Below are 59165 nucleotides of genomic sequence, written 5' to 3' on the forward strand. Positions count from 1 at the left end.
GCCCTGACTGTTTTACTTTGCAAGTACATGCTGTAACTTACATGAATATTTGTGTTTAAGATTGGATGATGGCCTGAAGAATTTCTTTTTAAAAACACCCTTGCATTCTGTCACAAGAAAACTATAGGCTAGGTTATAAAACTTCAGGAAAGTTACAGCTTTAAGGAGAGTGGCTAGCTTTTGAATAGAAGGTAGAGAAACTCGCAGTCAAAACAAAAATAGAATCTGTGAGCTGAAGACATAATAGCGAGTTTGAAGGGAAAATTTGTATCTTTAACAATTTCTAAATATTTAGATTCTCCTCTCCAGATAAATGAGTTCTCAGGGCTGCTGCCTGAAACTGTAAATGCCTGCACATGTTGTCACACCAGGGACTTGTCATCATCTCAATCTGAAACAAGTGCTTGCAATACATGATGTGATCACCTGGGATGTATTAGAGAGCTCTAAAAGTATTTGAGGTGAATGCCTGACTTCTTTTAAGAAGAACCTAGATAGATGTATCCTAGTTTTCAGATGTTCAAGCTACTCTGCTTAATGGAGATTACTTAGATCAAATAATTGTTAAGAGAAAAGCTACTTTCCTTACTAATCAAACTTCATCCTAAAGTTAAGATGCATCTGAACACAGTGGGCTAAGCCAAATCCTTGTGTGAGAGGGATTGCTCTTGAAAATTTATTTCTTGCCTAAAAGCTACATGCTATGTTCAACCTGAAGGGCTGCCGTTCTCTTCCTTAGTCTAGCTACCACTCGCTGAATATTCTTTCTGATGTGATACATGTAGAAAGAAGTTTCACATTGGACTGTTCTGTAAGATCTTTCCATGAAATGCTAGAACTGTAGTGTTTGCTCCAGGAAAAGGTGAATTAATATGCGTTTGCATGTACCCTGATAGTTGCCTTGCTTAATCAGTAGCAACAAGGATGTCTTTACTGACATTGAAAGCTTTCCCAAAGTGTTATTTCCACTGTTACTGATATGTTGCTTAACAGAACTAGCTTAAGCTTGCCATACCAAGTTTTTCATTGCTTGGATTGCATTGGTTGGTTATCTTTTTCTGTTAACTTTCCATATATAAATTAATTAGGTTATGAATAATAGGATATGTTATCAGATGGTATGGCATTATTAGCTTCAGCGAAGTGTTGTATGATGACCTGGACAATAATTTACACATTTTTCATATTTAACTGTCTTTAACCATTTTGGATGAAGGTAACTGCCAGCAAGTGTGATTGCAACTCCACTGCCAAAAAAGGTGTGTCTGTTTATGCCAGTGAGGTGCTTTACTGATGGTATAAATGTAATAGCATGGTAATTACTGATTATAGATACAATTAGAATCAAACTATTGTCCGTACAGAATGCTTTTGTTATGCTGAAAGCATATCTCTAGTCTTTTTGTGTGAAGAATGCTAACCAAGAGTACAATATTTCAGAGCTGGAAATTTGAGTACAAAAAAATCATAGTGCTTTATTTCTGCAGGTAACTTCTGTTACATTCCTCATTACCCGTGAGCAGGTTTCCTATTACCCAAACTATTCAGAAATCATTTTGGCAAGCAAAACCCTTTTTAATGCCTCTAAAGAGTGTGATTGCTAGTGGTATAAGAAAAATGGTATGGCTTCTATTTTCTGATTAGATAACATATGGGATAAATTAATCTAATGCATATATAAATAATAGGGGAAGTGATAAATATACCAACAATATCTAGTTTTAAAATTGTTTTTCTTATGTATCTGAGGGTTGAAATAAGTTTAGTCTGATCTTGTGGCAAAGCAAATAAAATGTACATATCCATAGAAGTCAAACTGTTCACAGATGCTTTCAGATTGAAATGGGCTTTTAGCAGCAAATGGTAATCCAGTGTTTTCCTACTCCGTGTAGGCCTTACTTCTTACTGAAAGGTGTATGCAGTGTGACACAACATGTTGTGACTCCACAGTAACCTGTTGCAATACACGTTGGTCAAAGTATGTAGTATTTCAGAGCTATGCATAATTTGTGATTGCAACAGTCACAAATAGGATAGAAGTGATGGGAGCATATGAAACGTGCTCAGTGTTTCCATCTCATTCATAATTTTGACTCAGCAGTTCTAGCTGATTATTACTAGTTTCTCCAACAAGCCTGGATTGACCAAGGGAACTCACTTTAACTTATTCAAGTGGTTTCATTAACCTTGGCCTATACAAAAGTGCCTTTCTAAATTGGATTCACTGAACTAATCTCAGTGTCTGTGCTATTGTGTATTGCATCAAGCAACAAAATAAGCAAGAAACAAAGTGGTGAGAAATGTTATTTAAACTGGAAGTGAGGCAGAACTCATTAAAAAAAGAAAATGCACCTTGCTCGTTATAGGACTTCTTAATACTCGCAAGTTCTTCCAACCAATTTTAATTTGTGCAAACGATTATTTATGAATAGTTATTATCAACAATGCCAATAACTTCAGTACTACTAATAGCAGAGATCTGCACTAATTAGCTGTTTTGAATTGAATTTTGTAATATTTGCAAGTTTTCTTAGTTTTATGGTCACCAAGCGAAATCAGTCCCACTGCCTAACACAAAAATCTGGTTCATAGAATAGGATTCTGGATTTGGAGATAAGATTTAAACCAGAATAAAAAGGTGGCTGAGAGGTTCTGCTTGCACCAATGAAAAGAATAGAGGACCAAAGTCTACATAAATGCATTCAGCATGTTTTCCTCAGTCACATGAAACTAATACTTTTTAGTAAAGTACAAACGGCTCATTTGAGAGTTCTGTGCTGGAAGCACTATATTTTGATGGTTCCAAATGGTCTGTGGGGATGGTATACTTGTGTTGGTTCTCTTCTGTTTTTCTGAATGGAAAGAAACAATTTTGAGATCTACAGGCATTTTTTTTTTCCTTCCATACTGCGTAAAAAGAAGAGAAAATATTAACCTGGTTATATGAAGAAAATAGAAGGTAAATTCATAGGAACACAGAAAAGGATTCTTGAAGTTTTACAATGATATATTCAAAACAGTTTAACGATGGATATATTATGAATTACTCTGCAAACTCCATGGGACCTTACTCTGTCTGTTTGGGCAGTGTTGTACCATGCATGAGCCCTATACAAGACTTAAAAATAAGTGTGAATGATAGTAATGGAGATAATATTGCTTCTTATAAATAATAATTAATGCTAATTAATGTTGACTCTGTATGTTGTGGCTTGGATGAAACTCTGGCAGGAACTGGCAGACATGCTGATATGAAATCTCCACCCACAAAGATCTGCTGAAAGAGCAGTATCTGGTGTAAGAGGAGAGTTGCCCTTGTAGGTGCAAAGAGTACAGGGTTTTTCTAATTACTTTTATTTTCTTCAGAGAAATCAGGTTTGCAGCTTTAAAGTCTGTCTGTACACGCAGGTCTCTAGGAATTGCAAACGTGGAACAAATCTAAGATCAGATCATGTTCTTTTATGTCAGCTTATGAACAGTGTTTCATGTTAGATGATATTACATGTGCTATTTTCAGTCCTTATTGTTAAAAAAAAAAGGTCCTTTCATGTATGTACACGTAGAGGCCAATGCATTTGTTCAGGGCAGGTAATGCTCTTTGCTGAATGGGGTGGGAGCAGCTGAGCCATGCTGCTGTGGCTGTACCACAAGATGCAGGAACTCATGCTACACAAACTAGTGCCGATAGGGAGGCTAATGCCTCCTCACTAGTCCCTGGTAAATCTGTATCTGCATGTGTGCACACACATATGCATAGTGTTTTTCTTCTGCCACTTCCCTCCCACTCTGTGATGGCTTTCTTTCCGCACTGCCCTCAAGCCCAGAGGTCAGTGCTACCACTTCTTTCCATATTTTTTTCCTGTAGCAGTTTCTTTCCCTCTTTCCCGTGGAGGGACAGCAGGAGCTGTTTGGCTGACTTAATCTTTTATTGGAAAGAAAGGGATAAGACTTGGAAAAAATAGGATGTTTATTTTTGCCTCCAGGCAAACTGTGTAGGGGGGACATTCTTTTTCTTGAGGGAGGAGATTTTTATTGCCAGGGAGGGAATTTCCCCTAACAGAGCAGTCTTACTTGAGCTCCTGAGACAAAGGAGTCAGGAGCCTGCATGCAGCAGCTGTTATGGAGGATCTGGGGCTGAATGACCAGTTGCCCAGAGGGAGAGAAAGGAGTTGTATATGGCCTGGCAAACAAGAAGGAAAAGGAGAAGTGGCAAGTTGTTACTGTCTTGTTGGGAAGAGTTGCACGGTCCCTGATCACTTGTTGCATGACCAGCAAACACCTTGCTGAGAGCTGTAGACCAGGCCATTTGCTAGAGCAGCTCTGTGATGCCAGCAACAGCCATGTAAGGGGTGTATGCTGGAGGAAAAACTTGGCCTATGGAGCTGTATTAGCTGGCATTTCAAAGGTAAGACTGTTTTCTTGTTTGTTTGTTTGCTTCCCACTGACGGATCAGTTGTATGTTGAGATGACTTGACTTGACACACACCTCCCTAGCAAACACATTGATTCAACATTTAAAGAATCATGTTTCTTTGTGGTACGGAGTTATTTATTACAATATTTGTGATAGGCTGATGACACTATTGCGATGATCAAGAATAAGCTGTGTATCTTTTCTGAGTATGTGTTAAACCAGGTCTGTCAAATTAGAACTAATAAGTACCACTAATTGTTTAGACAATTGAAAAAGAGTAATTCCCCACAATTTTTGAAAATGTTGTAGTTAATGATTTGACTGAATGTGTATGGAGACTTATACTTACCTCTGCATTTCTGAAGCTGAATATAGGGTACTATATTTGTATTTTTTTTGAGGCTGGAATCTGGATTTTTTTTTTTTTAATACAATCATAGAACTGGTTGGGTTAGAAGGGACCTTAAAGACCATTTAGTTCAACCCCACCTGCCATGGGCAGGGACACCTCCTGCTAGACCAGGTTGCCCAAAGCCCCATCCGACCTGGCCTTGAACACCTCCAGGGATGGGACATCCACAGCTTCTCTGGGCAACCTGTTCACGGTGAAGAATTTCTTCCTAATGTCTAGTGTAAACCTGCCCTCTTTTAATTTAAAGGCATTACTCCTTGTCCTATCACTGCACTCCCTGACAAAATGTCTCTCTCCAGCTGTCTTGTAGGCACCTTAGGTACTAGATGCACTAAAGAATATCTGCATAAAGCTGTCTAACTTAAAATTTTCAGATTTCATCTACTAAACAGCTGTGGCAGGAGTGAATCACTGGGATAACAAACATAGATGACACCTTTCTTTCCTTCTTTAATGAAGCTGGTAGGAAGGTGGGCAGGGACCAGGGAGATGGCACAGATTCTGCCAGCTTAATAGATGGTTATTGGTGGAAATCCTCACAGACCAGCTCAGGACTGATCTTTGTTAATACTTTCATTAATGCATTCAGTGTAGAAGGTTGGAAGTGGCTGATGACATTTTATGATGACATAAAAATAGGCAGCATTGTCAGTATAGATATGCTGTCCAGTTCTACCCATAAAGGGAGTGTGAGGACAGGAATAATAGCAGTAGACTGTACGTTTAATAGTTGAGGACTTCTGCCTTTAGTGCGTATTGTTGATCCCTAGAAGCCAATATGTCATGAGGTGAGAAGGAACTAGGTGGAAAAAGATTTGGATTTGCTAATTACACTAGAAGCTCACAGTTGTTCTGCAGTCAATGTGAGAAAAGCCAAACGGTAATAGACTGGTCATTAATGGATTAGGTTTGCAATTAAGAGGTTACTAAAAATGAGATTCTGTAATAACCTCCCAGGTGGAGTAGGAAGTACAGAAAACCTAACTGGAGCTTGATGAACACATGAGTGGTTCTTGTGACACAGAAGTTAACAGTATCAGAGGATAGCCTTATGACACAAGGCTAACCTAGACCTTATATCCGATGAAGGAGGCGTAGGTGGTTTATTTAGCTCTTCAGTGTGTACAGAAAGGGAAATTGTTGTAGGCATTGCTGATTAAAATTCTGAAATCAAATTCAATATTGAATGATGAAGGTAAACCATTTTATTCATCTTAATTTTCATTAATTTCACAATGTATGACCTATTCTAGACTTCATGGAACTCATTATTTGTAATTGGTTTTGTGTCAACAGGCAGTGAGGATCAGAGTGTCTGCTATTAGTGACAGCTGGCTTAATTTAGTAATAGTACTTAGCAGTTATGTAGTACTTTAAATTTTCAAATCCCTGTTCAAATATTAGTCGTCACACCAATTGCTTTAAATATTATCAGGCCTTGTACAGAGATGGGTAAATAGCTGTTGTTATCCATATTTCAGAGATGAGGAAATCAAGACACAGATGGTCACGCTACATCTCTGTGTATCTTTATATATAGGTATTTCGAAGGCACCTATCATCTCAAGTTAATAGACTTGTTAGACCTGATTCAGCATCCACTGAAGCCAATGGCAATCATTCCAGCAACTTCAAAGGGCCTCCTTGCCTAATTGGACCAGCTTGTAAAGGCCAGCTTCCCAGTATTTTCTAGCTAGTATAGTGCACTTTGAGATCAGACAATGAAAAGCATGGCTGCCCAAGGGGTCAGCGCCCTTAGTGCTACTGTCTAGGACAAGCAGAAGCACTCAGAATTGATGACTGATCAGTCACAGTGAATGAGTCCCTGAGGTGAGGCTCCAGGTTTCTGGTGGCTGAATTGAGTGGTCTGCTATCTAGGACCTTGCCAACATTGATAAACTGACAATGAGATTTTTAGAAGTTCCTAGGTAAGCATTTCTTGTTGGTTTTTGAAGGACTACCCAGGTATTTTGACAGTTCCAATACATATTTCCATGTCTGTTCAGGCATCCATACAACTTTTTAAAACCTGGCCCTATGCTTCAGTGCTATGTGGCAATTAAAACTCAGATAAAAAGTGTGACTTGTCTGAAGATTCCAAGAGTCAGCAGCACATGTTATGTTGCTTTTTGACACCTGAAATTCTTTTAAGAAAAAAAGAAGAGATAAGAAAACTGAGCCTTAAGTGTAGTGCTGAAGGTTCCTAGAAACACTTTATCTATGAAGTGGCAGGCACTTTTGTAATGTCAACTAAATGTGACATACCTAGTAAAAATATGACCTGTTATGTGCAGTCCTATGATTCAGCTGTGTTCCTTGGGAGATGGAAATAACCCTCTGCAGATTCAAGCATGTTGTCATATGTAATATTTCAGAGTCTTTATTCTTTGAACATTTATTATGATTTGCATAAGAGCTATCTGTTTCTGCAAATGTTCCTGCCCTTAAGCTCGGTGGGATTTGTGACAGCATGAAACAAGTGGAAGAGCATAAGGAAAACAGGCTTTTATCAAAACATATGATCAGGAATTTTTCCTTTTTCTTCTCATGTTTTTTGCTTGACCCTGTTAGTCAATAATACAGCTTTGCCCAAGCTTTGGAACATGAATGTAGATGTGGGAAAGCAACGCAAAAAACGTTTTCCTCCCTGTCCTGCCACGTGCTGCTAAATACGTACTTCTTTTGCCTATCTTCCCAGCAAACAGAAGCCAGTAGTAAGCACTCTGCTCTTCGGTGAATATCATAATAGCAAGAACAGTCTTCTCCCTGGGTCAAAGCCCAATGTTGTGCTCATAAATAAAGTTTCTTATGTTTGTTACTTGTTTTTGAACAGCAGTTATTAAATGACAGACACTCTAAGGTATACACTTCCTTAGACTATGTCTGTAAGGGAAGAATGATGAGAAAAAGCAGAGGTGTTCCTCCATGTGCTGCAAGATGTCCGATGTTACTGGGGCAGTCAAACCCATGTGTTTACAGCAGAGCGAAGAGGTGAAATGAGCTGGAGAGATGAAGAGTGCTGAATCAAACTCATGCTATCTGCTAGTGTGTTAGCGGCATGTGTTGTCAAGTGTTAGACTCAGCAATGTGTGATAGATATTAATGCAATAACAAATGGCAGCTGTTGCGCTCAGTCTCTGATTTCAGCTACAGTTGAGCATGAGGGGTTGTTTCTTTCTGTGTCCTTTTATTTTTTATTTTTTAAGAGCTATTGCTCTGGCTAACTATGCCTTCCATATAATGAAATCAGAATGGTGCAGGATCTATATGGCCCTTGGCAACAGTCTCCAGCGTGAGGGCAGAGTAAGGCCTGGATCTCCTCACCAGAACTGCTGCTCACCCTCCAGAGCAGCTGCATCCTCTGTCTCCCTTTGCTTTGGGCTCAGGGATGCCTTCCCTCTGGTTGATGTTCAAGTGGATTTTGTGCAGTAGAAATCCAAGTTGGTAGATGTTTTACTTTCTATCTGATAGAAGAGCCACAGCTGTGGTTTGGCATGCTGGCTCTTTTATTGGCTGCTTTACTACTTCTCTACCTGTTTTCCTTCTCCGAAGCCCTGGAGGAGAGGTCTGTCCTCATCCTTTTAGGTCCATTCAATCCCGAAGCTCCTCCAGACTCTTTTACCTTCTCTCCTCGTAACTTATATCCATGTAAGTCATTTTTCTGAATGGCTTGAAAATAAGTTATATTATTGTTTCATTTCTTTGTTCTTTCATTTGCCTTTTTTTAGTCATGTGGGATTTGTTTTTACTTTGTGTGTTTCTCCCTTACAATACTGTTGCTTTTTACTTTAAAGAGCCAGAAGGCTTTTTGCTTTAGAAAGAGGTTCTCCCTCCTATTGCACAGATAAAATGTGTTACAGTCTGTAACCTTTTTTTTTATCCACCACAGTTTCCCTTTCCTTCTTGTGTTCCTGCCCCTGTGGTAAAAAAATTAGTCCAGACAGACCACCAGAAAGCAATTGTAGCGGTGTGACTACTTTTAATTTGGCAGTATGACAGGCAACATAATCTAAGGGGAAAAAACATGGCTTCAGTTCATGACTGAGGTACATGAGCTTCTGTTTTTTAATTTGACTTCTTTGTTCCTCCATCCCTTGGTCTCAGCACATGATTTAACTCTGTACCCCAGATATCCAGCCTGCAGCCTGTGGCTAATAAGGATTCACTTGTTTCACAGGGGAAGTAGAAAGTTCTAGAATGAAAGTGAAGTAGGTGGTTTCTCTTCCAAATGAAGAGGAGGTGCCCATCATCTGATCTTTCTAATGTTCAGTTTTATGCTGTTGACAAATGTTGAAATAAGGACAATTTCTATTATGGGGCCAAAGTTGGGTCATGAATTGTAGAGAGATTTTTTTTTTTTTTTAAGTCAGGTGAAGCTCCTGTTGTGGAAAATTTGAAAGGTAACAGTTGTTTTTTTCTTTTTCTTCCTTTTTTCTTTTTCTTTTTTTTTTTAATCAGCTATTATTTCAAATTGTGCAAAAACTGTAAATGGATAATTTCTAGGTTTGCCTGAAATGAAGCTTGCTAAGGGCAGTTTCAAGCTGTCTTTTGTAGTCAAGTGAACTTCTTATTAAGAAAATAAATAGGAGTTTATTGAAATTATTGGAGTCATTGGTTATTTCTTTTCTGGTAGTTCTTCAGTTCTGCTCCCCACATTGCCTGAAGTCATACCGGGGTTTCATGAATCTATATATGAAGAGGAAAAAATGAGATTATTGCTGTGCTAAAGATCATTATCTTCCTAGAATACAGAAAAAAGTGTATATACTCATACACACTCTGAGATGTGTATACAGAAATAGAAAAAGATGACAGCATACTGTAAATTAGTGTAGATTAATTGAAGTCAATCAAACTGGTAATTTGATTTAGTCAAACTGCACTAATTTACACCAGCAGCTGAGATTTTGGCCCTTGCCATTTTAATATTGTACTAATCTGTTTATAGCTTTCAAATATATGGAGCCAGTTGATTGCTAAACTGTTTATTGGGTGTGGTTCCAGGATTACAACAGTAATTATTTTACTGAAACCCTTTATTTTCAAAAATGCATGTTTCAGATTTACATAATAGGACTAGACAATGACTAAGGGTCAAATTATACCAAGATTATTGCATACACTTACGCATGTTCTATGTTTTTATGACTCAGAATGGAGCTTGTTTGTGTTCCACCTTTGGACAGAGGTGTCTTTGGGGAGGGGGGAATATGGTAGAGCACAAGAATTACAAAAGAGTCTCAGCCTGGAGAATTCTGTGCCAAGACATGATGCTAGACGATAAAATATTACTTAAGTGTGAAGGTGGGGGACTTGGTTATGAAATGCCAAACGGTTTTCCACAACTGCTCCCTCAATGTGGTGTTTATTCCATTCTGAGAGCTAACTGAGGTCTTCAGTGCAGATTCTGACTTAGAAACATCTCTCCTCTTTGCCACCCAATCCCAAGTGCTGGTATAGGAGTATTCTGAATAGTATTTTGGATGTTTTTTTCCTGGAATTACCCCTTCTCAGCACCTTTCCCTGTGCCAAAGGATTGTGTTAAGGACAGTGGTGTGGTGAACAAGCTTTGAAATTGTTTTAATTCCTTTTCCTGTGGTGTGTTTCACAGAAGAATTTGCATCCAGTTTGCTCTGTCTGTCCAAATGCTCCTTTTCACCTGGCTAATGGGCTTAGGTCCTCTGTTTCCCTTCACAGCTTGTCAATCCATGAGCCAGTTATGACTACTTTCAATAGATGCTGGTGGTGGTGAGGACGCTTTCCCGTAGGCTGGGTACTCGAATGAACCTGTTCAGTCTGTCTGTTTGTAGGATCTCCAGTCTGAAGGTGAAAGGCTTCAGACTCTTATCTCTTGAGTTGAGCAGCCTCTCTCCTGGCTCCTTGGTGTTTATAATACTTACCTTAATGAAACAGATGATCATCTGCTTGCTGTCATCAAATGTTCAAAATGACAGGGTTGTTGGAGAGTTTAAGACTGCAAGATTTGCTTTCTTGCAACCAGAAAAGAAATTAATGGAAACATTGCTCCAATAATCCCCAGCCCTGACCTCTTCAATGCATCCTCAAAACTAAACACACATAAATAATTATCTAGGTTTTGTAAACAGAGCTAAGTAGACAGCTACAATGCTCCTCGGGATCACTAATTTTGACAGCACCTCTTAAAAAAAAAAAAAAGGTTGGTGAAGCAACTTACTGTAACTCTTACAAGTTTGCAAAATTACCTCAATCTTCATAACTGCTTGTTAAAGGATTTTCTAAAAAGAGCAGCAACACCTGGAGACTCATTTATCACTGTCTCTGCCTACTGGCGATCCCACCTACACACTGAAGAATGACTGCTAACATAATATTTATGCAATAAACCAGCTGAAATATGTAAAAAGAAAAGCATTCTGTAGGCATGGTAAAGATTAAAGAAGTATTTGAAGTCATTGGTTATTTTTTTTTGCTGCTTGATAAACAGGGAGGATTCTTTTGGTTTCATGGCACAATTCTCTTGATGAGAATAATTTTTCAGTATCCATTCTGGCATAGCAAGCCTACCTAAGACTAAGCAGGATCTAGTATTATGCATTACATTTTTTTCTTCCTATCTTCATACCTTTTAGCTAGTCTGTGGTGTTCTGCAACTCAAACCTATGGAACAGGGCTGTTTTGAAAATTTTCTTTAATGATGCCCAAAGGCCTCCATTTTGCAAAGACTAGCCTGATAATTCCTAGACCTTGAACTTCTCCTCCTCTAACTGAAAAATGCCACAAAGACTCCACCTAAAGCTCAGGTGTTTAAAATGTCCAGTAATAGAGGTGCAAAGCTTATAAAGGAAGAAAAGCCACAGGCAGAACTGGAGCCCTGGAGGTGCATTAGTAAGTACAGGTTCAGTCTAAAACCTGCTGAGTTGAGTGGGATTGATCTTGTGTTAGCTTTGGTCAGTCCAACAGCTTTGGTCATAAGTGACAATTGGGTCTGTAAAGAAAGCATTTATGACTTTCAACTGCAGGCATGACAGCTCTCTCCCTAGACCCTGTACACTGAAATTCAGGAATAGCCATGGTAACTGAACTCTATATTATATCTCCAGGTCATCAACGCAAAGGGCTCTTATTTAAGAATCCATTAGTGGTAATATGAATATACAGTATCTCTGTTGGTCAGTATAAATGGAGAGGACTGTCACTTGAGATCATGCTGGTCAACCAAAGTTACGTTGGTCAGTCTAAATAAAAAGAATAATCTCTTTAGATCTAGGATGCTTTTAACTACTGGACTATTATTTTAAAACCATTTATGCAAATTCTGTTGGGTCATACATTCACGTACAGTTCAGGTAACTGAATTGTACAAAGGTCAATATATATATATATATATATATACACACACACTGTTGGTCAGTGAAAAATAGCTATGCCAAAGGAAAGGGAACAGAGCCATCAACACTGAATGGAGAGACAGTCCCCATGGCCTCATGGTAGTGCTAGTGACTGACCATGCAGCAGCTATGTGAATGTGTTGTAGTTAGCAAGAACACTTGTTTTTTCTTTTGTATGTATCCTCCCTCTCTCTGTCCACCAGCTTTGTTCAAAAACAAAGCAAATGAACAACACCAAAAAAAAAAAAGGTGAAAAACCTCCCAGGGCAATTGTGGTATAGTGCTGCACAAAAGTAACATGTTACATCTCTCCAGTACCGCTGCATCAAGGCTTTAACCAGGGATGTTTTGCCCTTTAGTTGTGTTACTTTAGCAGTGTCTGTTAGTGAAGAACATCATCAAGTCATCAGTTCATATGAGTAAGTGGCTGGGAAATTTTTCTTCAGAGGAAAGCCTTGCAGGTTATAGCGGATCACAAGTGTGAACATGAGTTGGGAATGTTGTATTTAAGAAAATAATAATAAAAAAATTGCCAACCTGGGCCATACAGGAATATAGCTGACAAGACACATGAAGTAATCCTGCTTCACTCAGTGCTGATAAGGCATCAGCTGGAGCACTGGATCTGATTTTGGGCTGCGCCCTTCTAATAGGATGTGAGCTCACTGGAGAGAATCTAAAATGAACAACAGAATGATCAAAAGTCTGGAAAAGTCTAATAGTAAGGAGATTGAATGTTGTGTTTTTTTTTTTTTTCCAAAGAATGGTGGATTTCAGGAAGGCGGAGAGAGTCTTCAAACATAAAAAGCTCTGGCAAAAAGGGGACTAATTGGAAGATAATAGTGTAGGATTATGCTACATACAGTTATTCTTTATATCATGTTAACTGGCTCTAATTGCAATTAGACAATAGGTTGTGTATAGAGGAATACCTTCTAATGATAAAGATAATGATTACCTGGAGAAGTAGTAAAATTTCTGTGACTTGTATTCTCTTAGAAAACGTGGATAAACATCTTTGAGTCATGTAGGAGTAGGTGATTCTGCCTTGGAGCATCAAAATAAAAAGATAATTACATCCTTCTAGTGTTATTTTTTTCTATTGTTTCATGGGGAAAGGGTAACAGTAGAGAAGATAAGGCAGCTGAAGACCCTGTACAAATTTTAAGGTGAAATTATAACACAGTACCATGTATATATCTTCATGTAACAAGATGGCAGTCTACATATAGCAATTTCCACTGTCTGTATGGGCTGGCAAAAGAGGAGAATCACTGTTAGGGTGCTACCTGCACAGTACAGAAACAGTGGTGTAGATTAATCCCAGAATGTTGCAGCTTGACAGTTTGATCTAGAGCATCTCTGTGATGTAACTCAGTATTTTCTTTTTCCCTATGAGAAAATAGGTAAGAATAATTGAAACTGGTAGAGAAGAAGATGATTAGGTACAGGCTATATGTTGTGCATAAAATGCCACTTGCAAATGCTACCAGGAATTTGTGTTAAGAGCATAGAAACCATCAATCTAATGTTTAATGTCAGGAGATAAAGGAAAACCAGAACCTGAAACTAAACATCCTCCTTGGCAGTTGGCATTTAGCGAAGATCACTATTTGGAAGCTTACCCTTGCTTTTTTTTTTTTTTTTCTTTCTGGGGGTGGAGGAAAAAGGTGGTAAAAGCTAGGTTTTGATTAAAATAGGATTAGACTGAGAGTTGGCTTTCTCTGGAAATGTTCCTGTTTACCTAAAAATACCAGAAATCTGACAATAACAGCAAGTTGACTGAACATTGGAAATGTTATTTCAGGACTGTATTGTAAATCCTTGAGGGATGTGAGGGAAGGTACTTCATACCCTGTTCTACCTGCGAGTTGAGATTTCTGGCCAGATGTTACTCTCCTGTGAGGAACCACTGTCCTGGCAGGAAACAAGATTGGTTGTTACAAGAGAGGGAGCCAGTCTGTTCAATAAAGTAAAACGCGTGATAAAGAAAGAGCAGATAAGTCTGATGTGGCTCATTTGGAGGACAAAAGGCTGTTCCTACATCTCTGAACAGCTGTGGTTTTTGAGACAGGAAAATGTGCACAGTAGGCTTTTTTTTTTTGTTGTTGAAAAGTGTGCAGAGATAAATGAGCTGTCTGATTTTTGAAGCTTTGAAATCATTATGTAACATGCACTACTGCCAGTGGGAAATGACTGGGTATCATCTTCAGTTCTATAGTTTGTTATGCTGTAGAGATGGATTTGCCTAGCATAACAGAAAATGTCAGGTGCATCATGCCTATTGCAGGTGATCCTTTGATGGGCTGACCACAGCCAACCCTGCCTCTTGCTCCCTCCTGTCATCTTTGCAATAGTGAGAAAACAAAGAAGTTGAAAAGACTTATTAAAATGTCATTATCTCAATCAATAAGGAAAGCCAAAAGCTTGAGCATGTGAAGTAAAGGAAAAAGATGAATTAATTCACTACTTCCCGTTGGGAGGTGGATGTCCAGCCTCTTCCTGGGAAGCAGGGCCTCAGCATGTGTAATGGTTGCTTGAGAAAACAAATACTATAACAGTGAATGTCCCCTCCTTTTTGTCATTTTCCCTGAGCTTTAAGTGCTGAGCACAATGTTGTATGAGATTCCTCTGGTCAGTTTGGATCAGCTGTTGTGGTTACATCCCCTTCCAAACTCTTGCCTGCTCCCAGCCTGCTGGCTTCTCAGGGAGAAGAGGGGGTGGGAAGAGACAAAACCTTGACTTTGTGCAAGTACTGTTCAGCAGCAGCCAAAACACGAGTTTGTTATCAACACTACTTTAGCCACAAATATAAAGCTCAGTGCCATGAAGGCTGCTGTGAAGGAAGTTAACTACATCCCAGCCAGACCCAGTATGGGTCCCAACAAGAATACTTGTACTGTGGCTACATAGTTCCTTGAAGTGTTTGAGTCTGCATTTTACCTCTTAGTTTTACCTTTTAGATGTAGGTGAAGAGGCTTTGAACGTGTGCTAAGAATTTATACTTTGAGCTGCATGTACAAAATGCAAATGCAGGAAGCTGTAAATGTGATGAAATGACAAAGTACTTGCTGCAGGACTTGCCCTTTATATAAACAACTGGGAAATGACAGATATTGAAACACTCCTAACTTCTTCAGAGATTATGATAGTGTTTTTAAAAAGTGTTTTGTTACTGTTTTGACATCTCCAAACCAACTTGACTACTGAGCAGAGATTAACCAATTTACTATATTGTGGCAAAGAATCAGCAAAAACAACCATCTTTTTCCCAAGAGGCTGGTTTAGGTAAGACACAAGCATTTCAAATTCTATTTTCTTTCAATTCTTCTCTTAGCCATTCCATAAAGGTACAGCATATATTTTATAGTTTGTGTCAAATACAAAATTGGACATCTTTCCACAACATCTGAGATCTACATGGCGGGGCCAGGGGGGATTGATTAATGCTTGAGGAAACAGCATGGACATTCAAAGTGTCATGTTCATTTCCCTGATCTGCTACAGGCTTCACATGTGAGCTTTGTCAGGGAAATTAATTTTCCTGTGTGTCACTGCTCCATCAGATTTTGGATAACAGCTTTTCCTGGTCTCACAGTCATTACCTGAATGATTTCATGGGTTGCTGGCTAGTAAATCCTACTTGTCCCCCCTGAAACTGCTACTTTGTGCACAGACACATAAACAATTAAAAGATTTAAAGATGGTACTCACCTATGTGACAAAAAGGGTCCTTCTTTTCAGTTTGATAGTTTGGCTTTTAATTGCATGATTTAAAATTTGCAGCAATAATAATGGGTAGTCTCAGGCCATTATTTCTGATGAGAGTATAAATGGAGATATAATTTTAATCTCATAATGAAATGATGACAGATATTCATAAACATATAGCAACAAATTGAAAAATTCCCACAGAATTGTGAGTCAAGTGTCATCTAGAAGAGTCTAGGAGACTGAACTACTGTGTTATTATGGACAGACCTGGTAATGACACAAACAATTAAGTCTGACTAATATTTTTGACAGTAAGACTTCTATTGCAGTTGATGATAACATTACCAAACTTTAAACCATTTGGGCTCAGATTTTTTTCATCTCAGATATTTGGTTAAATTAGATTTTTGTGGTTGTTTCTGAGGAAAATTTAATTAAAAATGATGCAACTATTTCTGAGTATGAAGGAGCAAAATATACTGCTTTTGACATAAGAGAATTTTTCACTGAGGTACTGTGCTTCTGAGACAAGGCTTGAATCTTGGGAAGCTGCCCTGTTGTAAGTTGCATGCATTTACTGACCTTGCGAAAATTAGCTCAAAATCATCCAACCTACAATTTCATAAAAAAAATACATACACCTCAGGTTGTGCTTTCTTCATTGTATGCGCTGTGGAAATTGGCAGCTATATTTCTCGGGGATTTCGTTTCTACTAGGAATTCTTCTTTCCAGGATTTTGTAAGTAAGTTGTGTAAAACTTTTCTTGCAATTTCTCATTGTTGCCTTATGCATGGGAACTGGGATCTTGAAATTATGAGAGACAAGTGATGCACTAAGAGGAGGGAAGGACAGGATATTACGTACTTGGTACTGACCTGTGGTGCTGTGGAAAGTGAGACACAGGTGATGGCTCTGATAGCAGAGATGGAAGAGACTGTAGAAGAATTGGGCTAAAGACAACCTGCAGTTGGTCTCTATGGTTAGAGTGACAGAAGATAAAGAAATGGAAAGAAAAGTTCTTCAGAACTTCTGAGATGCATCAGTGTCTCAGCTACGGTATGTAGAATGGAAATAGAACTGCTCTTCCTTTCTCAAAGTGGTTTTGTGAATAAAGGTACATTTCCACCCCCTTATAAAAGCACTTAGATGCTCTAATGACAAATATGAGAGTTCCACACATCCATAAATGAACAGTGGCTTGTGTTGTTTCAAAACAATGGCAGTCTTTGGGTGCTGAACAGGACAGAGGCCCTGGGGAAAACCACCCGTTAGCATGTCTTAGAAGAATGCATGTATGCAAGGAAGGCTTACGTTAATTTGCACAAGCAACCTTAAGTACAATGCTGCTAAACCCATTCATTTTTGCACCCTCATCTTTAGTGCCTTTTATCATTTGTGGTAGGGTGCTTGTATGCAGTTTTCCACATAAAACTGTACAATAGAAAATAAAAACCTAAAATATCCTGTTCAAGTTTAGAGTTAATAGAATATTACTAATATAGGCCCAAATGTCACTTTTCAGCCTGCAAATGATGCAGTTATGACCATACTTCAGTTTCAATTGCACTTGACAGCAGAGGGAAGATTTGGAATAGCTCTACTTATTCCAGATACTTCATAGAGTGGTGTTGTGTTACATCATGCAATATATTAGATGTATTTTTTGTTATAATGTATCCACTGGTGAATTCCCATCAGTGTAAGTGAGATCAGAATACAGACTCATAGAAGGGTTATTAAAGCTATTCAAAGGCTATCTTTCTACTTCTCTCTCATTACTGCAGTTTGCTTTGATGGCTTCTGCTATGGGCTGCTGAAAAAATAGAGTAAAAGGCAGACTTTCTCTTACAGAACTTACAAGAGAAGCCAAAGGCATGTGACAACAGATGGATGTAAATGCAATGAAAAGGGAGAAGTCTAAGAACAGAGTAAGGCAATATTGGCTAATATGGCAAGCAGTGTAATGGCAGTTCAGTAGCTTCACTTGTCAATACTTTGATAGGTTTTGCAAGTGAATGAAGAGCAGAGGACAGTTTAGGAGGATGATAATGAAGTAGCAGCTGCAAATGTTAGAGATCTTTCTAGCAAATGAGGCAGTAAGAGAAAGCCCAAATGTACTGGTTTGAAGACTTACCAAGTATAATGATACAGTCTGGTCTCCTGGACTAATGGTGGGCAGATTTTTTTTGCATAAGAGTGGTGAGATTGGCTGTGAAGTCTTCACCACAAATGCTTGTAGCACTCTCCATAAAAAGGAAAGGACAACTATTTTTCTGTTTTGTTTCTGAGTTAGCAGATCCTGACTGCAGCAGGATAAATCCTTCTGCTACCATGAAATGTATAGTATTTGTTCTACACTTCTAGGGCAATGATATGACAGAACTTGAACAATTTTGATTTTGAGGCAGTTTGCTGCTGAGTTGTTTCATAGAGAAACAGGAAAATGCTTGCAAAAAGAGTGTCAAACAGAAAAAGAGGAAGCATATACAGTGTGAAAAATGGAACAGATATAAAGGAGCATGCCAGACAGGTCTTCAAAGATTACTGTGCATTACGGAAGATTAGTTTCTGGAGGTAACAGAAGTAGATCTTCTATAATTTACGTTGAGGTTTCCCATTCATGTAGAAAAATGTTGATTTTTCTTTCCCCCCTCTAACTGAGCCACCTCTGGAAAAATAATACAGAATTAAGTTAAGCAAAAAAGGTCCCTTGTAGTCAAACAAGTTTTGCAGACACAAACATTACTCAGAAGCTTGCAAAACTTGGAACTGTGAAAGATTCATTATGTCCTAAATCACTACTTCTGCAGTATCTCTTTTGCCTTGTGAATGCAGCTTCACATCCTCTGCATAGTTTTACTGTGATCACCCTGGAGGCAGAAAAGTCTTTGGTCACTGTCTCAAGTGATGCCAAACTTTTTTTTTGAGCTATCACTTGCACTGTCTGCTCTGAAATAATTGCAAGTAGTATAAATAGTTTTAATGAGCATTAGCTTCAGTAGTCAGTTGTGAGCTGCATAGATTTCTGGATATCTCAGACCTCCTTCAGTACCCAAAATATTCTTATTTCAGTGTTCCTCTGTTTTTTGGTGGCTTGAGTGAATCAGACCTATGTCACTGCTTATCAAGCCCCCGATGTTTATAAATGTTGATGGGATTTAGTTTCCAACATACTTTTGAAGTTCTGATGTCAGAAACTTTTTCTGCACCCAGGAAGACTGACAGATAGCTCGTGATTTTTAAATATATTAAATCAAGGTGTTCCTCCTCCTGTTCCACAGAAATCAATGCACAATCCCCCTGTACTTTCATGCACTCAGAAGCTCACATGACAGTTTTGTTTATTTTACTTTTGTGTCCCATCTACAGGCTAGAACAACAAAAAAAGACACAAGCCACTTCAAGTGATTCTTTGCACCTCCCTTCTCCTGATAGAATTACTTTTTAGAATTACTAGAGGTGCCAGAATTCTTAAGTTTTATTCTGGTGGATGGGCCTAAGAGTTCAAAGGATGAAACTGAGGTCATGAATGGAATTGTTCATAAGAGGTTTCCAAAATTTCTCATAAAAGATAGCCAGTCTTTCCTTCCCTCTTTCATGATGCTGATTGTCACCAATCTGTAGCAATTTGTGCAAATGTTTACTTGTCCATTTGGGACACTCTTTCATCAACTCCACACAGCCTGACGTCTGGAGCATTCAAAAATTACCTGTTGAAGCAGCTGTAGGAAGAGCTGAAGCAAATGTGTTTGTGCTCCTGTTTGAGGCTAAAATAGTAAAGGGTGAAGGAGGTGTGACAACTTTAAATACAATTTAATTGGGCATAATATAAGAGAATGGAATTGGAGAACATGGTGTCTTTAATTTCTCCTTGTACTTTTAGATTGGTACAGGGAGTTCTAGATGTACAATACTTATTATGACTTAAAAAAAAAAATCAAACCAGGTAAATATGGCACAATGTCATGAAAGACATAACCAGGGTGTATATACAGAAGTAGTAAGGTACATAGGTAAGAAAAAAGTTCAAGATCTGGGAGCACAGCTAAACAGAAGGGTGGAAGGGAGGCACTTCATGTGAAGCTACAAGAGAGAAGAGGTGGGGAATTACCAATTTGTCCATCCACGGTGATGATCTCACACTTTCTCTAATAATACGTGCAATATGTCTTTGTTTTTTCCTTAAGACACATCATCACTAATAACAGGATGAGTGCGGTATCCATCAACAGGGTTGGAAGAGATTTTTTTTTTTTTTTTGCTCACCATATTTTGCACAAAAGCAAACATACATTGTTGCATATGGCTTGTTTGGTAGGAACGTGAGGAATGAAACATTCTGGATCTAATTCACCCCAACTATAAATCTGGTTGACATTAAGTGATTTACAGCATGGGTATACTTGATTCAATAGAGCTACTGGAAGGAAATTATTTGTTTATTTTAGACTGTTATTTTTAAGTGCTACACAAATGCAATATTCTGACCTTTAAAAAAAAAAAAGCCACCATGATTCTCTACCCATGTAAGTAAAATGCCTGGTTTTGTTTTAGTGGGTACTAGCTAGGATATAATTTCTTAAAGGAAAATGTTCCTTTGTAATCTACTTTTGTTCATTGGTTTGCTCAGAGGAAAGTGTTTTTTTTTTTCTTCCGAAAATAAATGCTGTCTGTTTTCCTTTTGCAATGTATTCTGCTACATCTCCAAACAGTTACTTAATTTCACCCATCTGTTATTCTGCCAGTATATCAACAGACAAGGGAAGGGAATGACTCCTATGCATCCTTTTTTTTTCAGTATATCTGTATAAACAGCTATTAAAAGCAATAAGTAATGTAAAATTTTAGAAGGATACTTATCCAGCTTAACTAGATCAGCAAAAGAGATGTTTCCCCTTAAAATCAAAACTGCCTAGAAGATCTACTTCATTTTAAAGGATATGGGGTGGAGAAGTGTAATGTGCTCATGTTTGACTTCACAAGATTTACTAATTCCTGGAACTGAAGGATGAGTCTAACGATGTTAATTTCTACCAGCTAAGGTGATAGGAACTTGCACAACATAAGCTTAAACTGATCTTAGAATATTTCATATCGGCTACTCTAGTGTCTAAGATTATTATTACAATTATACATATTCTTCTTTTATTTTCATGTACACATGTAGAATCTCATGTTATCTGGGTGCATGAACTCTATGAATATTCAGGATGTGCAGTGGTGCTACTTGCTTCCTTTGTCTGTAAGATCTTCCAGTGACTGTTCAGTGCGTAGCTCAAAGAACCAAGACTTTTGCCTGACCAGCTGAGTAGTATCTGAATGCATTAGCTCTTGCACAAAACTCTTGAAAATTCATTCATCTATCCAATTAGTTCTCTGGAATGATGTATTGAGTGGCTACTGTCATGTACAGCAGTGGTAACTGTTTGCAAAATCAGTGCAAAGTAGCATAAAACCTCTTCAGCTCTGTCAGCCCTTCTTAGTGCTGCACGCACACTCTCCCCAGTGACTGTAATATAGGTTACAGGTGAGTTAGTTGGGAGACTAGTATTAGGAACCAAGTTTAACAGTTACGAGTGATATGTTAAAAACTGATTTTTATTTGGGCTTATTCAAGAAAATCAACATTTTTTTTCTACCTGGCCCATAGGCCAACCTTCTGTTCATCATCTATTTCTCCTGAGGATAATGTAAGTCAACTGGAATTACTGTTGTCCTGATTTTTTTTTTCCCCAGTCTCCTCTCTATCAGACTTGTGGATTCACTGGTTTTGTTTATAGGTCTGTAGTGGGGGCAAGGGAGAGGTGGCATGTCAAAGACCATACTATTTCAAGGTACCTCAAAATCTTTGGAGTTTGCTAAACCCCATTAACTCACTAAATCTTGCCAGGTGAAGTAAGGTGAACCTCAGAGACCGATGACTTGCATACACAATTAAGGTAAAGTGTTTGCATCCAAAAATAAAGGGTGTCATCTGTGGTGACTAGCACAATATACCAATATACATGCAGAGTCAGTTTTGGAGATGAGCAACCAGAAGAGCTGCTGAAGGCCCTGAAGCCTGGGGTTATTCCATCAAGCTGAGTTAAGAAATTATAAGTCATCTAATGTGGGAATGAAAAGAAGGGTGGCTTAGCCTCTGCCTAGAGCCCCAACAAGTAAATGGCTCTGCATAAATGTCTGGATCAATTAAATTGCTTAACAATAACTATTGTGGCATTACTGCTTTTGTTAGACTAGAGTCTGTTGTTGCAGTAATGAGCATCAAATACAGTTTTAAGTCCTGACATTGTAAATTCCCTCTGGTAGTGCCCTCAGGCTTGATCCAAAGTGGGGCTTTGATGCTGCAACACTGAGTGTTATATTGTGGAGCTTTAATGTGGCTGGCCCAAGGTAAGCAGACACCTCTGTTAAGTGCCTTGGCCCTGTACAGGTATGTGGGAAGAGCTAGGTACATCAGGATCAGGTAGTCAGCTTTCTATTAGGAAATGCTGAGGATACTGCGGGATCTTTACCAGCACGTAGCCACCTGTTACGCCCTTTATTCCAAAATAGAGCTCGTCTCTCTCTTCTAAAACATGGCAAAAGAGTAGGTGGGGGTGGCCTTTTGAACAGGAGCCCAGTGATTAAAGCACCCCCGTAGGCTGTGTGAAATCTAGCCCAGTTATTGCTTTTGCCTAAGGAAACTCAAACTCACCTCCCAGAGAGGTATGTATTTAGGGAACTATCTGCTCTCTGCGGTGTGGGTACAGACCCTGCTGTGGAATTAGAGAGCTGAAGGTGAACTAGGTTAGAGATCAAGAGCAAGCCAATGCTCCCAAGTAGTCCAGGGACCTGTGTTCAACCTCAGTCTCCGAGGGCCATTTTGTTCAGAATGCCTTTGCAATGAGTAGGGCAGAAACTTTCAAGATGTCCTTCTCTATGTGAGAAAAATGAAGGCTTTACCTGTGAGGCTATAGAGCTGAGCTCTTTCTTGCTCTCCCTTTGGGCCCTGATCAGCTTGAATTCATTTCTGGCAAGGGAAACAATCCAGTGAGAGAAGAGGAAAATGGTGTGCGTTTCAGAGGCTGTGGGGGGTTGGGGTGGGGGCTGCACGGCAGATGAAGGATGTGCATTTGAGCTCTCTCAGGCTGGCTGTGGCCTTGTGGTGGCAAGGTATGATCTCAACTTTCTTCAATGCTAGCAGAGTGCTCTGACAACTGAACTATGAATGATATGGGTGCTGTATCTAGAAGAAAGCAGTAGCTGCTGATGCGTTTTATGTGATGCCTGGTGTGCTGGGTGCTCTGCAAACTCCTGATAGATCAAGGCTGTGGGGAGAGAGGAGCAGAAGAATGACCATCTCCTGGATTTTGCTTGGTTCGGGTACGAGATAGCCCTGTCAAGGCTGGGATGCTTCCTGGTACATGGAAGATGGGAGCTTCGGATGTACTGACAACTTTAAGTTTACAGATGAAGGCACCCATGGAATCCAGACACTTAAGCAGCAACTGAAGCATGGCTTACAGGCCTCCAGTCTTGGAGTTTGGTTGAATTTAGGCATTTTGGTCCTTCCTGGATCTATATTCCTGTCTTGTATCTGATCATTAATATAATTATATCTAGCACTGTATAAACAAAATGATTATGCCATGAGCGAACATGTACCATAATATCTGTGCGATGCGAAGCAATGTAAACTAACATTTGCTTGTGACTTATTTCTACACAAAACCTGGAGTCCTCATATCAGCAAATGTTGACAGAAGTAAATGTGAACACAGCATAAGTTACTAGATGGACATGTCTTTGGACAGTCTTAGCAGGGTGATTGGTTGTCTGCAAGTTACCGTTTCAGTAGGTTTAATAGTTTTCAGCTTAGAGTCCATTGAAGCTTTTACTGAGCTGGGGCTGTGCATTTAGCATGCTTTTCTAGTCATCTGAACACAGCCAGACACTGCTTTGAAAGAAGCAGTAATATCTTAAATCAAGCACCTGAAGTGAAGACAAGGACACCTTAAAAGGGAATTGCCTATCAACTATGTTAAATATCACTTTGTTATAGGTAGAACCAAAGTGTAAATCCACACCTTTGGCACCCTCCATGTGATAAAGCATCACCAGGCATTATGTCTCCCAGTACAGTGGACTCCTGGGAATCAGAGAGATTTAGATCATGTTCCAAATACTGGTGTTGTCAGGGAGAAATGTTTCCTCATTTTCAGCAATTAGAACTTTGTACTAATTTTATAAAATGAAGTTCTTACAGAACCTTTAAAGCACAACCATCTGAACAATCCATTACAAGTTGGGCTGAGCAAAAATAAGTGTTTTCTCCTTATGAAAATTGTTATCTAGTGTGAGCTGTGGAAAAATTACAAATGTTCTTCACAACTCATCATAGAATATCCTGATTTAGAAGGGGCCCACAAGGATTATTGAATCCAGCTCATGGTTCCACATAGGACTACCCAGAAATCAAACCATGTGTCTGTTGTCCAAACAATTCTTGACCTCCAGCAGGCTCAGTGCCGTGACCACTGCCCTGGGGAGCCTCTTCCAATGCCCAACGACCCTATTGGTGAAGAACCTTTTCCTAACATCCAGCATGAGCCCCCCAGATGCAGCTTCATGCAATTCCCTCAGGTCCTATTGCTGGTCACCAGAGAGAAGAGATCAGTCAGTACCTGCTCCTCTGTTCCCTGCGTGAGGAAGCTGTTCTCAAGGAACGAAAAGACTTGGGGAAATGAAAGTTCAAAAAAATCTGCATTGGTGGTATACAACTACATGTTTCTCAGGTTCTGAAATGGCACAAAGAAACTGTAGATTAGAAACTCCATTTGGGATCCAACTGACCAAGTGTCAGATCTTAGTGTAGACATCCACACCTGAATAAGTCACTCGAGGAACCCTTTTAACTAATGAAGAAAGAGAAGCATATCTAGAATGAGATTCATTTCATGCTAAAGCAAACTTTTAAATAGGTCAGACAAATCTCACTCTGGAAGTGCAGTAGTCTGACGCTGAGATGAATCCTGCTTCTTACATATTCACTCTTGTACTGTAGCCAGCAAGAAGTACCTCTCCTGTGGAATACATGCAGTTATGGCTCCAATAGCTCAGTCAGAAGGAAGGACTATGGTTCCATACTGGTTCCCTACTGGAAGTGTTATCTGACTAAAATTCCAGATCAGCTGCAATTTCAGATGAGATAGTAAAGAATTAAGTTGTCATCTCTTACCAAAACACTCCTGAAACTACCCTATTCCCTGTCTCCATCTATCAACTAACCCTACTAGTTGTCAAACTACATGTCGTTAATGAAGGTCCTGTTCAAACTACTCTTCTTCATATTACCTATTGGGTCACACCATCTTCACTGCACTATTGGTGCCCCTTTTTTTTCTTATAACGCACCTCCAGTAATAATGAATAGAAAATGAGACAGTTCTAGCAGGAATTTTCAGAGAAGATGTCGTTTGTGCTAAAATTCAGCCAGGAGGGCCAGCTGTATCCTGGGATGCATCAAGCACAGCATTGCTAGTCGGTCGAGGGAAGGGATTGTCCCACTCTGGTGGGCCGCTGGTGCGGCCTCACCTTGAGTACTGTGTGCAGTTCTGGGCACCACAGTACAAAAAGGATGTGAAACTGTTGGAGAGTGTCCAGAGGAGGGCGACGAAGATGGTGAAGGGCCTAAAGGGGAAGACATATGAGGAGTGACTGAGGTCACTTGGCCTGTTCAGCCTGGAGAAGAGGAGGCTGAGGGGAGACCTCATCGCAGTCTACAACTTCCTCGCGAGAGGGAGTGGAGAGGCAGGTGACCTATTCTCTGTTATCACCAGTGACAGGACCCGTGGGAATGGTGTGAAGCTGAGGCAGGGGAAGTTTAGGCTGGACATCAGGAAGAAGTTCTTCACCGAGAGGGTGGTCGCACACTGGAACAGCCTCCCCAGTGAAGTAGTCACTGCACCAAGCCTGTCTGAATTTAAGAAGAGATTGGACTGTGCGCTTAGTCACATGGTCTAAAATTTTGGGTAGACCTGTGCGGTGCCGGGAGTTGGACTTGATGATCCTTATGGGTCCCTTCCAACTCGGGATATTCTATGATTCTATGATTCTATGAAAATTCATGAAATCATTTTATAAACATTTGGCAGTTGTCCAAATACTCTTAGAAAGGGAAAAAAGAGTAATGTGATTTCACAAATCATTAATGAGCTGAAGTCAGCACTCTGGATTTGATTTTTTTTTAATTATTTTTTAAATAGTTACTTGACACAAAATATCTTGTATCAGCCTGTGGTAAAGGCTCAAACTCTCTTCTTCCTAGTGATTCTTATATTTCCAAATTTGTGAACAGCTGCCAGGAGCATGTGTGTGTGTTTGCATGAGTCTTTGATAGCTATAATCAACAAATACATTTGAAATGTAACATAACTTCACCAACAGAGCGTGCCAGCTCTGTTAGCTCCTTTTAATCCAAGAGGTGCTTTTGAAGACTGCGTCTTCTTTAATATTATACTGTGTGCGAGTGTATAAGCAGTTAGATGTGAACACATGCTGGGCAGTAACAAGCTAATTAATCTGCTTTACGTATTTGGAATGGTAGGCTTCCGTTCACTTGAATCAAGACCTTGGATAGGAAATAAGCCTTTGCACGACCTGCACGCTGATAATATGCAGGCAATTGCAATGATCCATCTTGCTCAGGATACATAGTTGCAAATATTCAGTTACAAAGCTCAAGTCTAACAGTGGTGAGACTACCACCTCCTGGCATTATAGACAAATAGGCAAAAGTTGTCCGACCTGGGTGGCTCAAGTTAGCTGGGGCCATATGTAGAGTCTAGACTGCTCTTGATCCAACGCTGTTATTATTAATAATAATAAACACAAATGTGTTTTTATAGGATGCTTGTATTTGAAAGCCTTTGGGCATTTCACAAACTACAAGAAAACACAATATTTTTTTTTCCATTAAAAGTGCAACATACCCCCAATGAAATTGGAAACTGGCAAAAGAGCAAAAAATACCTACTAAACACCTCACAAAACACAAAAGATAGAGCAACCACCCACAATTCATTAGATTTCTATACATGCCAACCCCTCCTGGCCATACTGACATCAGAGGGAGATTTTTTGTGATATCAGTGGGAGAAAGATCAAGCTTTAAGTGAACAGTAGGAGAGGTCTCTGTGAGAGAATGTGGACAGCAGTGCGCTCAGCTGTACATCCACAGGTTGAACTGAAAGATGCATTTTTGCAGTCAGAAGTGTCTGGATTAATGATATTGCTACCCTTTAGAATTTAAACTTATTTTTCTTTTTCTCTGAAGGATGATAATGAGATGGGAGAACTGTGTTGTGATTTAGACCTAGGCTGAAGATTGAGATCTGTATTTGAAATATCTTGCGGTGAAAAGGAATTCTATACCACCTCCATATGGTTTTCCTTGATGTTTTTCTCTTTGTACATATTCTAGTAGACTTTTGTTATCTCAGCCAAAATATGATCAAAATAATCTTTGATTTTAGGGGAGATTTTCCAAATCTCCAGAGCTGATAAAAATGTTGGTTTTCCAAAAGGGTTGGCACACTGGAGATGTTAACAACTTTTTATTGGATTAAAAGGGAGCTGAACCACTCAAAAAATGTTATACCACTTTTTAAAATGTCTGCAATTCTTCCTTAGGCTTGTAAATCCTCATGTACGTAAACCACAGTCTTTTGTGGTAAAACTGCTTTAACAGAGTTTTTCAGCATAGTAATATGCTGCTTCTCTCTCAGTTATTTTGGGTAAAGATATGGTCTGAATTACCATGTTATCTAAAAACAACCCCCACCCCCCAAATAGCTTTCACTTGCTGCGATCATAAACTGCATAGTTTTTCCTATTTCAGCAGATAGTACCTTCACAGCATTACATACTGGAGCAGATCAAAGCAAAATAACATCAGTGCCATGAAATGAAAAGGAATAGATATCACAAAGCTTGCGTTTGTTCAATGCAGGAAGGGAGAATAAAGATTCCAAATGAATTGGAGAATAAAAGCACGATCATTAAGAAGGTGGCCTTTGGTGTGGTCACCTCTGAGATTCAGTCTAACAGAACATTGTTGTTGCCTCTACTTGTTCTGTAATAGCCCCACCCTATTCATTTGTGTAGAAGAATGGATCAAAGTGAGCTTGAAGATAGACAAAGTTTATAAAAACAGAAAACTCATTTTCTCATATGCTCTTTGGTGCCTGAGGCAGAGGTATTGATTGTAAAGCAACCGAAACAAGCTAAGCTATTCTTGCCTTCTATATGTTTGAACACTTGTAATTGTGCAATAGGTAGTGAAACAACCCAGAATGACGCACAAAGTACAGTACAAATGAGAGACAAAAGCAGCTGAATTGTTTAAATAAGGCAAGGCTGTGAAACTGAGACTCAGATGGGATTTTGCCTTGTAGATGTTTCACAAAAAAGGGAAAAAAAATCATTAACTTGTAAGTGGTTTTGTCTTAACTGTCAGTTCATATGGCAACTGGATACTGTGTAAATAAACATACATTATATATATTTTTAAACATGAAGAGTCAGTGGACTTTACACAGGCCCATTAACATGTCTATTACAAAACAGGCTTATGCCAGATCCAGGAGTAGGATATTAAGGAGAAAATGTGAAAGATCTTTTGTAACAGTGTACATCTTGTTTGTCCTGCTTAGGGCCAGTGCGAGTCACCTTGTGCAGCACAGTTCTCAGGCTTGACTCTGAGGGCTCTAGGAGGGACTTCGGTGATTTCAGGACCCTAGTGAAATGGGCTCTCTGCAGAGGCTATTTTTATTTCCCATAAGAAGGTGTGATTCAAGATCATTTGCAGACTCTTGCAGATGAAATTTGTTATGTTTATGTTGTCTAATCCCAGTGGGTTTGTATACTTTTGCCTTTGTTTGCCTGTAAACCATCTTAACTGTTGCAGCACGTATCTACTCCAGCTCATCTTGTGTCCACAGGACTGGTTTGTGGACAGCCTGTCAGACATGCTCAGCAGTCCGCTAACCTCCTTTATGTGTCCAGGCATGCTCAGACCTACATGTTTCAGCTGTGTCAGCACCTCTGTGTACTGGTTTGCTTCTTGTATGGTCATGAAGCTGGTTTTGAAGATGGCTTTGAGGTTGCCCTCTGCGGGGTGCATGGTATACACAGGGTGGATGGATCTGTCCAGAGATGAAAGTGCCTCTCCTGGGATATCTTACTCTGTTTGAGAGCAGAATAAGCTCTGCTGGCATGAGATGCCCCGATACTGGTGTAACTGTATCCCTGCTAGACCTGATCCTAGTCTTAATGCTGTTGTTTTCCTTGTATGGACCAACAGTAAAGCCACTTTGAATTGCTGTGGCAGTGTAGAGAAACCTCAGTGGGGACATAAACAGTATTTACACCCAGTTGAAGACTTCTGTTCAATCTTAATGCAGTGGAAAGCAGTCAGAGTGTAAGGAGGAACTAGGCTCCCAACTTGTGCAAGAACGGTTTGTTACCAAGCCTACCCAGCCACTCCCTTGGATTCACCTGGACTTGTGCTTCTTCAGTAAGATAAATTGTGCTCGCTTTCCAATATGTTGACTTTAGGGTAAGGAGGGAAAAACAGTCAAATCAGATATGTTCTTTTTTATTTTAATTAAATCATCTGTATTTGAAGGTGGTGACAACTCAGCTTCAGGCTTCTCTTGTTCATCCCATACTCTGGGAAAAGTTCCAGTCTGATTTTTGCTTTGCTCATAACAGAAAGTTTGTATTGGTTTCCTAGCCATGTAATAAATTATGAATTCTGTCATCAGCTCTAATGGTATAACGAAATCTCAACAGTTACACAATGTGCAATGTTCTCGTCTAAGGTCCACAGCTGAATGGTCAGCTGCTGCTCAGCAAGGTGAGACCTCAGTACAGCACGGAAACTTTCCTCGGGATGAGAATGGATTTGCTGTTACTGAGAGTTCCCATTATGCCTCAAGGGGTTCTGCCCTGCTTTTTGTTTTCTCTAGCAACGTGAGATCTGCCACGTCAACATAGATCATTAATGTTTCAAACCTGGTCCTGCCTCTAGCTAAATTTAAGTCGCTATAGTTCATAGACAGATGAAGTCCTACTCTCTCAATCCTTCACACTTCTAGCTCTGCTGTAGTTAACTTTGCCAGTGTTCTGTCCTGTGCTCTCCTCTCCTCCAGGATCACTGAATGTGCCGAGAATGGTGCTTCAAATGCTGCAGTGTATAAAGGGGAAAATACACATCACAACTCCTCATGGCTGTGGGCCTGAAGAACAGAAATTCCCAAGCTTCTTTTGGGATTACTTTTCACCCTTAGACAAGTAGCTTAAATTCTCCCTGCAAGTCCCATCTATAGAATGATTCTTCCTTTTTTAAATCCATCAATAGCATGATGGATTTGTAATAACTTCACATACATGGCTGTAATGAGCACCCTGACAGACTCTGGTGTAAATAAGACAATAAAAGGCAATATTTTTTTTCCTATCCATGTCTGAATGAAACTTAACTTCAAGTTGTTTAATACAAACAGTTGATCAGATTTTGCTGTTTGGTGTCTTTACTGGGGATGAAAAGCATTAGGCACTGTTCTCTGTTCCAGCTTTGTAACCTTGTGGCATTCTGAAAAAGAACAGGAAATTGAGTGTTGAAAAATTATTCCTGCATAGATGGATGTAGATGCATATTCCATTTGTCTGGTGCAACTCAGGAGATACAGAAAAACATGAGAATCACAGCATTTATGCTCCACTCATGCTCAAATATTGGAGTAGCAGTAACTTTATCAGCTATTTAAGTGACTTAATTCTGTGTTGAGAGTCAAGCCAGTTCTTAGTGCGCCACAAAATTAGATAACAACAATGGAAATAAAGGCCTTTGACTCCTCTTACCCATATTCTGCAGTGGAGAGTGAAAACTATCCTTGCAGTGCTTTTTCTTAAAGTGGTCTCTGCATTTGGGTGCTCGCATTTAATTAAATCTTTCTGGATTTGTGGACAGCATTTAGCCAATGCTGCTTTACTGTGTATTGGGACAACCAAGAAGTAATACTGATGGATACAGCATCCAAGCTGTAGTGAACTACATGCTTGAAAACATGCTAAGCTTATTTAAGCCTGCAGAGCTTTTACCTAAGCTTACAGTCTGTAGTGCCAGGTGCAGTAAATATTAATGAACATAGCACAAATATCTGCGACAATAAATGTCGGTAATCTGACAAGCTGAAGGAGAACTTCTTATTCTGATGGAGATGGTTGTATGCTTTGTCTAAGTGTGCAGCCATTCTATGCCTTTCTCTGATGATGCTTATGCTATATGTAACACAGGGGTACGTGGAAACACCAAATAAGGCTCTGGGTTGCATTGTGCTGGATACTGTATGGACAAAACAAACCCCCAAACAAAACAACAACTACAAAAAACAGAAGGCAATAACTGAAAATCTTTAAGTATCTTTCTACTGCTGATTGATGGATTGCTGGAACTTGATTTTTCATCTTTTGTTTTGTTACTTTCAAAAGGAGACATTCTAGCAAGTTATTTACAGATTTGTTTTAAAGAAACTTGACCTCTGAAGCTCCTACTTGGAGGGATAGTTCCTGTTGGATTCTTTCAAATTTGTGGGGGGCAAAATGCCTCCCCCAGCTAAATCCTTGCTGACTAAGTCTTCTCTATTTCTTTCTTTACCATCTGGAATGTGCTGAGCATGATGTTCAGTCAAAAAAAATGCATTTTATTCTGAGGTGAAATGGCAGGGAGCAGGTAACAAGGATTTTTATTTTTTGTTCCAGAACCCATGCTCTCTGTGGGGGTGGCTCAGATGGCACTGAATTAAATTGGAGACTTAAATGTGAAAAGTATTTAAAAAATTTTTAATGATGTCAACTAACTAATCTCAGCTCTAGGGCAAATAATCAAATTAGCTTTAAGAAATGGACTTCTCTGAATGGCCCTTTGACTTATTTTTCAAAGACATCCACATCCACCTATCCATTCTAAAATAATTCTGTAACTTACATAGTGCCCAGTTCCTAGGAATCAAAACTTTACAACAAAAGGCATATCTTTCTTTCCACGTAACATTTGAATACCTTGGACAAACTAGATAGGGGATAGGGTCATGGGGCAAAAGACAAAAAGATATTGGGTGTCCACAGTTTTAATGACTGTCAATAGTTGGCTGGAGAACACGGATTCCTATTAGTGTCCTACTCTTTTTTGAATGCCTTATTGCCTCCTTTAGAAGTGAGGGACAAGCATCAATGACCAGTCCCTTGCCTAGCCTGAGATCATAGCCAGCTAACCAGTCAGCACATGTAGCTCCAAATCAGTTGCAGCATGCACTATTGCTTGTGCAGGCCGTCAAATAAGCATATGGAAGGGAACAGAGGGGTACTGTGATTATGAAGGAAAGTGGTTGTAATTGGAGGATGTAAGGCATATATCATAGGAAACTCAGCTTTGTCAGTTGTGTTGCTTGTAAAACAGCTCATTGACCTTATGCCTATTAGTTCCCTAACTCTCCACCCAGTTCTGTGAGGACTGCAAGAACAATAGGGAGAATGTCAACCTAGTGAATCACTGTTGACTACGTTGTCCACATTTTCCTTATTTGGGCAGATATTTTTGCTTAGGTATGCTAAGAATCCACAAAGTGGCTAGGTACTAAGCCCTAAGACACTCAGACAGGTGTCTCAAAAGACATTTAAGAGACTTACTCCAAGGTTCGTGAACTAGATATTTAAAAATAAGTCTAAAGAATTTAGATGTGGGATTTGGGACCAAACTCCCTTAGGCTTCTTTACTCTCTAAAGCCAAGATATTCAAACAATCTTGACTAAATTAGGATAATTAGAGTCCTTCATCTTACCCCTGCAGCTAATCTATTATACTGGTCTAATGTGTGTACTATTCAACCATGTCAGGGATTTTTGTAATTTAGTGGGAATAAAGAATTAATCATTAGTATCTCTGCTAAGAAGTTTGTGTTTACCATCAACATGCCCAGTTGATGTGCAGATGTTAGCTTAATTTCAAATTATAGTTACACATCATGTTGCACTTGACCAATTTATTAACCCATGCCTAATAGGCCCTTGGGACTGCATTTGGCACAGGGTTAGAGATTTCAAGATGTACTGCTCTTTGTTTACTGAATGTGGTTGGGATAACATAACAGAGAGAGAAGTGTAATTCATGCTTCAGTTTACTTACAGACTTGGAGCTTTGAGGTGCCATTTAGGCTCAACTGTTCTCTTGAGTATAATGAAACTTCATCTCTCATTGAAGTATTTGGAACAAAATCCTTTGTGAGGTGATGCAGTGTTGCTAAACAGCTCTCCCAGTGAGCTGAGACTTTACTTTTGGACTTACCTAGAAACCATAAGAGCCATAAAGCCTGAAGTTCTTTGGAATAACATTCTTATTTCTTGTTAAAGCAAAAGTTGCAGGAGTTAAAGGACTACTGTTTTCTTCTTTTGTCATTTTTTCTTTCCATTTCAAAGCCACAGAGCAGGAAGATGCAGTCAAGTGTCAAATCAGACAAAATACTTCCAGTTTGTTTGTGTGTGTGTGTTGTTACACTACATGCTTAAAATGCAAAACAAAATATTCTGTGCTCCATGTTTGTCTTCGGGTGAGTGTATGAATTAATGTTGACTTCTTAGTTCTTTTCCACTGGTTTATATTTGAAAGGCTATTTGGAAGAGATACTTTTTTGTTTCGCTCTTGGTGTTAATTCCCTTGGTTAATCTAGTGCCAGCATCTCATCCGGATTCAACAAGAGCCTAATAAATGAAACCTGACTGTCCTGTGGCAAGAGCTCCAGGATGGGCTGAAGCCAAGGAAGTCTTGGAACTAATAGTGTTTAACAGTGCTTTCAACACAGTTTGCAATTGGAAATGTCAAATGAGGAAAATTTATATGGTGGCTTGTGAGAAATGTTGATCATTGGTAGCTTATAACTAAATATGTCGATTTTTATTCTTTGAGAGGAATAGACACATAAAATGTATTCTAAATGATTATTTGTGAATATTTACCCATGAGACTGTTATGATATATAGTGATGTCATATGGACTTTTTACCCTCCAGAAAAGGTATTTCTGTCAGTAGCACAGTTACTTACAAGTATTGAAGCAATATTTTGGAACAATATTTTTTAGAGGTCGATAAACCATCAAATTGATGGAAAGGATGAGGGTATAAAACATATCTGTTTCTTTGAAATTTTATTTTCCAAGTCATTGGCAGTTGTGCTCTGTGTTCTTCATTTGGGCTTTAGATCTGCTCTTTCATGTTGCTTTACATAAAATAAAGAAAAAAACCTAACTGGTTGGTAAGTCACATCTGTCGCAGGTCTGTCTTTTCTTTCCTTGCTCAGGAGTCATTTGCTAATGTCAGTGAGGTTACAGTGGTGTAAGGTGAACAGGTACAACAGCTGATTCAAGCCTGAGATGTCTAGAGCACATGTTAAGTAACAAAGAACACCATTTCGGTTTCAGGAACGATTCTATCCCCATCTCATCTGCTGCACTGATGATCACTTCATGAAAGATCACTAGGTTTGTAGGCCAGTTTATTTCTGGTGTAACCTCCCTGGGTATGATGCAGTTATACCAGGGAGAGACCTGGGACATTTTTACTGTACTCAGTCACATGTGCCGTGTTAAGAGAGCCTTCCCACGCAAAGTATTTGCACAACACTTTCCTGGAATTTGAGGGTGAAACACATTTGCTTGTTGTGCTTCAGGCATTTCACCCGACGAGACAGAGCCGTGCTTGCTCGATCATATTAGCTGGATTAGAACAGCAGTGAAAGACCTCCAACTGTCACCATGAGTATGCCTTCCTCTTGCACTGAACATCATTCAAGACAAGATATTGTTCTGGATGGACTTTTGCTTAGCCCAGGTGAACTTGTCTTACATCTTTTCAAGTCCCGAGTATGCTTCTGAACAGAACATTTGGGGATGTGCCAGGAAAATCGATTTGGAGGTGTTTGAAAAGTATTGCAAAGAAGGTTCCTGAAGCACAGCTTCTGCCAATAATGTGATGACAATTAGCACTGTTTGAAAATTGTCACAGTGATTATCTTCTGCTTGTCTCATTAGGCTGAATGGACATAAGCAATTTCTATCCTGCCTATGTCACCCAATTGTCCTTTTACTGCCCATTAGTATTCCTGGGTTGGACTGGGTTAGTGGAGTGCTGCTGTGTCCCCTGCCTTTGTCTTTATTGAGTAGGACGCTAGAGCTGTTTCTGCAGAAGCGGAGGGACTTACCCCTTTCCCTTCTTGGGGTGTATTCAAAGAAACTTAGCTTGGAAGCTCCCCATGGGTTTTACCTGTTTACAGTAGAGGTCACATGGGATCAAACCAATTGCTGGTTATCAGTTGCTGAAATCAGGGCTGATCCCTAACATAAACAAGGACGTAGGCTCTTCAACCTCCCAAGAAGTGGAGGACTACTATTTTTAATAGACTATTCATCCATAGTTAGAAAGCTGTCACTGATTTATAACACTTTTTTCATTGCACCCACCCCAGACTCTGGGCAATCATCCCTAGGGGGATTTATTTTCCATTCTGTTCTCTCCCTGAGTACTTTAAATATATGTCTACATTCCAAATAATCTTGTAAAGGGAATTTTGGCTTCCTGGTTCCTCCTCAAGTCAAATCCTGCCTTTGTCCTTTCGTAATTAGATGCTGAAACAAAATCTATACAGAGGCTGCCGGGGAGTAGTTTGGTGTGAGGCACAGAAAAACTTTGTGCCCAGAAAAGAAAGAAATTGGTCATGAGTCTAGAACAACTACAACCTTCTTAATCTGCTACGCTTGTCTGCATTATATAAAAGTGAGAGAAACACTATGCAAACTGCTGACAAATGGAGATGACAAATGATGAGGTGTTTATCCAAGATCTGATTTATTTATTTACTTGCTCAGTCCTTATGAAATATGTATTTTGGTGATAAATTCAACCAAAACTTCCCCAGCTGTCTCCCTTGGCCAAGCATCCAGTGGATTGCTGGTTGTGACCAAAATTTCCCCTCAGTGGTGGGTAGTCAGTGGAATGTCACAGTCCCCAAGGGTTAGTCCTATTTGTATGAAATACCGTCTTGCTAACAAGTATGGCTGCTTTCTTCATTGAGAAAATGGCATCATCCCTTGTATAAACTACGCCTTCTGTCTAATAGAGTATAATTTTTGCTTATATAATGCATTGTCATGCAACTGATACTGGGCTTCATGCTTCACTTCCTACCGTTCTCATTTTTCTTCCCAGAGAAGCTATGAGTTTGTTTGCTTTTTGGTTAGTTAGTCTTAAAACAATAAAACTGATGGGATTCTCTGCTTATACAGACCTATATTTGTTTTTGCTTTTGGTTTCAGGAAAAAAAATACCCATCACAAACTGCATAAAAGCATAGAAATAGCTCTGCTGTTCTGAGGTAAGCACCCACTCTTTTTTGTTCCTATACATCTTTGAAGTGTTCCAAGGTCTCCTGTTGAGTTATCAGGTGTATCATGCAATATGATGGGGTTAAAGTAGATTTGCTTATTGTGATATGTGGCCTATCTTTAAATGGGGGGTGGGGTGGGGTGGGGGGGATTGCATTAAAAAAACAAAAACAAAACAAAACAAACTTCTCTGATAAATTTTAGGTAGAATTTTACACATGAAACCAAGCTGCAATCTAGACCTCTGAATGACACTGTTAATGAATATTAAGAACTTCATTTGAATAAATACATTTAATTGCACTCATAATCAGTGGAGGGAAAAACAACCTTACCTAATATTTATGAATTGAAGACATGCTGGAAAGATTTATACCACAGCCAAGAAAGAAAACATGCACACGCCTGCCCATACACATACAAGTGAGTGAAAAAGAGTAGCAGGTAGTCATCTATACTGAGGCTGTATCAGGATGCTCAGTATATGAGGGACACCTTTTAACATTGCACTGATACATTTTAAGGCCTTAAACATTGAATTTGCAGAGTTATGGCAAAAAGTCAGTTTGTATCTTGAAGTAAAATCAAGAAACAGAAATGCTGTGTGATATTATAATGATACTCCTATGATGTTAAGCCAGGGTAACCCTATGTCCTGGTCTTCATCCCTGGGACCCTCCTTCATTCTCGTCTCCCTTAGTGCTGGAATGGTATTCCATGTCTCCTCCCTTTCTACACCACTGCCTATTTTCTCATTCTGGCCTCTGACCCAGCTGGCTGTGAGCTTTCCTCTTCCCTTGTGTTTTGGCTGGAGCTTATTCCCTGTATCAGCTATCTTGTTTCTCATCAGGCCTTTTTCTTTGCCAGCTTCTAATTCTTCCCCCTCCCCAAATGGTCCCAGTCTCCCTGTCTTTCACACATTTGCTATTTCTTCCTCTCCCCTCTACTTTGTATTTTCCAATCCTTTCCCTTACCATGGTTAAGCTCTTATTTTTTTCGTGTGTTCTTGACCAAAAGCTTCTGCTTCCATACTGAGAAAAAGTGGGCAGCTGCTAACATAGGTGATAGAGGCTGCTGAGTCTGTTGCAATGCCTAATGCTGGTCCAGAGTAACAAGAAGCCCTAGCTGTGAAGAGGAATTTGTATTTTTCCTCTGTGTCTAGGGTTAAGCATATTCATCTGTTCTTTGTGGAAAGGGCGTGAAGAGTCTGAACACAATAGGACTCTACTGAGTTGGGAGATGCTCAGTGAAAGCAGGGAAGTGGTTGAGTCACCATCCCTGGAGGTCTTTAAAAAACATTTAGATGTAGAGCTTAGTGATATGGTTTAGTGGAGGACTTGTTAGTGTTAGGTCAGAGGTTGGACTAGGTGATCTTGGAGGTCTCTTCTAATCTAGATGATTCTGTGATTCTGTGTAATTACACTGGGGATGAAATTATTCAGTGTGTTCAGCTTGCAGCTTCACTAAAAATAGCAGAAAGATAGAAGGCAAAATTAATTATGTAGAGCACAGTATAGCTTCTCTTATTCAACACCTCCATAGCCTATATATGCCTCCCTTTTTAGGATTCAGCGTGGGCTTATTGTAGAGCTTAGTGGCTGAGTTACCCAATCATAATGAGCTACCGTGTACATCAGCTGAGCATGATAAAGCACTCCTAATGCGTCTACAATGCAGGGTGTTTAATTCTGACATGAACACTGCAGGAAGGCGCACTTTCACACCAACACATGGACAGACTTAGGTGGGTGGTAGTGCCATTGATGGAATATAAAATCTTCATGGTGATGAATTTCTCTTTGCATTCTAAATATAATACCTGAAAAAATGTATTTATCTGGTTTTATAAAAGCGCCAGTTCTTGTTTTTATTAGAAAATGTTAAATGCATTTTTGTGCCTTCAACATAATATGTAATTCTTTGCTTCTTTTCAGGGTCTCTCAGTGAAGAAAGTTCTGTTCCTGTTACAAGCTAAGAACTGCAGCTTAGAGTATGAGTCAATTCTTTGGAGGAAGCACTTAAACACCTGCTTGACTTTTGCCATGTAGAGCAGCTCCTCGCACTTCAGTGGTGTGAGATCAGACTCTTTACTACATAATTTTTCATCTGTCTTACCTCATTTTGGTTCCTTTTTGTCTGTAAATATTGTACTTTTTATGAAGGATTTTCTAATTCCATGTTCTCAGAAAGAGCACAAATCCATAGCGCAGGGAATTATGTTCTTTCAGTGTCTCAGGGACTCATCTCTGCTGGTACTCCCTTTGTCTTTCTCTTCCTATACTATTGGTTTTCTTCTGGGTCTCAGGCACTGGAGGCAGCCAGAGTAATAGCAGGAAATGTATTACGGAAGTGCAGACTACCTGGGATCAGGACCTTGTTGCCCTGCAGGTACAACACAAGAGTAAAACCTGTTGTTGTTTATCGAGGCCAGTCTTGCTTATGAAAGGCTTTCTTCTGTTCTCACCACGGCAGTATTTGTGTGTTGGCAGCCTGAAGAAATAGTGACAAGACACAGGAATTTCAGGCGCAAGGAACTGACGTAGCTTCCTAAGTCATGTGGCTGTGACAAATCTGTTGGGTTTTTGAGTCTGAGGCTCCAGGAAACGAGAACAGAAAGGACAGTGGGATGAGGAACAGTCACCGATCATTGTCTCTCTGGGTGCAGTTATTGGCACCATCCTTACTTCTAGGAATGACGTTTCCATCTCTTCTCTGTGCATTCATTTGTCTTTGTTCACAATCTGTTCCTGCCCAGTCATAGATTTAATGATTGTTCTGGGAAAGGAGATGTACACACATAGACATACATCTACATATATGCACATATATATTTACACACACACATGTATTATATGTGTGGCTTCTGAGCTCATCAGGTTAGCTCAGGCCTGCGCCCATTGCTTCTGCTGCTCCTTCATCCCTGCACTTCTTAAGGGACATCTAATAGCACATTTATAATGGTCCTAGTTCTGTGTTTCACAGTTTATAACATACTCTTTGTCAGATACAAAGGAGATGGTGATTATCATCCATTACCGTGTGGGCTGGTGGAAGGGGGGACCGTTCCCCTAGACACACAGAACATGACATGAGTTGCTTTGTATGAGGGAGCCCTCCTGGGCAGCGCGACATTGAGATTACCACAGGTATATCCCTCCGTAAATTTAATCCTGTGTTCACAAGTTCAGTGCTGTTTGCAGGCAAGGCAAATATGTTCCTTCAGTATGTGGGGAGAAAATCCATGCTTACTGATATAGAAGTACAAAACTGTGTTGGCACAAGGATTTCTGAATCAATTGAGAGTCCTATCTTGTACTGTTATATGATAATAGCTGGAAGATAGTAACTTTGCACTTGATGGAAAAACATATTGTAGAGCTTAATGAAATTTCATCATGCACTTTTAATTGATTTCAGCAAGGGAGACCTTTTCAAAGCAAATATTGCTATTAATCTAATTAGTGCTTTAGCTAATATACCGAAATTATATTCATATATCAATATATCAGACAAATATTTGTACAAGATACGCATTTCAATGACTACTCAGCTGAAATGAACAAATTACCTCCTTTGATTATAAGGGCCTTGCTTCCTATAGCTGTACTTTGCAATTGATTTTCCTGTGTGAGTGCTTAAATTCAGCCATGAAATCCACAGTTAATCCAAAATAAACAGCTTCCCCCCACCCACAAGTGATCTGTGCACCTGTACAACTGAGCAATAGTGCTTGTTGACAGAAGGCCGTTTTTTGTCTAGGTCTTGCTAATGGATCTAAGTCACTGGGTGAGCACGGCAAGATACTTTTGGAATGGAGTATTGGTTGTCTTTGTGCTATTTCCATTTCAGGATAAGAGAAAACTGGGTGATAGTTGCACGGCATGACATGTCCTGGTACGTTGTTCTTTACACTGTCCAGCATGTGAACACATTTTCCTTTTCTTTGAAGCAGCCAAGATGGTGTTGAGTGGTGGATATAATTCCTAGATGGAGCCGGGACAAGGCTGAGACCTGGGTGCTCAGATGTTTTCCAGGGTTTGCTACTTTGGGTATATATTTGTTTTCACTAGTCTTGAATGCTACTGGACAGCTCTCAGGAATATAAGGAAAAATTATCATATATAGTTGTAAGTCCTTACTTGGCTCTTTGTCAGCCTCTGTGCAAACACAGAATTCCACTGAGGCAGGAGTGAGTTTGATCCTATGCCCATTCAAATCTGTGGCAAAGCTTTTAGCAGGGCGCAAGGATCAGGCACATAGGTCAGGATTTCAGGGAGGACTTAAGTTCTGCCACTGTCTGCACTGAGTGCAATCCGGTGCTTTGGTGTCAGACCTTTAGAGCCCATGTATAATAAGGATAAAAGTGCTGAACAGGATTCATTCCTCTCTTCGAATATTTGACCAAAGGAGCTTATATTCTTGCACTATTAGTGGCTGGAGCTCATTCAAGATGTCCAGTGTCCAACTTTGCTTGATGTGTTCTTACCATCACCAAGGGAAGTGTGGGAACATTCCCCACTGCTCCTGTAAAAACTATTCTACTAGTCAGGCTGTAATTCAAAAGAACCATAGAGGGAAAGTAATGAAATTTCTCTGTAGCCTCGTGGTTAGGAAACACAGCCAAGGAGGAGGAAGCCAGGGTTTTGATCCCCATCTCTGGGACTGCTCACATAATTTATTGCTTGACATAAAACTCAGGGGAAAAAGGACCAGATCTCAGGGCTCCTGCTTCTCAGGTAAGTAAATTCTTTCCAGGTCCCATCTTTGGTACCCAAAACCTTTACCAGATTTCTAGCAGTTTTGAAATTCAAAGTTTTTCACAAGGCTATGGATCTTCCCTGTACCTACAACAGGTGTACCATCTGAAAACTAATGGGTTCCATCTTTGGACGGAAAAGTTACATTTTTCTATTCAAATTCAACTTTTGTTTTGAATCTTTCTTCAAGTTCTGTGTGAAGTCATTCTACCTCAAAGGGAATTAACTCTTATGTTGAACTTTAGTGTAGTTATGGCAGTTCTCATGGGTTCTCTGTTGTGACTCATAGTATCATGTTCTTTTTGTGTGTGTGTGTCTAGTGAGTAGCTGGCAAATTCTCCCCAGCTATGGCATTAAAAGAAAAAAAAAAAAAAAAAAGCAACAACCACAAATGTTGTACTTGAGCTGGGTAGAATTTAAGCATCCCAGCTGCTTATGGCCGAGGTTACTGCCATCCCAGTATACATTGGATGGGACTGTAAAAAGGAATAACTGATGTCGGATAGAAACTGGGATGAAAGCAGATGAATAGAAGGGATGACAAGTAGAATGTGAAGTGAACATATCTGTACAGGATCCTAAAAGAAGCAATCCATATTGCGAATTTCATTCCTTTTGCATAGTGCCAGATGATTTGTTACTTCTGCTAAGAAAAGCTAGAGCTCTATTTTTTAAGCTCTATTTTTTGAGAGTGCTGAAAATATAGAAACTTCTCGTTGTAGCTGGAGTTCTGCAGTGGCAGTTGCTTGAACTGCCTGTGTGAAAACTCTGCTCTGATGTGTGTTATAGAAAAGAAATTGTAATTAAGAAAATGCACATTAGCTAACTTTTTTTTCAATGAGTTCCAATACCATAGATCACTAAAAATGAAAAACAATAAATGTCAAATCACATTTCTCTGTAGCTTTTTTCCTTGTTTTTGCTTCTTTTTTTCCCCTCATTTTAGTGTGCACAGCAAAAGTAAATGTCAATAGAAGCTTCTCTTGGGAGTCAGTCAATTTCTAGCCAATGTCCTGTAGTAGAGTAGCTGTGAAGCTATAGATGCTTTAAAGGCTCATTTTTTCTTAAAAAAATATTTCACTGCAGTTGGAGAAAAAATGATAGAAATATTTTTCCACTCTTATATTTTGCTAGTTTCATATAATCCTACATTTTGACTTGAGGATATAGACCTTTAAATGGAGTAAACTACTGTCATTATTAAAAACATCTTCCTGGAAAGAATTCAGAGATGTTCAACACTATTTTTTTTTTCCCCTTGGCACAGTACTCTAATTAATTCTGAACCATTTCTTGAGTAATGTTTTTAAGGTCACTAGCTTGGTTGGGTATTTGGTAATAAAAATTACACCCCACGTCTGCAATAGGACCACTAATTTAAAATAGCCATTTGATTCAAACTGACCTGCTTGCCAGCATAACTAATGAAGTGTCACTTTAATATTTAAAGTACTGTTCTTTCAAGGTAATTGTTATTTACTGGTAATTCTTCTTCATTTGATGGTTTATTAGGTACCTATATGAATTTAAATGGGGCAACTGAAAAACTGTAATTGTCTAACTAGCATAATACTTCGCTATAAATATGCCTGGGCACCTGTTTAAGGAAGGTTTTTTTTTGTTTGTTTCTGCTTTTTCCACTGTGAAAGAATGGGGAAGGCTGATTTGGGAAAGAGATTTTACCTGTTAGTAAGATATTAGGAAAGAGCCAACAGAAGGGGGCTGACATCCTAAGGAATGCAAGGACTTGTTTTGGCTAATTCTGCACCCACCCACGTGGGCGTCAACATTCCACTCAAACACTGCAGGGCTCAGCCTCTCCTCGTCGAGGGACTGGCAAAATAGATGTGTGTGTGCGTGTGTGTGGGGGGGAACATCCAGGAAAGAATTAGTCTGAAAAGTAATCACAGAAAAGGCGCAAAATGGGTGTTCTCCTAGCAAAGGGGGGACAGGAGAAAAGACAATTGTACTGGAAAAAACAAAACAAAACAAAAAAACAGTAAATAAGTATATCACTTGTTCTTTTTTTTTTTATTTTAGCTTATTAGTGAATGTCTTTTTTTGGTCCTCAATGCACCATAAAGCTTTATTTTACCCATGAAATATAGCTATTTAAACTAATCATCTTGCTAGACAGATGCTGAGCTTTGACATGTCCCCCTCAAACTGATGAAGACATTTAAAAAGGCCAGCTACAATGCAAATACTTATCTGAGAAATTCCTGCTCACTTTGGTTTATAATTGCTTCTTAATAAAAGGGCTTTGTGACTGGACATTGCAGGTTACAGTCTTATTAAGTTCTTTCTTCACACTTTTCTTTTTTGGTGGTTGAAGCTTGAGTTCCCGGCCCTGTATCTGTAAATGATTTTTAGGATTGTTTCTGTAACATTTGTGTTTTGTTGTTAGCCTTTAGCAGTAATAGCTGTTTATCAATGTTTAGATTACATGACTTTAAAAGCTTTTATATGCCTGCTTAATTTCTTGGTAATATGTGAATACTTCAATTATTATGAACTTATTTTCATATCTGTAGATTGGGACCTAAGAAGCAAAGCAAAGTATGTGTTTTAGTAGCTTATGGAGGACTTTTCCATGAAGTGGGAATCTCCTTTTCCCAAGATTAGGAGTCAATTCATTTATACCATCTTCATTGCAAAAAGGGAAGGGAGGGGGAAGATAGATGGAAACAGATCCTGTCGTGGAAATTTCAGCTTTGATAGCTGAAGTTTAGTCAATTTATAGTTGAACAAAAATGAAGCACTTATACTGGAAATGCTAGGCAACCCCAGCTTTTGGTAGCTCTACTATTACTTTTTTTTTCTTTTTTTTTTCTGCTAGAGTTTAAGCTTAATAAACTTAAGAAAGAAAGCAATAGTGTTCCCTCCTCCAAAGATACAGCAAGTTAGGTTTGGTTTGTGACTTGTCCACACTTGGGCAACGGGGATCACTGGAATATCTGAGCATTAGAGCTGTCTGCACCCAAATTCCAGTCTAGTGGTGTATCCAGTGGGTGGTGTGAATATGCTATGTCATTTGCTCCTAGGTGCATCATCCAGTGGAGATTTGCCAGATGACTTCATCATCCCACTCACTCTTGCTACTGTATTTTATAATTCTGCAGCAGGGAGACAGCACAATATCCTGGCAATCTGTGCATGCATTAATGAAGTGTCTGCCCACACTTCTTAACATAAGGTTACTAACAATGATTGCTACCATAATGAACTATTTAAATGGCCTGTACCGTCTAATGTAGCTATATACATGCATAAATAAACCACAAATTATTTTGTCAGTTTGCTGTACTTTGTGCAAACCTTTAATGAAAAGCACTGTTGCAATACTGAGAATACCAACTTATTTTCTTCATTTTTCATAACTGAACAATTTCATTCTTCACAGTTGTGTTAATATTGTTTTTGTCCACTTGCAAATTGGAAGAGTTAATATTGACACATTTTGTTCTATTACAGATCCAACAGAAAGCTCAAAGACAGTAAATTTTATGATGAAGCTCTGGAGAGGATTGAACCTGAATTCAGATTTGCTGCTTAGGCCTATTGTTAGTTTAGATACAATGCTTGAAAACAGACTCAAAAGTGGATGTTCTTACTGAGAAGTGCTAATCTCCGAGTACAGAAGAAACTCCTCTGGAAAGAATGGTCTACATTTAGGTCTGCACATATGTGAAATGAGTATGTACATGTTCATACACGCATGTGAACACAAGCTATTTAGATGTGATGTTTTGCTTAGATTCACAGCAAAAGCTTTATACCTTATATTTTCTAATTTAGTTGATGTAGAAAGTTTTTTATATGCTAATAGAAAACTCAGTGTGAATAAGTAAGAGATTTACTTTGCTTTCTTGAATTTTTTTCCCCCTCTTCTCCATTCTTCTACATCACAAAAACCCACTTTCAGAATAAGATGGAAACACAAATGTAAAGTGAACCACTAGGAAAAAAGCTCATCACATCCACTACTGTGGTTGTTGATTGCTTTTTTTCCCTCCCTGTGCAAGCTCACAAATACCATTCTGAGCACTCACAGTTTATTTCTTCATTGTCTTAGCTCCTCACACATGCAGAGCCAATGGGAAAACTTGTGAAGGCTTAAATAAATACATGTATTCAAATTAAAACTGAGCTGGCTTCCAGCAGTCAGATTTCCCATTATCTCATCTTGTTTCAGTCAAAATGCTTACACGAAGCAATCCAATTAGAGTAAACAACAATGCATACAAATTTATAAATACTCTGCCCTGCCCACAACTGTTCTACTCTTGAATAAGGAGCTTTCCTGCCTTGAATAGGTTCTCCGAGTACTGAGTAGGTGCTGTTGCTCTCATGTAGGTAACTTTATCACCTGTGGCATATGGGTTGTGGGGGGAGAAGTTGCTGATGGATTTGTCACTCCAGTCCATCTTCAATTCATATTTTGTATATGTTCAAAGAAAGAAAAATTGAAGGATAGTCACCAAGGTGACAAACCATTCTATAGTGGGATACTGGAAAAAGGTTTATAGAAACATTTTCTCATGCTGAATAGTTCAGGGGTTTTGTAATAGTTCAGGGTTTTGTCTCTCTCTTGTGAGGGAGGGAGTTCTGGAATGAAGTTTCTTTGCCCTACTTTTTTCCCCCCCTTTCATAGATGCTTGGGTTTTTTTTTGGTCCCATTTCCTAATGGCTTCCCTCTGTGTAGTTTCACGTGTCAGAAGTCTATGTAATCATGTCTTATAATGCTGAGGACTGGCACAGCTACATTCCTGCAACATTCAGTTTCTGGTCCGTGAAAAGCTGACTGAGATGTGGAAGGCTTAGTCAATGGGAAGCTGGCATGAAGGGTTTTCAGACCATGAAGGCTGGTGTCAATAGCTTTCATGACAGCGGCTCCTAAGGAAGGTTGCAATTTTGGGACTCATCTGATGTGGTCACAAGGCGTGCTGGGAGGAGAGGGGACATACTTGGTGCTTACTCTGTGTTTGCTCTTGGACATTCTTCTGGGAAACACCTACTGCCTTCTGCTTTCTAACTGCCCTCTGGCCTTGGGCTTCTCCGCTCCCTTGCAGAGGGAATGGAAGGTGCTACATATTGGTAAGCTACCACCTAAGTGTATTTCCTTTCCACCTAAGCACCTGGTCCTTTTTTCACAGGATTTCAATGCTTAGATTTCTCACTACTACTCACAACTACTCTCAATTACGGGATGCAATTGTGTGTCCCAGATGTTCATTAAGTCTTTGTCTTCCACTATATTTTTCTAATGCTGCCTGCAAAATGGTGTTTTTAATGTCAGCTCCAGTTCCCCATACTCAGTATAAAACTGACACAACTTGAAAGAAATTTTGAGTTCTTTTGGCTTGTTCACGTGGCATGGTCTCCCAAAATGAGTGACACAGGCAAGGTTCCATTGCAGTGAATGCTTACAGTAGGGGCATAATTCATCTCCTGGACGACGGCAGAAGTGTTTATGTGTTATGGTAATGGCCAGAGTTCTCAGTTCACATTTAGGTTCCTCTCTACCACAGCTAATATAAATAGAGATGAGAAATCTTTCTTATGCAGACTGAAATTTGCTGATCTGTTTCTGCTTAATTACAGTAAAGAGAAGTCAGGGGTATCTGTGATCCACACTCCCGTGTAGTTACACTCTATCATCTCTTCTCAAAGAAGTCCAATTTTGTATCTCTAGACTGAAAAGGCACTTTTTTTCTTTCTTTTTTTTTTTTTTCTCCTATGGGCTTGCCTAGTAAGATATTCATATTTAATATAAAGCTTTGAAGTATTGTTATGGTAATGTCAGGTAACTGCTCTTCAACATAGATTGACAGCTAGCTATTAAATAAGGGTAGGGAAGAATGTGGCATCTGTGTACTGAATGATGCATGTGGTTTTTTTAAAATGTTTTTTTATAAGCAGAGACACGGCAATTGCAGGTTTTCTATGCCTTTTTGATTTAACAGCATTTCAGAGTCCTTTGCCAAACCACAAGTAAGAGCTGTGTTTAGATCAAACTGCAGTCTCAAAATATTTTCCCCCACCCTGTTTCAAGCACAAAGGATTTGATTTCTAATTGATTGCAAAATGGGCTACTGGAAGGTATCTTCTGCATATGTCCATTTGAGCCTCCGAAACTAGTAGAACTGTATTGGTTTCTAAAGTCACTGACTTTCTGACCAGTTTTCACTAAGGTTTAAATTGGCAGGTACCTGACAGCTGTAATGAATTCATCTGCAGTAACAAGCTGAGCTCTGAATTGCTACTAGTTGGCACTGGCAGAGATACCAAGATGAGCTCACAGAGCTCAGTACACACGCTCCTTTTCACAGTAGAAATGATATGTTCTGTCAACCCAAACAATTGCTAGCAGGAAAAATAATATTTTTCCATGCCTCCTTGCTGCAGGTTTTTGGGACTGCCATCTTTTTCCCATGCCTGGCTTTTAATATATATGTTTTCACGTAGCAAAGGGTATGGTGAGAAGCAGGAAAGGCGCCTCATAGAAACAGTGGCCCCCTTGGGACAGAACACAATAATGAGAGCTCTGTGATGTCTGGAGTTGCAGTGTGACAAGTTATTTTCTATGCCTCTCTCCTTTGGTTCCAGCAGCCTCCTGCGAAGAGCCAGCTGCTGCTCATGTACCACTTGCATAGACTGGCTCTTCACTCTGTACAAATCCTCTAAGCAGAGGAATGCAAATTCCATTTTTTTTTTAATTTGTTTAAGAAAATGGTGAACTCTTGAACATTTTTCTCTTACAATTTTAACTGAACTTGATCTAAATATAAAGATTGAAATCTGCATCAACTTTTTTCTCCTGGTTGTGGTTGAGAAAAGGAAGACAAAAACATCAGACTGACTACTTGTTCTCGCAGCTTGTCCAGCCTGACAGGTTGGTGGGAATGCCCATCAGTCTCCCACCCAGCTCTCAGGCTCCTTGGGGCAAAATCTGAAGTGGGTCTAGTGTGGTGTAACTTGCATTCCAGCCAGAGAACAATTGCTTACTAAAGTACTCCTGAAAGTTGTTTGTTGAGTTTTCCTTGTTTGTAGCAACGTTAACATAGCTTATGAAGCCACCTTTCAACTCTGTGTGCAAGTCATACCTTTTCAGGTTCCACCATGCAGAGCTAAGCAGGTATAAAAGTAACTTTAAGAAAGTCTCTCTCGATTTATTTATTTGAGTGAGACTATGCTATAGTATGGGAATCTAATTAAGTAACACTGCATAGGTCATTGCTGAGTCTGCCTCAGGAGAATGGCTGCTGAGAAGTCTCAGGCCCATTGAAGTCAATATTTCTTTCCATATGTTGCTTTGAATTTGGCATTGCTTGTTGATGCTGTACTTGAAAAAAATTACAGATCCAGAGAAGCAAAACAAGAATGTTGAGAAATTTTCAAAATGCAGAAAACCAGGGTATTGGCTCCACTTTTTTTCTTAGAAAAACAGATGATAAATATGACCATGCTTAAAAAGTCATTATGGAGAGGACAGTGATCAATCCTTTCTTCAGTGAAAACAGCTAAGATAAGGGGAAATCGACTTTGTTAGCAACAAATTTAATTAATGTTGGTTATTAGGAGAAATAGTTTTCTGAGAGATGCTTCCAAAAAGCTACTCGCACAAGCAGTTGGTTCTCTCCTTCACAAGAGAATTTAAACTGTAAGTTAGATAAACCTTTGCTTGGAATGGTCTTGGGATACTTGTGCCTGTTTCCTGAAACTTTTCAAATTTTATTCTGGTCTAGCATTCCTCTGGGCTTCAGCTTTAACCCCGTAACTTCCCCAAAGAGGAATCCCCAACATATGCCGATAGCAAATTGTCCAAATAAATACCATTAACACAAAAAGACATTTAGAAGGACCTCCCAAGAGTCCTCAGCCTTCTGTGGTGAAGAGGGTGTCAATGTCTACCAACAATGCTTAGAATGCCTGTAAAGTTTATTGGAAAATAAAGCAGTGATGGTATCTAATCTGTTAACCGTAGCAGAGGATCTGTTCCTTTGCTTCAGATTGCAGGCATACCATGAAGTGCTGAGATTGGCATGAGTAGTGCACATTTTTATTTGAGGGGAACATAAATCCTAAGTATCTTGTTTGTGTATAATTACTCTTGCCCTGCGGTTGCAGCATCTTGTGCACACAGCTGCATTGTGAACATTTTTCCAAGTTTATTTAGCACTGAGTGCAAGTACTTTACATGTCAGAGCTGGGAACGCTCCTGTTTCAGCTGACTCCACTCCTTTGGGGTGTTGTACAGCGCTTAGGTGACTAAGCGAGAGGCAGTTGCACAAGCCTGGGGAGACAGGGAGCTTATTTAATCACATTAGAGAAAGAGAGAGTATGCACCCAGGAGCAGATTGAACTAATCTGCAAAGAGAGAGAGAGTGAGAAAGTACGTCTTAAGGAAAGGATTTGGAGGTCAATGGATTGGCAAAGTCAACACACCTTTAACAGGGGTTTTCTACATACTTTATTAATTTACATATGTCCACATTTAAGAGCCAAACTAAGGGCTGCAACTCTTGTAAACACACAGTTTGTGATCTTAAACTATCTTTCAGGAAGAGAGTTTTACTTGTTTGTTTTTTTTTCTTCACCCACCTCAATTTTTAAAAGATTAGCAAATATGTCAGTAGCAGTGGCCTGAGATGTGATTAACCAGTACCCTGGTATTTTCATGTCCTCTTTAAATTGATTGTGTCTTTTTGTTACATGGTACAGAGGGCAAAATGAGCCTGCCGTGTGGCAGAGATGCCACCTGGAAATAGGGACCCAGCAGCTACGTGCTGGTTCTCTAGACTTTCTAGCCTCAGTATTACTGAGGATACAGTGGACAGGTTGAGAGGCTGCACTGTTTGTTACTTTATAGAATAGACCTGTAGCATCTGTCCTTGGTGTAAACAGGCACAGGGTAAAGATGTGATCCGTGTGGTTCTTACTAAATGCCAGTAACAGTATGTCTGAAATGCTTAGTGTACATTGTGAAAGCATCTAGGGCACCTATTTACAACCCTTGCAGCTTACTTTTTTTTTTTTTAAATATTTCCTGGAGTAATATTTTTGTCATAAATGATAAATTTTATTCTTTAATCAGCCTTTTTATAATAGCTTCTTCTTAATGGAAGTACATCATATGGCAAGTCCAGGTGTACCCATAGTGCAGGTCACTGTGTAGTTTTGTATTCCTGCTGTAAGAATGACCAGTATAGGATGCAGGATGAGAACAAGGAAGAAATGCCTATAATATACATTCATCCTTAGCAGTGCTTCCGGTTATGGTTTGTAGTTGTTTTTGTTTTGACAGTCAAAGGCGGAACATAAATGAAACCCAGCTTTCGTCTTTTCAATGTAGAGCTTTGAGGGAAACATTTTTGTGAGCGTGTGCACAGAGCTATACACACACACAACTTCTTGACCTCCAATCTGCAGGCAGTCCAGGAACATTGTGATTGATTGAGACTTGGTGTGGGAAAAAATTTGATCATGGTGTGACTATATGAGGTGACCGATCTCTTGAATGACGTCAGTAGGCTGTAAGACCAGCCACATGAGCAAGATATCATGTTTTAATATGGCTCAGACATTGGACCCTTGTTGGAAAAGAGCATTGTTAGAGCAGGTATGAAACTGAGTCATGTGGGGCATTCAAAGAGCTGGAATTCAGAATTTGAGTTATGGCTCATTTCAAATCAACACCAGTTCCTTGTAAAACAGAAACAGTGACAGAGATATGGTGATAACAATAGTGTAACATACAGCTCTTGATGCAGTTTTTTCTGAGTGATAATATACAAAAATCCCCTCCTGTCCCTTTTCTTTGTGGTGTCAAAAGAACCAAGCAGATAGCTGTGTAAAACAATTGTCATGAATGTTCAAAGTAGATGAATCTCCATTTCAGGTTTTATTGCAGCCTTGCAATTTGGGCTAGGTTCTCTGAACTTTGCTAACCTTGGCAGATCTACAGGAAAAGCCTGCAAAATCCTTGAGTTCAAAGCAGGTAAAATATATGACACCTTTTGAAAGTTTGGCTTTGAGTGTTGACTTTATTTGAACTCGTGTTAACCAAAGCCAATAAAAAATGGTTTGCATGAGCTCCCGCAAGGTGAAATTCCAGCAAGTAGGAGAATATGAGAGTAGACAACCTGTTTGCCAACCACAGTTATTTTTATTTGTGTTAAAGGGAGAAAGTTGATAGAGTTTTAGTACTTTTATGTTTGATTTAAGGTAGGAATAAGGGAGATTATAGCTTAAGGATATTATGTAAGAATATTAGCCCTCTGCGAAGATCTCCCAAGCAACCCGGACTATATATATAAATCAGGTAATAATGCAAAAGAACTCTTTCTTCGCCATTTATATTTCACTATGCTAATATCTGTAAATACTGAGGAAGAGGATAAGGTGGGGAGCAGAGATCAAACTATTAATGACACCTTTGAAAAATAAATATATGAAGCAGAAATAAAAATCTGGCCAAAATAAATTGTTGTTTGCAGTGGTAGAATCACTCTATGGACTCCATATTGTGAGTGGGTTATGGGCTCTGCTTCTGGAGGTACAAGGCTGATTTCTTCCCTTGATGATAGCTAAAATCTGGGTTAGCGTCATGCTACGAGGAGGAGCTGTGCTTGTACTAGGCAAGAAATGAGCATGAATAGTCAAGAGCCAAGGGTAGGAAGTGGTCCTACAGATATGAAATTAAACATATGGTAACCAGGAGGGTACTGGGTGGGGAGAAGGACTTTTTTTTTTAGCTGAAAACTTTAACAAGGAATGAAGAGGATGACAACTGAGGCACTACAGAGCCAGCAAACCAATTGTGGAGATTAATAGGAAAGTTGTGGGTTGCACATTATGCCTGAGCATAATTTTTTCACAGAAACTAGCCAGGCATGGCATGTTACTGAATGGAGATGCCAGAAGAGTAAAATAGTAGACTTCATTTCCACCTGGAAAAGGTGGGGTTAGTTTAAGTGAATATCTAAGAATGACAAAGAAGATGGGACATGGGGCTAAGTAGTTATTTGTAGACCTGGAAATGGTCACTGAAGGGGAGGGTGGGAATTAGGGGAGTAGCGACTAAGAGGAGCACAGGTACTGAAGCATACCTAGCTTGCAAAAGACAGAAGGTAAACAGTGTGATGTTACTGTAAGCCTTTAATGAGATAAATAAGGAGAGATAACATGAGTTAAATAACCAACCTAATAGAGCCAAATAAATGCTGGGAAAGTATGATTGCTGAGGCAGTGTGGTGTATCTGCCAGTGACCTCGAGAACTGGATTTGGTAGATAAAGATCTTGCTATTGTTATTAGAGGTCTGTCATTATGGGAGGCTTGACTTCCTGGATTATGCAGGTGAACAGATAGCTAAATTCAGATATTTCTGAATCAGTAACCAATAGAGTTCCTTGCCAGTCACTGAAATAGCAAGAGGCAATACTGTTTTAGATCTGACACTGTTAAGTTGTATAATGAAGTAGAAAATAACCTTGGTTTAAGGGATTTCAATTTCAATTAAAATGAATGATAAACAGTTGCAGATCTATAGCTAAGCTTCTCAGTTCCAGATGAATGGCATTTGATATGTTTAGGGAACTAGCCTAGAGCCTGAAGAGCTCAAGAGAACTGGATTTTAAAGGGAAGTTGTCCCTTCTTTGAGGCAAAGGTGCAAAAAATATCTGGAACAGATGTATCTTGCAAAGTGGAAAACATGGAAGAAAAGTTACCAGACCTGACTGAATAAGGAGTAGAAAAAATAACAGGTCAGCAAAGAAAGCCACATGTAAGAGGTCAGGAAATGTATGGGTAAAATGAGAAATGGCAGAAGTCAAGTTGAGTTTTACTCTGCAAAAGAGTTTTAAATAGCAAAAGGTCCTTCAGACATATAAAATAAAACAAAATAAAAAATAATAATAATAAAAAATGGTCAAGGCCCAAAAACTTGTCAGATACTTTGCTTCTGTTTCTGTTAGATGCAGACACTGAATACATGGGCGTAGAAGGTTTTTTAGTGGAATTCAAAATAGTTTCAGCTGAAGTGGGGGAAAAAAACTCAAGGAGCTCAATGTTGAGGAAGGCTAGAGCCTTGCTGTCACAGAATTTGGAAAAGACTGATACATGTGGTTGCAGATTCAACAACGGTGTTTTCTGTTGGACTTAACACATGGCAGAAGACACCATTCAACTGGAGAATATAGATTCATCTTTAAGAACTGGCAATGACATCCTGTGCGTGCTGCCAGTAGTGTGCATGCTATTGGTAGCAACTATTCTAAAAGAAAGAGTAGGTCAAATGGGAATGGAAAAAGGGAATAAAACACAAGGGTAGATCTAGCATTGTCTAGGTAAACCTAATCACTACCTTTGATAAAATCACTGATATTTCTAGCCATGGAAATGCAGTCCCTCTCATTTAGCTGTTAGTATCGTTTAGTGTGTGAAACAGTGAGAGAAACTGGGAAATATCAGAAAAATGGTGTGTGGTAGGAAAGCTAAAGGACATATTTAAGTGAAAAGAAACCTCTCAGACTGGAAGGAGGTTATTGAAGGCTCTCAAGGATTGGTCTCAGGACCAATCTTGTGTGTTAATTAACTAATGACTCTCATACAGAAAATGGAAGTGTGCTAACGAAACTGGCTGCAACAGTGGGTGGTAATGTCAGAAGGACTGAATACCTGGACAGCAGTTCAAGTTATAAAATGAGAGACACTGGGAGAAAGAGATGTAAGGTCAGTGATAATAAAAGTAAATGCAAAGCTCTTGCTAAAAGAACTGCTGTAAATGTGGGGCTTACCAGCAAAAGTAGCTGAAGGGGAGGGAAACACTGATGTGATGAATATCTGATGAACTATTACAACCTGCATGTTATGTATATTTGTCAAATAGACTTTCAGTTCCTAGAGTGTAGCAAGCAAGCTATTTTTAGTATGCACATGTACTAGTACTATTGTACTCAGTTACACTGTCTGATTCCTAGGATGGGATACCAACCGAGGGATTTTTTCAGTGACAGGCATTTCTGATTTGTGTTCAAATATGAATACAATCATTTGCATGCATTACTCATCTTGCTCCATCTCCTTTGAAGCTGAGCTTGGGATTTAAAAGAACATAGAGCTGTCCAATGTTTCTTAATCCAAAACTTAATTTTGACTGTCATTGGCAGGTTGTATTTTTAAGAAGTTTGCTTTGAAATGTCAAATCTTATTGTAACTGAAATACTATTATCTGCTATGGGATTTGTCAAGCCAATTCACTTGGGTGATCTTGGCATGAGAAGATGTACCACTGTTGCCAGTGGACAGTAGTCCCTTGGGCTCCGGCCAGAGGGAGATAAGGACTGAAGAGCTGTAAGTTTGGATCCTTTGTTTTCTGCCTCTCTCACAGCTGCCATGCCACTCCTCTTCTCTGCTCTCTCTTTCTTCTTCCCTCCTTTCTTCTTCCCTCCTTTCTTCTTCCCTCCAAAAAATAAATGTTTGGTTTTCTTTTCCAGGAGTAGCTGGCAAGACAGTATGTGAGATTGACAATATCTAGAGGTTTTTTTTTTTTGGTCTTCCATCACATTTTGAGACTCTTAAATAGAAATTGTCTGCCTACATCTTTCTCTCTGGGCAGCATAGTCCCTCTCCCTTGGCATAAGACAACACTTTATACCTAGTACTTTCCAGCATTGGTTGGAAAAATGGATTCTGCTACATTCTGGGAATTAGTATCTATGCACACCCCTTTCCCCCCCGGATGGCGATGATGTGCAGCATGGTAAATCTGTTCAAGACTCTGCAAAGCTCTACCTCACAGTTATTTTTGATTTTTTCCTTTAGATAAGCGGTTGATTCTGTTCACCACAAACATTTTTGTGTTTGAGCATGAGTGGTTTTTCTAATAGTAAGATTAAAGTGATCAAGCCTGGCTTGTGATGCTATATACCTTAGTGCCATGTAGGCTATTAAATTGTGTCATGGGAGGGGAGAACTAAGAGTTTTTTGATCTTGTGCTTTGAAAGAGGAAGGACATTTTCTGCTTTGGTTTAGATGATACCTGGAAAAGTCTGACTCTTTCTCTGTTTAATGTGTTTGTTCCCAGTCAGGTCAGCCACCATTGCAGGCAGAGTAGATGTAGTTGAGAGGAATGCAAAGGATTTCAGTTGAGAAGAGATGGGTGGGGGCCTTCAGAGTCCGTGAATTCATTAAAATTCCATGTTGTATTGCAGGGTAAATGCGTGGGCCTTAATATGCAGGGCTCCAACAGGTAAATACTCGAATCTTGGATACAAGACGAAGCAAGTTTTTACCTGCCCTTCATCCAAAAAGCTTGTGAAGTACTCTACACCCACCCAAAAGGCAGTGTTCACCACTACCTGAATGTAATGTAAACTGATAGACGCAAGCACAGGTTAGGGGCAGCAATTCACCTTTAGATGGATATCTGCCACAAGTGTGTGCATGTATTTACACCTAAGAAAACTCACTCTCAGTTTTGAAGAAAACAGACTTTCTTTGTCACTGTTCTCTTTGAACACACATTGCTTTGCTGACAGCATCCATTTGCGCTGTGGATTATATAAACAACTCTCAGTACCTGGTGCTGCCTTCTCAAACTCCGATAGTCACAAAACATCCACCAGGCAATTACTTCCATGGATCAGAAACGCAGAGATTAGGGGCCAAATACTGCCTGAGGACACCCAGCCTTTGTGCACTCTGGTTGAACTCTGTGAGGCAATTTGGCCCTTTTCAGGCACAGTCTGCTCCATATACTGCAGTCCTCTCATAGCAACGCTGGTAACTTTGCTCAGAGCAATTTCACCACAGACCTGACTCTGCAGTCGCCAAGCCAGCGGCAGTGCTCATCATGACATGCAGGAGGAGACTGAGGGAGCTGTGGCTTTCTCCAGCCATTCTCATAGTCCAGATGCATTAAAATCACTCAACCAGTCTCATAGTCCAGATGCATTAAAATCACTTGGGGCCAGACCTGCTCTTCTCAGGGCCTGCAAATATGTGAATGTGCAGAGGTGGCTAGTGACTTTGTGGTGGGACAAAAACGTGAGATGTACCCTCGGGAGAAGGTGCCAAGCTGTACCTACGGTAGGTCTCAGAGCTGCACTTCCGTGGTTGTCCCCACCTTGTGGGATATCCAAAGTCTTGTCCTTCAGTCAGCCTTCCTCCTCTTTAGTTACTTGCTCCTTTCACTGGACAACTCAGCTGGAGGATATGAAACCACATAGCCTAATCCTTCATTTATTTCTCTTTTAAAAATAAAACAAAAGGTTAAAAAAGAGCTGTGGTTGCAGGAAAAAAATGATTTCTCTACTGTAACAAGGGAATGAAAACGTCAGCACGAAGAGAAAACACTGAAAGTAGAGAATTGTGTTATTCTTAGGAGAGAATGTTGGGATTAAGGTTTAAAAATCTTTTTTCCTTTTTTTTTTTTTTTTTTTTTTTTTAAGCGTCCAATTTCTATGGGCTTTGGTTACTTCAGGGATCAGACATTTGTAAGACATTTTCTTGATCTAACTTTTTTGCAGGACCTGAGTATTTTGAAAGACTTCCTGCACATACATGCCAGTTATTTGATCCGATCATTGTTTTAATAAAACTATTATTTAACTAACCACGAGTTAATTTCTTTGGTCCTCTGGGAGCCAGCCACAAATAGTAGCAAGTTATTGTTTAACCTGGCTAAAACTGAGCTCCTTGTCTTCCCTGCTAACTCCCAGCATTGACAAAACCTCTTACAACTGCATTTTTTTTTTCTTAACGGAGTTGGCCTTTTATTTAAAACAATAACAGAACAATAACAAACAGCCCACACCTTGAGATCCTGAAAACTCTTCTTCATGTAGCCTTTTTCTAATACCTTTTAACTTGCTTTTGTGTCCAAGATGGTGTGACTAGATGCTCCCTGAGGACAGAAGAGACTGTCTGAGGTCTGTTGTGTACAGCAATTGGCACAGAGAAGCAGTAATGATAACTAGAGTGCCTGGCCTTTACTTCAATGAGAGGATATTAATTCCTTTTAGCACCCTGCCAGATGGAATTATTTTCCTCTTTTGGAAAATTCTTTGAGAATTATTAATCAACCCGCAAGAGCACTTTTTAAAACTATTCTGGAAAATTTCAGAATGTTGGTTCAGGATTGGGCAATTTTGATTTGAATTATCTTTGCCATCATGTTTCCGTGAGTGTTTCCTTCTGTTGTGTACCAGCACACAGCAGCAGAACCCAGGAACCAAAGGTGAGGTGGCAGCTACAGCCTTGCCATAGTGGCTGTGTGGCTGTGGACAGGCATGGTCCACCCTTCTGTAGCTGGCAACTTTTCTGTTTTGAAACCATTAAGAGTAGCTGCTCCTTGGCACAGAAGTTTGGTGATGAGAAGTGTTTCAAAACTTCCTTCTGTGTTTGCAATGACGCTTTGAAACTGAAAAGATGCTCACGCAAACATGCCAGTGAAAGAAGAGTGATGCTCGTTGGGAGCGATTGCATGAGACTATTATGTTCCATGGTGATGTGTTAGTAAAATATGCGTGATGTGTACAAGAGGCTAGCAAACACATTCCCCTGCACACAGGCATTATCCTCAGTGTTTACTGCTCCCTGAGTCAGAACAGTGGGGTGTAGCTTTGTTTTGTAGAGACGTTGGAGCTGATGCTCCAGTGTAACGGAGGCCTGTACAGGCCCAGATATTTACTCTAAGTGAGAAACAAGCCAACCATTTCCAAAATGATGAGACAGCCATCATGCAATCTGTGAGCGTTTAGTGTAGCATAGGAATCCGTGGCTTCATTTTATGCAGGACAAGATGTGCAGGGTAACCAAGGTCTCTTGGGAAATATCCTTTCTAATAGCATGTGCTCCAATGCAAGCAAATGCAAGTGGGGGCATCTAGGAACAAGTACTTGGCCATGCCTACAAAGCTGCCTGATGGTATGAGAAGGGAGGAGATACAGCTTGGAGGACGTGATTTTGCAGAGGATTTCAGATCAGTGGGCAAGTAGCTTCAGAGGTCTTCCTAGGCTGATATCATGGCCAAAGGGATTAAGGCAGCCTTTGAATGTGTTAAAAATAATTAAAAACAAACAGACAAACAAACAAAAAAACAGCTTACTGCTTATTTTTAGCTGTGTGAAGAGCACTTCACTGCTGAAGACCAGATGGAATGTGATGTCTTCTCCTGAAACTCACAAGCCAAAAGGAAGTTGAGAAACAGGAAGGAGGCAGAAAAGACTGAGAAAAGAGCTGTTGGAATGGGGAAATGGGAAATCCGTGTGTATTATTTATGTTCCTCTAAGGCTGAGGTCATCTGATAAACAAAAACTTTCAGGATGGTGCTGAAATCTCCATCTCTAGAAGTGGCCAAATCAAGACCATGAGACTAGCTGTCTTCTCTGAGACCAGCTGTCTTCCCCAACAGAGACGCGTTGCACTTGGGCTAGGTTTTTTGGCAGCAGAGAAAGTTTTCTCAATCTCTTCTGAAGAATGTCACTTGCAGTAAACACTTTGGCTCAAAAATACATCAGATCTGTAGGGGGAGCTAGTCAAATTATTTACACTAGCTGAGTCAGACTGTGTCTGGTGCAAAAGCCAGGAAGTGCTTACAAATAACTGCATGATAAGGCATTTACAGGCCTTATAGCTCTCCGGAGTCAGACACTGGAGAAAAGGCTTTTCTGTTGTTGTTGGTCAAACCTAGGCTGACCTTGGTTCTCTGTAGTAGGTTAAGCTGATCAAGGAAATGAAAAAAAAAACAGCAATGATATACAACTTGTCCCAGTCCTACCAGGCTTTAAATAAACCATAAACACTCTCTGGAATGGCTTATGAGTAGGCAAATAAAACAAAAACAATTTAAAGGTGATAAAACTCTGTTGACATGAATACCATTCAGGTAAACCACCTTGGACATATTTCAAACACAAGCCAGCACCTATTTAACTTCATCCCAGATGAATGAAACAGCTCACACATGAGGCTTTGCAAATACAAAAGGTCTTGTTTGCCTGCAGACTCCACT

General features: G+C 39.5%; 2 long non-coding RNA genes across 2 annotated transcripts; both read left to right on the top strand.

Moving 5' to 3' along the window:
* The first annotated feature begins 467 nt into the window (after positions 1–467).
* LOC308190646 lies at positions 468–1260 on the top strand. The gene is made up of 2 exons (XR_013947434.1): positions 468–862; positions 1217–1260. It is a non-coding gene; the product is annotated as an uncharacterized lncRNA (long non-coding RNA).
* Positions 1261–3621: 2361 nt separating this feature from the next.
* On the top strand, positions 3622–44421 carry LOC308190645. The gene is made up of 3 exons (XR_013947433.1): positions 3622–4405; positions 36322–36380; positions 38325–44421. It is a non-coding gene; the product is annotated as an uncharacterized lncRNA (long non-coding RNA).
* The last annotated feature ends 14744 nt before the right edge of the window (positions 44422–59165 follow it).

The sequence above is a fragment of the Anser brachyrhynchus genome (assembly GCF_964034855.1).
Source record: "Anser brachyrhynchus genome assembly, chromosome: 2".
In the NCBI taxonomy this organism is placed as follows: Eukaryota; Metazoa; Chordata; class Aves; order Anseriformes; family Anatidae; genus Anser; species Anser brachyrhynchus.